This window comes from Aquila chrysaetos, chromosome Z, assembly GCF_900496995.4.
Source record: "Aquila chrysaetos chrysaetos chromosome Z, bAquChr1.4, whole genome shotgun sequence".
NCBI classification, from domain to species: domain Eukaryota; kingdom Metazoa; phylum Chordata; class Aves; order Accipitriformes; family Accipitridae; genus Aquila; species Aquila chrysaetos.
Genome location: NC_044030.1, coordinates 23,008,379 through 23,071,141, shown reverse-complemented (window position 1 = coordinate 23,071,141; position 62,763 = coordinate 23,008,379). Strand labels below are relative to the sequence as shown.

Sequence of the window (62,763 nt, the reverse complement as noted above, 5' to 3'; positions counted from 1 at the left end):
TTCTCGGCACAAATCCAAAACATAGCCCCATAGCAGCTACTATGAAGAGAATTAACTCTATCCCAGCCAAAGCCAGCACACTTCTGTGTCTGCTTCTATTTCTTTTTTTCTTCTCAATGTCAGCTTTAAAAACAGATGTACAAAATGATCCTTAGGTCATTCCTAAAGATATGCTAGCTCCTGTAGCCATTCTTTGATTAGGACTATAGGAGTCATTAGTGGTCTGTCAAGGTGTCCTTTATCTACTAGCCACTGTTAAATGTTTTGGAGAAAGCATGAGAAGTTCATAGTCAGCACCCCAGGAGGGGGAGTTAAGATTGCTTTCTGTCTGATCAGATATTGAACCAATCATTAATTGAGCAGTTAATATAGAAGATGTAGGACCTGTGCAATTTCATTTCAAAAGTTAAACTTCATTTTTGTTCCTACTAAACAGTATGGTATTTGTCCAGTGATAATTATTAAGTATTCTATGAACTCTTGTAAAATAAACATTTTCCATTTTACGTATAACTTACTGTGATCTCTTGTTTCTTATGCAAAATGGTTTAATGAATTTTTAGAGAAGAAAGATTGTTATTCCTACATATACAGCATCATCTGGTCCTGGATTGCTCTTAACAGACCTGTACTATAATATGCTTAGTGCTTTGTTCATCAGACTCAGGTTTCTCCTTTTTCTTTCACGTAACAAAGTGATTTTTCAGCATTTCTAAGGTATTTTTTAACAGTAATATTTCACAGGGCAGGTTTAGTCCAGTAGTATGCTTTATTATGTTTTTGCTTCTGGTTTCCTTCAGCCCCCACCGCATCTTCATGTTTTTTTAAAGCCCGACGTTCTTGCTCCTTACTAAAGCATTTCTTGTACTTGATTATTACACACACAGTAGTACCTTGCGTTTTGCCTTTTTGTATGTTAGCCAGCTTTTGGGTTAGAGACAGATTATTTTATCCATTTAATTTTGTTTGGAATTACATATCCATTTTCTCTTTTTAGAAAGACAAAAACGTTGGGTTTGGTTTTTTTCTTTCTTTAATGGTTACCTGCATCACATGTTTTCCCTTTTTGGCAAAGACATGTTTACCCATTTTCAGACTTTTAACATAGGTAACAACTAAAATGAACTCCATTAAAGTCATAAAAGCTGCCTGCATTGAAACAAGGCTGATTTGTTAACTCTTTGTGCCAAGACCTGTGTTTGAGGTGTAGGTTCAGAATTTAATCAGCTTAAATGGTGGTTATGGGCTGATGATAATTTTGCTAGTAAACTGAGAAATTGCAATGTCTGTGAAAGTGATGTGGTTCTAAAGTAACTGGTTTATGGGCTTTTTTCTTCAGTCTTATGATAATGGCCTGGCACAGGGAGCTGGACTGGAATCTCATGGTAAGTGTTAAAATGTTCTACGCCTGTTGTAAAGACTGGGATTGCAAATGCTGTAAGAGATGCAGGGTATGTCATGCCTTTCCATCTTTTCTAATTTTAAGGAAGTAGGATGATGAGGAGCAAATCCAAAACATGCCTCAGAATATCATCTGTCGTCTTCCCTTAGTTCCAGCTTAATATCAGACCAGATGGGCTGTTAATATAACAACTCCATTAATCTTACCTCATGAATGTTTTGTTGAAAGGTGTTGCCTGTAGTTCTCATCTCCTGCTGACAGAGCAAACTTTTTCCACGTGTACCATTGCTACTCTGGATTTATCTGCAAGAGATTTTGTGCAATGCACCTGATAATCTCCAGTTTCAGCAGCTATTAGTAAATCCTAGAAACATTTCCTCTGATAGACTACAGCATCCACGAGGGGCTCAAATCTTGAAGCAGCAGTTAATTTTTGTAAACTGTAGTAGTGAAGATAGGAAATCCCGAGACTAATATTTTTAAGCAAAACGTTTCTGTGCCATGAAGTCTGGTCTGCTTGTGACAGAGAAACTATTGACTTTTATGTGACTGATACTAAATCTATCAAATGTTTGCTAGCTTTATCCTTGGAATCCTATCAAAGCTCAATACTATCTGTTTTCTTCCTGCAGGATGGATAAAGTTGAAAAACTTAAATTATACCCCTACGTATTTAAAAAATTAGTTAACTAAGTTACTGTAGAATGCTAGTGATAACAGATAGCATTACTTCAGTATCCTTCTCCTGCTGCATTTCAGCATCAGAATAAAAATAACCTTAGAGTTACTGAGGTCTTCTAGCACTGGGATAGTGTAAGGAACTTTGGGCCCCAAGTCTTGCATCAACAGCTTGTTCACGGTCTTTCCCAGGCTGTAATTTTATCATATCAGGTAATAAACTCAGAATGAGTTTTGATGGTCTTTAAAAAGTGTTGTCCATAATACACAAGGAACATGAGTTTCTCTTCTAATTTCAAATTTTACAGTGCAGTTTCCTTGATAACAAAAAATTCCTTAGACTTTTATAATAATCTGTATCTATTACAACCATGAGAGTCCAGCAGTCTTTTCATAGTATTAACCACGTCTTTTTTTTTTTCTTTTTTTCTTAATGGTTTTTTTTTTTGGCTCTCTGCTCATCAGACACTTCTGTGTGTTTATATCCTCTGGGGGATTGAGTCTGAGACTGCCTTTGGCATCTTTGCTTCAGTCTGATGGCTGGTATCCCAATAGCTTTCTTTTTTAAGTTACATATGAAGAAATGTTTTCTGTTGCATTGCAATTTACTTATTTCTGGACTGCTGTGTAATGTAAATTGCGCAGCATTGAGAGGCAGTGCAGCTTTAAGAAAACAAATCCAGGTTTATTTGTGCAAGAGTTGGGTTGAAGTTTTTTTCCCCTTTGACATACATGAACTAAAGTGTTTTTATTTATTTGGATTTTAGGCTTAAAATTAACACTTTTGTGCTTCTAAAAATCCATTGATTTAGTTGTTACTACCCTAGTTAAAGTTCTGAATGAGGTCATACAGGCTTCAGTGAAAATCTGGGTATCAAAACATTGCAAAAACTCTCTCTTCACAGGTGGCTCTACATTTTGTGGTATTGCATCGCTATGTTTGATGGGTAAACTGGAGGAAGTTTTTTCAGAAAAAGAACTGAACAGAATAAGAAGATGGTGTATAATGAGGCAACAGAATGGCTACCATGGACGACCCAACAAACCTGTAGACACTTGCTATTCCTTTTGGGTGGGAGCAACATTGAAGGTAGTGTATGGAACAGCTACAGGATAGTTACTGACTTGTTTTGATTTCTTTAAGCATCATATCTTTTTGCTTGAAAGAGTTACGTATTTGGCACAAGTGCATGAATATGCACAGATCACTATAAAGGCCTTTCATCTTGCAAAAATGCAGGATATGGAGGTTTACCAGATTAGTGCTATCTCTGCTGTGACTGCTTATCTCATAAATAGGCACTATCTTTTAGTATTAAAAATATACCAAGATTTAGTATGTTACTGTAATGGTGTAATTTATTTCTTTTCAGCTCTTGAATATATTCGAATATACAAATTTTGAGAAAAACCGAAATTACATCCTGTCAACTCAAGATCGTCTTGTTGGTGGATTTGCCAAGTGGCCAGATAGCCATCCAGGTAAATTTACTTTTCAAAATCATGGTGAGTGTGTTCTAAGCTAGAAATACATTCCAGCAGTCAGACATCCAAGAGGTGTAAAGGAAGTTTTCTCCTCAGTCTCCTTCAAAAAATGGAAAAAACCCACCTTAAAATATAATGAGATTTTCATTATTTAAGTGGAAAGAGAGAGGTATAGTTTTTCCCTGCTCAGCCACAGAGCAAATGAACTGCTGTTGTTGAGACTATTGCTAAAAGAGTATCGCTGTCTATTTAGAGCTGGGCAAGCCTTTCCGTATGGGTTTAACTGTTCTAGTTAAAGAGAATATTGTGCAGTGGGTATCTTTGTAAATCCTCTGAGTAAAGTATTTCAAAGCATTTGTTTCCTTAATAAAGGAATCCTTAAGCTTATTCAGAAGTCACTGGTGTATGTAAAAACAGTCAAAACTTACGTAGTCACATATTACGATTTACAGATTGTAGTTGCACATAGCAATTATACGTAGTATATCTGAAAGTTAATTACTGTCCTTTTGGAAGTGGCTAATTTGAAGTAGTGAAGAACTTGAAAAGATGCTAAAATCTTTTAATTTGAAATAATTTTAAAAGATGCTAGAATTCAATGAAGGTATTGCAAACTTGTGAAAACAAACCTTGTGTCAGTAGTGTTGCCCAGTGACATTTTGTATGGGGCAGATAAACGGTCTGTAAACTGACCAAATAAGATAAAAATTTAGTCGTAATAAAGGATGAGTCTGTTCAGAATCTGTGTCCTGATATTTCATCCTTTCATCGTTCTCAACAACAGTTGATAATTTTTCAAGGTGAACCCACACTGAAAACGCAGTGCTTGTGGTAGATTTGCTCCCCCCACTCCCCTGAAAATAAGCTTAGGATTCCTGAGGACTTCAGCTGTATTTACTCTTTTATTATATAGATCAGTCAGTATCACTTGGAGGAAATGTTTCTGTTTATCTTGATGAACCATTTACGTAGTGAGCTAGGGATTAAAAAATCTGTTTAAAACCCAGCCATGTGCGAGGTTCCTTAACCTGTCTTTTAGCATAGCTGTGATTGTTTGAGATCAGATTTGAGAAAGTCAAGACTAACAATAAAGCTGTTTTCCTTTGATTTGTGTGGTCTTACAGCCTGAACGCTACTGTTTCCTATAAAGCAAGCTTTTGCTGTCTCTTGTTTTGTTGTGATAGGTGGGCTTATTGCACCATTCTTTCCTCAGGCAGATGGTGACATAAGTCTGTGTTTTGAAGGACAGAGTAAAAAGTCAATGCAGTTCTGATGTGAAGAGTGACTATAAATGCAGCATTGCAAAGATTGTTTCTGTGGAACTGGGATTTCATTGTCATACACACACAGCTGAGCTTCCTTACAAGCTCAGTATAGTATCTGAAAGGCAAGCTGTCTTTGGCTTTGTTGCAAAACTCAGATGTGACAAAATATTCCAGGGAAAGTTTGCAAAGTAAGAACATGCCATTTTTTCAAAGGTGATTTCTAAGATAGATTCAGAATTTGAACTTCTGTAGCTCCTACTTTATAAAAGCTCTGTTTAAATTTGGATAGTCAACCTGTCTTTGCAGTGCAATAATGCTTCTAGACTTCTTCCTAGAAAAAATTGCAGAAAACAGTCAACAGCTTGTGATAACATATGTATGACATGGACTTCCAAAGTTGCAAGTTACTTTTCACAACTCATGATTCAGGGAAGTATTATTTTGTAGTACTGATATTCCCATCCTAAGAGACATCAATACAGTCTTGGTCTGGAGGCCAGTAGCGTTATTTAACACTTTTTATTGATTTAAAATAGTGTTTGGACCAGCATGCTTATTGAGCAGTGAGCTTAGAAAACTTTCTTGCCTTTGAAAATAAATCTAAAAAGTCAAAAGACTCTTAAATGCTAGTAATCCTCTGAAAACATGAGCATAACAAAGTGAATCAGGACATGACTTGTTTTGTTCATAGTGATTGACAGGTTGTCAAATATAGGAAAGGCTTTCATCTGAAAAATCTTCTGAATATCATTGTAGTAGTATTACTGTTCTATGAAGCAGGCATGGACCCTGGCTTAAGGAGAGTCATACTTCAAAACAGAACTGAACACCTACTGTATTTGTTCTGTTCTTTGTTTACAAATGACTGATATGTATTTTTTTTCCTAAGTCTTTCATGTTAAGCAGTTAGATCTGCTACCTGGTGTTAATGTTACTTGTTAAAAGCATTGAACCACATTAACGTGGTTTACTGGAGTTAATTTTCTTCCTAGGAGCCCGTATGGTGCTGCGTTTTGGATTTGTGACCAAAGCAGCGTTCATAACACGCCGATGTTTTAGCTGTTGTGGAGCAGCGCTTACACAGCGTCAAAGCCTTTTCTGATTCTCACACTGCCCTGCTAGCCAGCAGACGGAGGGTGCGCCAGAAGCTGAGACAGGGCACAGCTGGGACAGCTGAACCCTGCTGACCACAGGGGTACCCCATACCACACGGCATTTTGCTCAGCAGTAGAAGCTGGGAGGAGGAGGAAGGGGGGGGGACATTTGGAGTTACAGTGTTTGTCTGCCCAAGTAACTGTTAGAGGTGATGAAGCCCTGCTTTCTGGGAAGCAGCTGAACACCTGCCTGCTGATGGGACATAGTGAACGAATTCCTTGCTTTGTTTTGCTTGCACTCATGGCTTTTGCTTTCCCTGTAAACTGTCATTATCTCGCCCTACAGGTTTTCTCACTTTTACTCTTCCTTTCCTCTTCTCCCACTGGGGGTGGAGGGGGGGAAGTGAGTGAACAGCTGCGTGGTGCTTAGCTGCCTACCAGGGTTAATCCGCAAGATTTCGCTACAACACATACCTAAGCCATTTGGGTTTTTTTCAGACTTGTGCATAAGTCATGACTAGATATAAATAAACTTTTATTTGAAATGGCTAGATGTACTGCTGCATGCCCCAGGAGGTCGTGCCACAACTCTGATGTATCTCGTTTGTTATCTTTAAATTATACACACTATAAAAGAATTGGAAGTACATACAGATCAAAAGGTTTAACATAAAAGAGTGAGAGGATGAAAATGAGTGTGCACAATTACTACATGTAAAACACTGAAGTGACATTTGCTCTAATAGAAGTGTAAGTACACCTTACTTTGTTACTCTTTTTAAGACAGCAGCCGAGCAGTTGTGAGGCTGCATGCTGCATTCTGTATTTGTGAGTCACTTAGGAAACAAAATGTTTGGACCTATGTTTTTTTGACCTTGAAAACCTGGTGTATTTCATAGCTTGAAACAGGAGTACACAGGCTACATATATGTGTTTTGGCTAGAACTTACTTGAGTATTAAGTTAGCATGGATTTGCGCAACTGCTGAACTTTGTGGGTAAACCCAGGAAATAGCCGTATACAGGTAATAGGTTTGTATATTGTTTTTAGTGCGTATCAGTGCAGCTGTCCACAGGGGTTAATATACTCTTATGTCCTGAAGTTGAGGTGTCCTTCTCTGATGTACTTTCTGCAAGGTCAGTAGGGGCTGTATCTGCTGAGTATGCTTTTGTCTGCATGTTAATGCTGATAAGCAGAAGCCTTTTTTCAGAGCCTCTCTATCCAGATACCTTCTTGTAATATCATTTTAGTCAGATATGAATTCACTGACACCTCGAAAAGATTACTAAGTGTTGAGAATTTGTAAGGGGCGCATTTAAGTTCACATCCTCTTTCCATCTTTAGCCTGTGATTTCATGGGCAGATAATCCAATCTAGTGGCTTGCTGCTGCCCAGAGGAGGCACACTCACTTCTCTTCCTCCCAGCTTTGCCAAGTACGGCTGTACGTCCTTTCTCCTTTTTGCATTAGCTTTGGTGTACATCAAAACCTGCAAACCAGTTTAATTCACTGAAATGTCAGAAAACTGTCCATTTTCTCCTGCTTGGGTTAATTTTCTTCCATCTTTTTTCAATTGCTTTATGTCATGGAGGGTGTTCAGCAAGCTGTAAGGGAGGCAAGCTGGTGTAAGGTAGGCAGCAGGAGCAGCGTGGGACAGAGGAATAGGAGCATCCCTTTTTTGTGGCAGTCATCTGTTAGGACTGATCAAGCCACCTCATGAATTCTTACCCTTAGTGTATTCTCCCAGGAATTTGAGAGACTCCTCTTTGAGTATAACTCCTTTTCATACTTCTAAATTTTACTGTTTGGCAGCTATTGGCACTAATTTTGGTGTTTCAGTAGTCAGCTGTTCATCAAGTAATCAGCAAAAAAATGTTCATGTTCGGGGGAAAAAAAAAATTGGCTTTGTGGACAGAAATTATCTCCAGATGCTCAAATTCTCTTGCTGTTTGGCCTGAGCACTCAAGAAAACTGGACTCTAGTTTTAGAGATTGCAGACTATCAGTTCATGCTGGTGGCTTTGGGTAGAAATTGATTTCTTCTGTCAAAACTCAAGTTTAAAATGTAGCACCTGTTTGTTTGTTTTCCTTGGCTGTAATTATTCAGAGGTGTTAATCCAGGAACACTTGGCTGTTACAGCCTGATATAATTTTCTTTTTCCTTTCCTGTCCTTCTTTCAGATGCTTTACATGCCTACTTTGGGATCTGTGGTTTGTCGTTAATTGGAGAACCTGGTATTTGCCAAGTTCATCCCGCCCTGAATGTAAGCACAAGAACCACAGAGCGCCTTCACCACCTTCATCAGATCTGGAAAACAAGGACTCTAAACAGTGTTCAGACAACACACACGTCTCTACATGACTGATTTAGACTTGAATGTAGTTCTGGTAGCATAATTGTAGCCCAAGGTTAAAAGCCATGTATAACCAATGTGCTCTTTTAAGTGCTGGAGTCATACAATCAGATCTGTGTTGGTGGCATCACTTTGATAGGGAGTTGCCTTCAGCAGGTTATTCTGCATTGTGAAAAAAGGAAGTATTTTGATTATATAGAAGTTTGTCACCACAGACTGTAAGTGGCTCTTCAAATGGCTTTACTTCTGAGAAATCCCTTGAGGCATTTAAACTTCATTTTTATTTTATTTTTTTAAATTTGTGCATACTGTGTCAAAATATATAATGGGGAAGTATTTTCAAAATCTGTTTACATATCATACGGTATAGCACAGAACCTTGGAGTTCTTTATGACCTTAATGTTTGACATATTTTTGGTAGAGAATCTCCCATTTTAAGTCTCGGTTAAAAGTTACCTTTTATCGTCTACTTTCAGATTCCATAAACTTTGTTAAAAAAAAAAAAAAAAATTATTTTATTCAGTATACTGGACTCTAAAGTCGTGTGGCCTTACTAAATGGATTTCATAATTCTTCTGAGTAGCTTCTACACAGATGCAGTGGATCATTAGCCAGAGAGTTTTCATTTGAAATGTTCTCCTTGTGTGAAATGCAATGAGAGTGTGGTGGATTGAGGTATGACAATAAGAGATATTGAACACAGTCTTTTGGAGGAGTAGCTGTGTGCAGAGCAGCATTAGAACCTGTTTCCAAAGTCAAGCCTTTGCAATACATTAAAAGTGTACAACTGCACTGATTATTTTTTTATACATATTTCCCTCTTAGTGTGAAATAATTCAGAGTTTCTTAACCGTTCTGTGTAAAGAATGAAACATTGGGCTTAAAGTAGTGGTGGTGGTTTACTGTTAGAGAGATGATGAACATTCTCAGCTTATTTAGCAGTGGTGCCTTACTTTGTATGCTTGAGATGCTGCTCAGAATCAAAGCATGTAATTTTGCAGCTGTTGTGTTTGTGGCAGGTCAGTTTGTGCATTTCAGGCATACAGTAGACACCAGGATGTCTTTCTACTTGCCAGTCATTAAGGCACATTTTTTTTCTAAAGGACTCCCAAACACAGATAACTGAAGACCTCTCAAGCCAGATTAAGCACACCATTTGACACCGCTAAGCCCAAACAAACAGGATGTAGATCCTTTCAGTCAGCAAAAAGAGCTTCAGGAATAACCATGGTTCTGATTTTGCAATGCAGTGCAAGTGAAAAGGCTAGAGGAGTTGTACCCCTATTAGACATGTTGGAGAGATCCAATGGGCACCTGCAGGCTAACGGAACAATCCCAGTGTCCAAACCTGTAGCAGCCTTCCTACTTAAAGAAATGTTTTTTATTTCTGTAAGCAGATTAATTTCCATGGCAGCATTGGGAGCATCACCAGTGGTGGTGGTCTGCTTTGAAAAGCAGAAGAGCATGGAGCAAGGCTTGGAAGTAAGACGTGTGATCTAGGCATGTCCCAGTCGACACTTTCCTTGCAGGAGGAGGGGCTACAGAGCTGGAAGAACTACAAAATCTGGAGCGGTGTAAGCAACAGGACTGTAGGGCTAGTATTGGGACGGGTGAATGAGGTGCTTGAGTAGGACTGGTGCAGAGTAAGAGAATATTAAAACAGGGAAATAACGGAGGGTGGAAAGAAGAGAAGAAGAAGGAAGAGAATGTGGAGTAAGAGTGTGGAACCAAAATGGTAGAAAGGATTTGAGCTGCCATGGGTAAGTGCATGTATCAGGGAGCAAGAGCAAGAGGGAGGTACTGACTCAAGCAACCCGAGAGAGTGAAGTGAGGAGGATAGAGCTTGGGAATTTGTTTTATTCCCCGTGTCCTGAGATGACCTGAAATCAGCTGCAGATAAGAACAAATAGAGATACCTAAAAGAGAGGATCTACCAGGCTGGGGGCACACAACAGCAGTTCTGTGGGAGTCCATTTTTCTGGAGGAGCTTAATGGGATGTTGGTCAGCAAAGGCTGAGGTAGCTTCCCTGAACAGAAGACTCAGGTCATGGGGATCTACCTAGCTGAGAGTCTACCAAAAAAAACCCCAAAAAAACCCACCAAACTTGGTGTAAAAGTTGTTCAAAATAGCACAGTATTTGCTTGTCCGTGACATCAGATGGTGGCTGCAAGTTGACCCATGGTAGAGTGGGGTGGGGTTTTGGAACATGGTGAAGTTGCAATGAAGATGAGATGTAATTGTAGCTACTCATCCTTACCTGTACCTCTCTGCCTTGTTGGAGAACTGTCTATGTCTAAAAAACACTTTTAGCATTTAGTACATTCCCTGTTAGAGGAAGTACGTTTGAATTTTGGAAGAGTTGAATGAGGTGCTCTAAGCCTTTGCTGGGAAACATCCCAAATATTGATACTTTCTTACTTGGCTGGATGAGGAATGATGTATTTGATTATCGTGGCGCAAATCCTTACTGGCAAAATCCTAAACTATGGTTCCTGAATTTGCCTGTCTGTGACTGGGTTCTCGTCTGTGAGGGACATCAGGGTAGAGAAGTATATGGGGACAACAGTGAAAAATCATACTCTGTGAATAACAAGTTAATTTCTCATGGCAAGTAATTTAACAGTGTTCTGCTTTGAAAAGCAGCTAATATTTCTTGCTTTGTTTTCTGTATCTGTAAGCTACCTTGGGTTGTTTCTACAGATTTTACATTTCACATCTCCTTGGCCCCCAGTTATTCTACAACTTTTTTTTTTTTCACAGCTAAATAACAGCATTCTTTCAGGCTGAATGTTGACAGCAGTTACCCTTCTCTAAAGGTTGCAGGAGGCGTATTTGTTTCCCATTAATTCCCAAAGTTTGTTCTGAAGCCAGAAAAATTTGTATGCCTTCACCCTACACTGAGAATCTGATTACACTGAGAATCAATTAATTAATTGGTTTAAAATCTTTAATCTTTTTTAAGTTGACAAAAATCTGTGCTAATAACCAACTCCGCGTGCATCATTTGCCATTCTTAATGCCCCAGTTGATGTGAGGCAAACAAAAGGTGAACATTGAATGTTAACTGTGTAGTTAATGCTAGATTGCATTGCCTCTCCCATTTTTGTGGTTATTGTGTCTTCTGACTAGAAAAATGTTAAATCATAAATCAAGGGACAACAGTTTCACAGATAAGAAGAGGAGTCCATAACCTAAACCTCTTTTAAAACGGAGACGTCCAAATGCAGCTAAAACTTGAACTGTGAAGCTTAAATGTAGCTAGAAAAAGCAAACCATGTGATCACTATCCACCAGTAATAACTTTCTGTTAACCACAGCTTTATGTTGCTGAGGCTGAACCTAAGTAAGAAATTAATACATTAAATGGCTTTACCATGTTCTTGAGGATGTAAAACATCTTGACCATCAGGGCTTGCACTACACAAAATGGCTACACTGCCACAACCTTTTGAAGTTCCAGCAATGGTATCGTACAACAGACCCGCTTCCCAATTCTTCCTGTTTATCAAGAATATATTTATAAAATTAATGCCTTATGTAATCCTCAGCAGCACTCAAAGCTTGCTGATGTTGGCTCAGGCTGACAAATACATGCCAGCTGGGCTGCCCCTACCTTACCTGAAGTGCTCACAAACTGTGTCTGTGCTTCTACCTCATCTTCCCTGGTTTTCCATGCAAGTTTCTTTTCATTCCTTTGACTCCTGCAGGCCTCTTGACAACTTCAGCAGTTCTCAGCATACTTAAAAAGGCATCCCTGATGCAGCAACCTGAGTGGAACAGATCTGCCTCTGATTCAGCTATCATGCACTCACTTCACGAGGGCACGCTCGCTTTGCCCTGCTGTGAAGGAAGGGGAAAGTTAAATGCATGTTGGTCTGCCAAGGGTGGCTCCTCCCAGCATCCTCCCCAAATAACTTGCCAGCCAAGGATTTCAAACTGGTTGAAGGCAAGAAAAATCCTTCTCCTACTAGCTAGGAACACTGCATTATTTATGACCTTTTTACTGTTTTCATATAGAGCTCAGGTGGGTGAAATAAACTATGTTGGCAAAAGGACACTTTAGCCTGGTTTGGTTTTATTTTTTTATTTTTTACCATTAGTTTAAAGCAATCAAGAATAATCTGTTCCTGACTGACACCAGTAGATGAGCAGAAGTGCGTAGGCTTGAGCCACCTCAGCCCGCAGCTTATTTTCCTGATTAGTTTCTGAATTTAATGAAAATCACTGAAGTGTTGCTTTGGGAAGCAGGGAAGACACTCTTATTCCCTGTGAGCTGTAGCTCTTGTGGGGTGGGTTTTTTGCCAAGCCAGTCAGATGTTCTGGGTGAAGAATTGCCCACACACCATCTTCTCAAGGGCACAGAAAATGATAACCTCCAAAGGTTTTCAAGCTGAACCCACCAAAGGCAGCAAACCCTACGCTACTGCTTTGGTTTTGAGGCACTGGCGAAGTGCTTTGATAACTGCATTGCAAGGACATCCTTTAAAATGTCCATCTGTAGGTACAGGCTCTGTACTTGGGAATGGGACTGGACAGAAGTGGCCATTGTTACGGGAGAACAAGCAGGATCCCGAGGAAGGAAACCGTCCTGCCTCTCAATAAAAAGGGGAATTCCATGAAGGAAGAGAAAAATCTGTGTGAGAACAATCTGCAACCTCTCACTACAAGAATTCAAAATGTGCATGGGAGGGGAAATGTTTGTGTTAAGGAAAGAGCTTTCAACTTGACAGATTAGGTTGTTTATGTTAAACTCACAAATGAAAGGAGGGAGATACACATGTGGAAGCCTGTGTTTTTACAGTTTTAGTCACGTATGCATGTGAAGGTGGCTTCCCTGCTAACTCCTAACAGTGATGATAACCAGGCTCTGGTACAAGGACCAGGAGGACCCTGTGCACCGGTTAAACCAACCGCCTTGCATGCTCACAGTCTGAGAGAGCACGGAGGCCTTCATGAAGCTCTTTCTGCAAGAACCATCCCTGGGTTTCCATCCAGATCTCTCCCAATGTCCCCTTTGCTACAGCACACGGGGCAGAGGCTCTGCCTCACCCTGGGAGGGAGAATCCCACCTTATCTTTTTATGGGAAGTCTGCAGAAGGACAATTTGATGTGAAAATGACAGAATAGAAGTCAAGGTACAGCTTCCTGTTGTTCGTCACCCTTCCTGAGCGCTTGTGGGACGAGAGTGGTGCTTATGCTGCCTGGAAAGCTAAATATGCAGGACTGCTGTTGAAATTGTACGCTGCCTTTGGTTAATTTAAAGGTTTCCCTAAGCACAGAGCTATATTTATTTGCTGTTGTTATGCTGCCCAGGAGTCTTCCATTTAGCAACCTTCTTTAAATTATGACCATTCCTTACTAAAATAGGCTCACTTTACAAAATTACATTTTGATCTTGGACCCAGCCTTTGTACTGCTTATTATACCATTAAAGCCTCCTTTAACTTCAGACTCATTGTGGAGAAGCACGCGCCGAAAGCCATCTGTGTAAACCTACTGCCCCAGGAGCTTTCGTCAGGGGTGCTCTTTCATAGCAGGTTACACTAACAACATTTGTGAATGACGTAAGGACAAGCCGATCCCGCCTTGGGGCAGTTGGTGACTCTTAAGGTCTTAAGGACCCTCCTGGCCTATTTTTTACAGTTCTTTAGTTCTACTTCAACACTGTAATTTTTGTAACTCCCCTCCCCCCAGTAAATTCTGAAATTAAGGAGAGTTTTGCTGGTGGAACTGTTTAAGGTAGTGCTGATCTGGAAGGTACATAGATGGGAATGGGGGGGGGATGTTTCTATAAATAGCACAAAGGTACTTCAGCAGAAATCAGAAATCTTAGAAGGATTGGGCATATTTGCACTCTGGTCTGTACGCTCATACGTTGCAGGTCAGCTGTCCTGGGGTGGTGCTGGCTGCCCAGCATCCTTCTGAAATAGCCTCCGAAATACGCAGCTCTGTGGTGGGGTCAAGCACAGGATTCTGCTAGAGATCTGTCTGGATGAGGCTTTCCAACACAGCCATGGGACTCTTCTGTATTTTTTTGTATATGGCTCTATATATAACTCCCTGTATATGGCCAGACAGAGTGCGTCCTGTGGAGTGGTGATGACATGTGCCCTCTGTGGCTTCCCAGTTGCTATAGATAGCTTCCTATGCAGACCATGCAAAGTGCTCCTACCAGCAGGCGCCATGCCTTGACACTTGTTTTCACTGTAAATAAACTCCAGTCTCAAGCAACTTTCTGCAAAATGAGCTGCTGCTGGTACGAGTGAGGACTGCGATGGTGGGTATCTAAAGAAAAGATGTAAACCGTGTTAACAAGGTGAGCTTCCCTGGCCATAGGCCAAGTCCTGTCCCCTTCCCCTCTGCCACCCCGGGCTTATCCTAGTTTTTATTAAACGCAGATACAAGGAAGAGCAGAGGCACATGTTCTCCGCTCTGCCTGAGATGCACACCCCTCCCCGCGGAGGGGTGTTCCCGACTCTGAGGATGAGTTGGGAATGGCAGCTATCGGCGGGAAAGCTGTTCCCCAGCCCTGTAATGGGCACGCTCCTGTGCTCAGTGGCACTCGGCACAGGACCCGGGCAGGCACCAGAGCCTGCACTCTGCCCTGCGGGGCCCCATGCATAGCAGCAGGTAGGCTCCTAGCTCATTTCTCCTCCTGCTCCTGGGTGGCCCTAACTCTGCATCTCCTTTACCACCCGCCTGTAACCCCTCTGAACTGTTGCAGGCTTTCTCACCTCCTGTGACTCCAGGTCACGGTCCAGGAGCCACAGAACAGGGAGGCTTCGCAGGTCCCACCTGTACAAAGCAAAGGCCAGCACACTGCTTTGGGCTGCAGCAGAAGCCTGAGGAAACACGCAGACCAGCATTTGAGATGTTACGTAGCGTCTGGTCCCCAGGGAGGGCAGTAGGTTTTAAGCCGAAGACTCCGCAGGCTATGAAGAGCAACAGTTCCCACGATCTCCCTTCTATAAAAGGAAATTAAAGTCTGCAGCAGCTGTTGATCGGATGGCCAGTCTGGATGGGATCCCCCTCCCATCCTCTACTGGCTGCCCAGCTGACTCCAGCTACCCACGGACAACTCTTGCCATCAGAACAAGCTGAGCCTTCTGGTGCTTTTTGATGCTAGCCAGATTTGGAGCGAACGGGAACATAGAGGAAGGGGGGGGGTTTGTCCTTCAAAAATAAACGCTCCGATGTCAGTCACTCCAGTGAAGGTCTGTACATTGCAAACACTGGCAAAGGAAGATTCAGATACTTTGGAGGTGCTCTGTCTTGCGGGCTGAGGTGGCTCAAGCCTACGCACTTCTGCTCATCTACTGGTGTCAGTCAGGAACAGATTATTCTTGATTGCTTTAAACTAATGGTAAAAAATAAAAAAAATAAAACCAAACCAGGCTAAAGTGTCCTTTTGCCAACATAGTTTATTTCACCCACCTGAGCTCTATATGAAAACAGTAAAAGGTCATAAATAATGCAGTGTTCCTAGCTAGTAGGAGAAGGATTTTCTTGCCTTCAACCAGTTTGAAATCCTTGGCTGGCAAGTTATTTGGGGAGGATGCTGGGAGGAGCCACCCTTGGCAGACCAACATGCATTTAACTTTCCCTTCCTTCACAGCAGGGCAAAGCGAGCGTGCCCTCGTGAAGTGAGTGCATGATAGCTGAAATCAGAGGCAGATCTGTTCCACTCAGGTTGCTGCATCAGGGATGCCTTTTTAAGTATGCTGAGAACTGCTGAAGTTGTCAAGAGGCCTGCAGGAGTCAAAGGAATGAAAAGAAACTTGCATGGAAAACCAGGGAAGTTTCCTTCTCTAGAAACTCCAGAATAGCACGGAAGTGCTTGTCTGCCCACGGTGGGGCCCAGTCTCCCATCATCGGGGGACCGTGCTTCTGCGTATCACCCATGTGAGAAAGCAACCAAGTTCACGCAGCAAGGTTTGTACTAGCTCACTCGGCACTGCAGTGCGTATGCGACAGGAACACCTTCCAAAGCGATAGCCAGGCGCTCGGGGCTGCAGCTCTCTTACGCTACACCCTGTGGCTGGCTCTGCACCTTGTGCTGCTCGGCTTGTCCGGCCCCACAACGCACACAGGGAACCGTGATTTGGGGGTTTTGGCCCCAAACAGTGCTGGCCAGCCTTGGCACCATCTCACATCCCGGACAAGTTGCTGCCCCAGATCCAGGGAGCAGGAGCGTCACAGTGCTTCACCCTAGGCTTTTTGTCAACGCTACAAGGAACAATTTGCTTTGTTGTGGCTTCAGATAAACTGCCCTAAGTGACAATTTGGGGCCTTTTGCTCCGCGCTGCACATCCCTTCATGTGCACGAGCCAACTTTGTTTAAGCCAGTGGTTCTTTGAGGGGTCACCAGCGCTTTTTCAGCCGTCAGAGGGGGAAGGAGATGCAGGACCCCCCATCGGTGCGGTGCTGCTGCTGGCCGAGGCTGTGACAGTGCTCTCGCTGCGCTGTAGGCAGGCGCTCCAGCAGCGTGGACACCTGCCTAAAGTGCTGATCCCAGCTGGATACTGGTGTTAAAAGCATGTTGTTGGCGTTAAGGGTCTGGAGAGCCTCGGAAAGCCCAGAGGACACGCAGGTAAAGGTGCAGGCTCGTTCTGGTGCAGTGCGGACGCCGGGAGCGTCCAGCCCTTGGCCACAGTGGGGTCTGCACCGGCCTCGCTCTATGCAAATTCAATACGCAGGGACCTTAATCCACTTTCAGTGGGGATTAAAGACTGTATTAACCCATGGTAAACGCAGCAGAAGAATTTCATTGCAGGAACACAGGGCGTGCCATTTTGAAAAAGGAAAGTTAACTCAAACCTAATCCTGGGGTAGTTAAGCTGAAACAAAAGCACAGGACCCCAGCTGACGCATTTATAAACCTTGAAGGCATAAATTGGACACGCTTTGTAGAGGGGCATGATACTCTCTCTGAAGGCCAGATGAGTCTGAAAAGCTTTAGTGTCTAAGCCGCCTTCTTCAGAGCCTTCACTGTTACAGAACTGCCCCTTCTGGAAAACACACACAATCACTAAAACATAGGTTGCCACAGTCGCATGCAGATCTCGGCAGCGCTCATCTTTCCCTTATCCTTTCCTGATTGCATGTCTCTGATTTCTTCATTAGACACATTCTTTTAAGCAAATGAATAGAATCAGTAAATTAACAGACTCAAGCCTGCTGTGTTTTCTCAATTAATATTGTTTAAAAACTCTAGATATCCAAAATTCTCTTTATATTGTCAAACTTGATTAACTGGAGTTGTAGCAAAAATTACACTATATACTTGTGGTATGCATCATTACGTACTTTAGCTGATTCCTTATAAATATCTAATAACATGCTCAGTACATCAAATATTAATAGTAGTCTACATACTTAACCCACATTTCTTAAATGAGCTTGTTCCCAGGGGCATGTGGTATTATGCTAGTGTCACATGGGACAGGGTAGGAAGAAATATAAAGATAGTTTTTCACATAGTACAGATGCAGTTTTCACTCTGTACTTTATTTGGTTTGTTTATGCCTCACGAATACTGAATGAATATGTTTACGGTATTTGGATGGAGGTCTTTAAATGGGAGCAAGACAAAAGCCTGGAGGTAGGCCATCTCCGGTGTCAGAAAGGTCTGAGCGCAGCAGAACAAAAGTCTGGCTCCAAAATATCGTGGATTTGAAACTCACCTTTTAATTTTATTACACTTGCCTTTGCCAGAGGACCCTACAGCCAGAAGGAAGGGAAATGAGAGCTACAGGCTAAGGGTAGGACTGTTTCTTCTGGCCATTAAGCAATGGATGATGTTGACTTAGCCACGGAGCAGCAGCAGAACTGCTTCAGTTTCTCGTCGTGTTGATTGTTGCTGGCTGTTTGCTAAATTTAGTGTTATCGGTTTAGTGACCTTCTTGGTTTTGCCAGTATCTATTAGAACAAAGTATAGAAAAATAGGTAAAACCCTGTTTCAGTCTGTGGTGATGGAAAGTAAAAATTTGATCACTAAGGAAGGCTAGACACGTTGAGGAGACAAAAATCAAATTCTCCAACAGGAAATGAAGATGTGAATTGGCAGATGCATCACAGAGAGAGATCTGGGGATCCCAGGAATCGCAGGCTAAATCTGAGTCCTGGGTGGGATTTATCAACATGGCTATCAGGGAGAAGGTGCAGGAGTTTGTCTGCTTGAAGTGGCCTTGATGGGACCTCAGCTGAATGTTGAAGAGACGCAGGAAGCAGACGGATCCCTGACCACTCGCCAAGAGACTACAGATAGTTGTGCTCCTTTTTCTTCCCTAGAGCAGCACAGGTGGGAATGGGGAGTGGGGGAGGAATCCCCTGCGGTGCCTAAAAGAACTAGAGGGGATGGAGTTATTGCAGGGAGAGGTTTAGGTCTGCATGCAGGTACTGTGAGGTTTTGAAATACGCTTTGGTCTCATTTGTCCTGCTTGTAAAACCTTTCCAGCCATCAGAAGGTCTCATCTGTTTCATGGCGATTTTTTTTTTTTTTTTTTTTTTCTGCTAGTGACAGTTCCCATCTACATCACTCCCTGTGGAAGGAAGCAGTTTATATAAAATTCATAAACTATTTACACAAATTCTCTTTAGTATTGCTCAAGCTGGATGCAAGCCTCTGAACACTGTTAAGAGAATAAAAGCAGGTCACAATCCTTACCCGAGGCAGGCACACTTGGAAATGCATTTAAGTGGTGGTTTTTTTTCATTATTTCAAATGTACAATTTAACACTGAAGTAGTTCATACTGAATACTGGCACAGTATTCCACCACCTGTAACATCATCTTTCTCGCATCTCCATTGCTCTGGCATTGCAATTGTCAGTGACCTCAGAGTCCCCTGAGATGGAAGTACATCTACACAGATCCGTTTCCCCCATGCGTACTATAAAATGGAAGCACTCCTTCTGTCCTCTGTACTCAATTATTTGTGTTAGCCCTTCCCGTACTGCCACCTGCAACTGGTTTCAAACATGTTTTTAAGTAGATCTCCTCAGGTAATGATGGCCAACAGTTCAAGCGTGGTTGTACAGGTGGGAGAAGACCTCCCCTCAGGACACTAGACGGCTGCCAAGGGTGCATGTTTGAGTGGATTCCCTATGAAATGGAAATGGGAAAATACCTCACCATCCTAGGGGAGCAGAAAGAAAAGAGCATCTGCGCAGGCTTCACTACTCAGATTGCGTTCAGAAGTAGAAACTAAGACGGAGAAGGAGATCAACCAGAAAATCTAGAGTTGTCGCTGCTGTCCTGGGGGAATCAACATAATTCGCAGGTCAGGAAACACAAATTTTCCTTTCTATTTTAATTTCTATACCAACTTGCCAAGACAGATCCCTGTGTTGCATGACGCTTCAGGATTGCCATACAGGGCCAGAGTTTTTCCACTGGTATAAAATTATACAAATTAGTTTACATCAGTTGATAATCTGGCCTGGGATCCTTGCCTTTTTTTGGAGACCCACTTCAAGTTTAAGTGATAGGAAAGCAAAGAAAATCCTTCTACTGATTCATTTTTAACATAATATGACATGCTCTGAGATTGATAGGTTCAAGTCAACGGAAGGTTTGAATTAATTTCAGACTCCCTGGTTCCACAGAAAAGAACCAACCTGAGCGATGAAACAAAAGGGGAAAAGTGTGAAAAGCAATTGCATATCTGCGATTTATGTGGAACAGGTGAGGAGCTCCCGGCTGTTTCTGACATACAGCCTACCGCAGTAAAGGTTGCATAAAACACAGCGACCAGTTTACTGAGAGGGGGTGAAAGTCCCTGGGCCACCAGCTGCAACGCGAAGCTTCTCCATCTGTCTCTGGCCTTCCAAGTGCACATGTCCCTGTCAGCCTTGCAGCCACTCAGGACAAAAGGGCTAGCCACAACTGTCTTCCATCGGAGGGGAGGTAAATGGGAGTGCCCCAGAATGGGCTACGGAATTGATATCTGCACAGAGAATAGTCCCAAATTCCTAACTAGTCTGGATCATATGGGAGACCCAGCTCGTGTTGATGATACTGAACCTTCCACAAGGCTCTGCCTAGGCTTGCAGGACTCTGCAGAAATACAGTCTCTTCTGCAGGGCTGATGGCAGAGAGCGCTGTCATACAGGGGCCAGGACCATTCCAGCAAGAGCACCTGGGAGGATGCCATCGCCAAAGCTGTGGAATATCAACGCAAAAGTGGTTTGTAGCATCCTCATCTGCTTGCCTATCACATGGCAGCCACCTACGAACCTGGAGTGCTAACAGAGCTAAGAGCTAAACTGCTCCAGGTAAAAGAGCATGAAAGAGCTATCAGCTTTTCCGTCTTTCCCATATCCTTTTTGCCCCCCGGCTGACATAAGACTTGAGGCTACATTTACATCTCTTTACATTTACGAGCACTCTAATGAGAACCACAGCACTCCCCTGCTCTGGAGGACAGCACAACTCGGCTGTGCCTGGGGTGCTGATCAATTTATGGAAGCAGGACATGAGGAGGTGGAAGGGGAGCGGCACCAGGAATCATCCTTTCTGTCCCAAGTCCTTGAATTTCAGCCCAGTCTGGCCATAACCCACAGTGTGTAGCAGAAGGGGCGGGGGGACGGGGGGGACGGAACGAACGACTTATAATCACCTGATGCAGCAAAAAATCATGAAGAGAGCAGCCAGAAAATTCAGAGCACATAGTTCAAATACCGGTGTGATTCATGGCCAGAGAAACGCAAGACAAAAGCGCCGATTCAGAGCAGGCACACGGTGCGTGCACCAGGGGAGACCCTTGTCTCCCTTGTCTCGCAGGCTTGGGAGATGGTTGTTGGGGGTCGTTTAACATTAACATAACAAAGCTGCAATGACATTCAGGTGCAGACATACCTCCAGCTGAAAAGGGTTGCAGGGGACTGAACTGCTGCATGTTGTCTTCTCGCACTAGGGAGCAGAAAGGGTTGCAAGTCCCTTGGCTTTCCGCACAGCCTGTCATTACTGTGCATTAAGGTCAAAGGTACGTTTGCTGCTTGGCGCTGGTGGTACAAACCCTTCCTCGCTGCGGGAGTGCCGCTGCTGCTGAGGCCACCACCAGCACGGTGTCCTGCAGTTGACTACGGGACTTGAGCAGCCTGAGAGAGGCGAGGCACTCCTTCAGGCAGTCCCTTGTCCCAGCCTCGGCCAGCCCTGCTCTCTGAGAGCGCTCAACGCTGACCCAAAGAAATTACAGTAGCGAAAACTTCCTACATGAGTGCCGTTTGGTGAGCCGGCATTAGATCAGAGAAGCGAAATATCTCACATCGAGTTAAATTATGTCCCGAGGACCTCTCGGCTGCGTGGGTGATGACAGCTGACTGTTCCCTGCGCCGCTGCCCATTGTTTATTCCCAGGCTGTTCACACAAAAGCAGTACGTGGAACGCTGAAAGCCTGTCTATATCCCAATAACGAGCTATTAGATTAATGCGTCATCCGATATATATAATTGTACAGTATCTAGTAGCAGAAAAGTCTGGTAGCTATTCCTGAATCCCTCTTTCCTGAGAATGAAAGGGTATATTGTTTCAGCGAGTAACCTGTAGAGAGAATCTGGGATAAAATTACTACCGGACCAATACGCTTAGGAAATACAGCCTCCGAAGAGATACGCTATACTGTTATAAAACACCCTTCGGTATGTTTTCACCACGGAGGGGTGATGTGCTCCATGGGCTACCTGATAGCTACAGCGTAAGGGTGGCTTGTCCCCTTCCACCTCTCAGTTTGGGAGAGAGCTGGTGAGAGAGCAGCGGACTGGCCGTTCACCCGTCCCTCTCCCTCAGGTCTTGGGGGCGGCTGGGACCTTGGGGTTCGGGGCAGTTTGAGACCAGAGGAGGAAGCAATGAGCCAGCTGCTGACTGAAGTGACCTGTGGTGCCTCTGCCAGCAGCAAGCTATTGCAGCGGCGCGGAGCGGAGCCAGGCACGGAGCAGGGGCGCGATGTCTGCAACGCCTCAGACGCCATTCCCCAGCGGTCCCGTGGGGGCCCCCCCGCTCTCCGTGTCTGGGTGGCGTTTCGCAGTGCCTCTCCTGGTAGCTGGCCCCCTTGCCTGGCGTGAACGTTTCAGCTGGCCCTGAGGATTGCCTTCCTCAAGGGCTGCAGGGTACTTGAGTTGCTGGGACCAGTTTTTCTGCCACAGTTGTATCCAGGCTCGTTGCACCCGTCTCATCTCGAGTGGCAGCATCAGGCCTGGGACGCAGGAAAACGGCCGCCCGGCAGTTTTCTTCCCGTTTGAGTCACCCCAGAGACACGCCACCAGCCAAGCGCGAACACACGAGGCGGATCGTACGCGCAGTTACGTGCGTCACATTAGCAGGTGCTCTTCCCTGCAGATGTGTTTAGGCGCGGTTTTTCACCCGAACAACAGCTTGGAATTTAAGCAAAGCAGATGGAGCCTGGGGACGAGGGCATCATGCTGCGCTTCAGCACGCGTCCCGCTTTCAGCCCTGCTTTCAAGCCTCTTTGAGAAGAGGCGTGCCCACCCCGGGTGCTGCCCTGGGCAGACGCGGCTGTGGCGCCAGCCCCACGCCACGGGCTCAGCGGAGACCGAGAGCGGCTTACCCAGCAGCGCTCAGGCGTGGCGAGACCACACGCAGGCACAACCTTCGCCCGCCTTAACACGGCCCGCAGCACCGGAGCAGAGGTGGCGCCTCCGGGCCCCTCGACGTGCCCCGCCACCCCGCCCGCGCCGCTGCCGGGCGAGAGCTTCCCACCGGCGCCCTCGCTCCCGGGAGCATCCTCCGCCGCGGCGGGGGGGGCGGAGGCGAGGAGAGCATCTCTCGCACCACGACGGCTCCCCGCCCCACCCGCGGCGAGCACCGCGGGGGGGGGAGGCCGGGGATGCGCCGCGCCGCGCCGCGCCGCGCCGCGCCGCGGGGGGGCGGAGGGAGGCGGCGGCGGGGCGGCCTTCTGCCGGGGCGCGGCTGACCCGCGTGGAGCCGGGGCCATGGCGGTGGGCGCCGAGAGCGGCCGCTTCGGCTACATCTTGGAGCTGCTGAAGCGCGACAAGGTGGGGGCGGCGCGGCCGCGGAGCCGCCCGTGTGCGGGGACGGCGGGACTGCCGGCGGGGGTCCCCGGCGGCGGCGGCGTGTCGGTGGGGGTGCGGGAAGGCATCCCCGGGACACCCGTGGCGGGGCGGGGAGGCAGCAGCGCCGGGAGCGGCGTGCCGCTGGGCATGCGCCTGGAGGGGAGAGCCCGCTCCCTCCTTAAGTTGTTGTTTGGGGTCTTCTGGGGGGAGGAGGGCGGCGGGGAAGGAGCTTGACTCGTCTCTAGAGCTGATGCACTGCGGGGGCTCGCCTGCCGCCTGCATGCTCCCGAGGCTGTCGGGTGAAAAAGTTAAAAAACACTAAAACGCGAAGTGCCGCTCAGCCCGGCACAGCGAGGCACCTGGCGTTTTTGCAGCCTTCTGCTCGGCGTGTGGCCGTTTCTCCCGCTCCTGTGTGGGGCTGCCGGGCGAACGCGGGCTGCGCCCGTGCCAGCCCGTTACCGGGGGCTTTTTCTGTTACCCATACGCAGCTGGGTTGGCTGTGGGCAATGCTGGCGTGAAAAGTGTCGCCCCCGGGAAGTGATTCAGCGTTGGCGAATGTTTTGAGGGAAACGAGCAAGTGCGTTTCGTAGAAAAAGGAGGGGGGAACCGAACTTCTTGTACTGGTGAGCTGCTGATACGTATAAAAACCAGGGAGCGCTTCTTCTGCCCTGCCCCCAGAGACTCTGCTGTGGTGGGTTTCAAAAAAGATACTGTAGCCACGGTACCTTTAAACTGAAAAATGTGCGGCAAACAATGGTGTTATTGGAAAGACTGTTTGTTCTGAACACGTCCTGAAGACCTTCCAGCTCATCTCCGGAGGCTGCCTTCACACTCCGTTTTTTGTGCCCACCCTTCCTCCTCCTTCCTCCCCCCCCCACTGCCTCTTCTAAAAGTCGTGGATGAAACTTCAGAGCAGATGAGAGAGGAGTTTCCTGCGTGATTTTCTGTTGCTTCTTGCCCGGGAGTGACCAGGCCTGGGGCTCCAGAGGGAAGTTCAGGTGGCCAAGTCTTATTCCTGTCCATTTTATGCAAGACACAAAATCATAGAGGGTTTCAGGCAAGAAACTCCTTTTGCCTGTGATTTCCCTTTAAGGGGGTGCTACGTCTGCTCCTGATCTCACAGTGAAAGAGTCTGTGCTGGTAGCTTGAATCAGACACCCTCTGCAAGAGCATATGGTTCGTTAGACAGCCCAGTTGGCACGGTAGCGTGAAATATGCATGTTTATTACAAACACTGCCGTTGTTTATACATGCAGTATTGCCAAGTCCCATCCTCAGAGACACCTGATGTACCTGAAGAGGAGCAGGAGCAGTTGTGTGACCTTCAAACGCCTTCCGTAGTGGCAGTCACTGCTCGAGGCTCCCCAAGGGCCAGCTCTGAGACCTCTCGCTCTCCACGTTTTCCTTTTGCATTTCTTTACCTCTGGACCAGGGTTTTAGATTACAGCCCTTTTGTAATTTATTGATGTTGTCCAGCAGCTTGGAGGTATTCTGCTGGGATAATTAAGCAGCTTTCTCAGGTGACATAAATCATGCCAGCAAAAGGACAGTTCTGCGTGGCAAACTGTATTTGCTTATGGGCAGGATATTAACTGCTTAGAGGTCCCAGCACTCCAGTTTCCCCTTTCCCGTTCTCCCTTACCGGTAAAGCTTTTGCAACAAAGCCCGAGAGCGTTAACATGCTCTGAATTAACGGCTAAGCATCAGGCTTTCACTGAACAAAGAACTGCTAGAGAAACACGACTGTAATAACCGTACTTTACGCTCACCTCTCGCTGCATAGGGTCCCGACAGGTACGAGACGTCAGCTCTTAGACCCCATGGCACTGTGACCTCTTTTGGCACTCGTGCTGGTTTTCGACTTAGCTTGCAGCCTCTGTCAGGCTTCTCAAACAGGGCAAATCATTGTATATCGCTTTTCCCTGGGGGAACGTCACTTCGAAAACCTGTTATCTCTTTCAATGATCTGTACTAATTATTCCTCTGTGACTCTGTTTCACACACGCAACTTGCACATTGTACCTGGAACAGAAAGACGCATGTAACACTTTCAGCCCCAATAAGAGAGTCCTTGTGTAATCTGTATATCCACAACATCTGTTTAGGCTCACTATGATACTCTGTGAGATATTCTGGGCCTCCGAGGCACCTGTCACAAACGTCACAGCAGCATCTGAGCACTCCAAAGTGCCCCTGTGAGATAGATTAACAATTAACTGCACTTCGTAGCAGAGGCAATGAGGCAGAAAGAGATTGTATGACCTTCTTTCAGGACTCTGAAATCCCAGTTCAAATCACAGCAAGGACGGACACTCAACTGTCTCAATATGACATGGTCTCAATATGTCTCAATATGACATATGAAATGGTTTCAGGCTTCTTTTTTTCCTCTCTCTTCTTCACTGTCTGTAAGTTTCCTTTTGCAGAAGTCAAACACACGAACACCCCTACAATTATTCACCCTCACTCCGTTCAACATTGTTTTACTGGCATGGATGTGTGTTTTCTTCATTGGAACGCATCTGCTTCTCTTGTAGTATTAACTTCAAAGAATTTTTAGAGGCTGTAAAGAAATATTTGTGTCCGACGGGGTAACTGATACCAACAGTTGCCATCTGTTTTGTAGAACCATTTTTGGGCATTACCCTGTAAGTGGAGTAAAATCAATAAACCGATAAAAACCAATGTGAGTTTCAGAGAGAGGCTAGCAACACTGACACTGACCTTGTGCGCTAGCTGTTGACTTCATTGAAATAAGGATCTTGGCACGCTCCATTTTTTAATCAGACCCCTTGCCCTCTCTGTTTTTTCCCTCACTCGTTTGCTTTGTTTTACCGTCTATTCCTACCCTCCGCATGCTTTGCAGAAACTGACAGTTTGTGATTCATAGGGAACAGCTTTAAAAACATTTCTCCAGAAAAAGCATTTAGAGAAATAGATACAACTAAAATCAAGCCCTAAGCCCATATGATGTGAACGTGAGAAATGTGTAAAAATAATTTCAAGGGCATTTCAGATTCGGCATGCTCTCCACCTGGACCTTGCAGGTGACATTGACTTCTGTCCCTCCCTTCTGCCTGGTTTCATATAGTGACTGATGTACAATTCTCTCGTGGTAGCATTTCAGTGCTTCTCCAGGTTAGAGCAAGACATAGAGCTGCACAGGGGTACAAAAACCAAATCACATGACGAGCTCAAGAGAGGGAATACAGCAAAGTTTACTAGCGGCTGTGGGGGCTGGCGGGTGGCTCTGGGCTGCCTGACTCAGCTGAACTGGAGTTCTGCTCCTCATCTTTCAGAAGATGAGGCTTCACATATTTCTTGCTTATGTGTAGGAGAGCGCTTGTTTGAGGTTTGAGTCCTATGAGGAGAGGAGCTCTTTAACAGCAATTTTCTTCCATTTACTGAGTATCCAGAAATGTGCCAGGTTATGTCTATGTTATGAGGGGTATCTGAATAAAAAGGTGACCTGGGTTAAAGAGCATGTAAAGAACCTGGAGTTCAATTTCAGGTGACGGCTTAAGTTAGATACCTCAGAGGAGTCTGAGTTTGAAATCTAGCAGCTAAGAGGAGTTAAAATCCAATTTGCCTGTCTTCACAGCTTTTAATCTGAGTTACTTCGAGGAGTTAGTTGGCCTGTGTGACAGAGGTGTGTTTCCACAGCTTAGACATGTCCTCATCGCCCCAGTAGTGGGTTCTCTGAAGCGCCTCCAAGAAACCAGGACAATGGGATATGACATGGAAAGGACGAGCTGCCAGCCTTGCCCTCGGTGACAGGGGTAGCTACAATCTGAAGTGAAGGAGAGAAGGCAGCAGGACAGAATACCAGTTCCCTATGTGCTACGTGTGTATTGTTCGTATTTTTCATGCCACATCTTTATGGTGTCAGAAACTGAGCCTGTGGCTGGGCTTCCTGTAAACTTGATTTTATTTTTTTAAAATGTAAACTTTTTATCTTCCAAATCCTTTTCAAAAATAACATTTCCTTTCTGCTAAACAGTAATGATTCGTTTACAGGTACGATTCCTAGTTCAGAGCTGGAGGGTATTTTGACTTGAACGTCACGTATTTTGGGGAAGCTTTTTCATTGTGATTCTTTCATTTGCTTGGCAAGGGATTACAATGTGTGGAGGGAAACAGCAGAGTCCTCTGTGTGGACTGCTGTCTGTAGCTTCTCTTTGGATCCCCTGCAACTGCTGCTTTCCAGGTGTCCTGGGCGTGAAGCAGAGTACTGTACACGTGTCAGTAAGTGAAAAAGTAAAGATATACTGAGCCAACTTAGCACACTTTGAGACGTGCTAGCTACAGATCCTACCCAAAGCTGACGGCAAGCCCAATATTCTGGCAGTTCGATGAGTGTAGTCTTTATTGGCTCAGTGCTCTGTGCGTAGCAGTGGCTCGTGTGACCTTCCAGACTTGTTTGGTCCAGCCGATCAGGTCATGGGATCTGTTAGGAAACCCATCCAGCCATGAGGGTTATAGGCCTGCAGCACATCTCTGCAGAGCAGATAAAAAACTAGAATCAAAGGATTAGGGATTGATATTTTTGTTTTATGACAAGAGATCCTCAAGTCATCGTTATTTTCATTTTGAAAAACCCAAGGTCTATAGGACCTTGCTGGCTGTTCAGGGTGACACAGTTGAAGGGTAGCCATCAAGAAGACAAAGATAAGCCTGTATTCCTGAGCTAAAACAGGCACATTTCTCTCAGGCAGCATAAATTCCTGCCTTATTGCTGAGCGAACAATTTACCTTTCGGCCTGCATGACTGAGAAAATCCTGGGGAAAAGAGTCATCTTCAAGGTTCAACTTTTCAGGGCTACATAGAGAAGCACATCGCCTCGCTGACAGTTTAGAGAGAGTGAGATGCAGGCTAAAACCCCACAGCATCCATCCTGGCAGAAAGTACTTCCATTGCACAGGAAGAAAAGTGTCTCCCTGGTAATTCAGTCCACAAGACAGTCATGTTAGCTCAGGAACAAATCTCACTATTCATCCTGTGTTATCTCCACTGTTATCTCCACTGTGGACACCCTGGCTCTGCTCTGATGCAAGCCTAGTGCAAGGCAGGTAGCAGCAGTTCAGTCAGATGGGTGCAGACCAACAGGGAACTGGCTCGGGGTCGAGCCATGGTTGCAAAAGCAGCGTGAAAAAAAACGTCTAGGAAAGCTTTGGTCTGAGGACTGGACTACTGACGGCAGGGGAGGTGTTGCCAGAACCTCCCGAGCGCTTTGGGGCAGGGCTGTGTTGCTTCACGCAGCAGGACCCCAACTGCATTGTGTAACAAGTGTAGGATTTTTATGGCTTGTTGAAAACCAGTGCCGCATCCTTCCCTTGAATTGTACTGACAGTTAATGCAGATGAGCGCTCGGGAGACTGCTGCGTATCAATGATTAAATTAACAAGCACATTTAAGCTGAGGTAGGAGGGAAAATACGATGACAGCCCCCCCCACCCCCTCCAGTCTCTGTCTTGTGCTCCTGTCTTGGGAATGCAAGGCATGCCAGCAACGCCTGGTCAAACGCTGCCTGCTGAGGGGGCAGGAGCAAATGATGAGGGACGTGTTGTACTATCTTGACACTTTCCAGGTATTACTCCATGTAAAAGGAGTCCCTCATTGGCAGAACAGGTGTCCCGTCGTGTGGCTGGAAACAAAGCAGAAGGGTAGCTCCGACTTCTGTGGCCACGCTGGTCTTACTAACCCCTTCTGCGGAGGCTGACAACAGGAGTCTTTTCTGACAGTGGTTTGTGCTCTTACCTTTTTAAAGTACCAGTGATTCCTAACTGCTGTTTTTTCCTCCCGGTACCTTAAAGCTAATGCGAATTTTGGCACTGCAAATGCAGTAGTCCCAGGCTGGGGGGAGGATCAGATGGCTAGTAAAGAGGTGTGAGTGCAGAAGGGGGAGTTTTGCCCTTTGGAGGCCTTCAAGGACCTTTTCATCCGTGTATCATCTTAATGTGGTGGAGGAGGAGGTGGTAATTCAAATCCTGCTCTAAAGCACCCTGAAGCCAGAGCAAACAGGCACACAAACAAGCTAATACCTTAATGATCTATTAAAGGATTGCTCAAAGAGTCAGCCGCAAGTCCCGGCGGTAACACTAGTTGGCACTGTGGTCTGCCTGAAGGCTGTGGGAGGACAGGAGGAAAATGCGTGCTCCAGGTTTGTCCACGCTAGCAACACCCTCCTCTGCTGGCACCTCCACGTCTGGCATGAAGTGCAGAATAGCTTGCCTTGCTGTGCCCCAAAGACGAAATTTCGTCATACTGTTTCAAAGGCGGCAGCAGAGCCCAAGGGGCTTTGTTTTGTTCTGCAGCTGATAGTTTATTTGACTCCAAATCAACCACATCCAGTGTCAGCGATGGGTAGTGTGCTGATGTAAACAGGGGCTTATTAAGAGCTACATCCTTTAAAGCCTGCCTGTAACATCAGGAAGTCTGGGAATAGTCGAGGTGGTTACGGGATAATATAGTTATTGAGATGCTTGCAAATCATTACTCAAAGCATGGTTGGAAGGCTGACAACTCAAGTCCTTACCAACCCGTCCCCCCTCCCCTGCTCCCCCCCTCCCCACTTGGTCAAGTGACATGTTTCGGTTTGAATACACATTCTGCGCATTACCGACATTACTGGAATCATTTCAAGCACAGTAAGTAGTCTGTATCTTCATGAGGGTGGTTTCTAAAGTAAATGTGAAATAACATCTTTACATGTGTTCTCTAGAAAGTTTTTTGTAGTACTGGATGTGCAAAAACATCGCCTCCGTCTTCCCGCTTTCCGAGTCTAATTTTCCATTCAAATTTCACGTCCAGGCCACTGAAGCCCAGATGTGACTAATGTGGGTCACTAATGTGACCAAAACCCAGGTAAGACATTTCAGGCGTGTTTGTTTTATTGACTCACATGAAGGGTAACTCTGAGGGGAAAAAGGAACTTCTTGTCCCGGTGTGAGTCTTTCGAATAGGCAAGTCGGTCAAATTTAGGGTTTGCCCAACTGACGGCATTTCATCGTTCCCGTAGTCCAGGCTCCGCCCGTTTCTATTAACTCAACCTCCTTCCGCTGTGTAGCGCAAGGACACCGTAAGCTTTTACTCCGCGTTCCCTAACGAGGGATTTTTCTCCCTTAGCCTAATGCTACGGTAACTACAGGCAGCATCGCGTCCGCAGCGGTTGTGTCCGCACCTTGCCAAAGCCCGAAGAAGCAGCTGGAGACGCAGAAGTATTTTTGTTCGTTCTAGCGGGCGGTCAGAAGGGTGTTCGCTGCCCCTTGCCCACGGGAAACACGCTGCGAGCGGAGGGTAGCAGGTGCGGGCAGACGTGACCCCTGCCCCACCGTGCCCTTTGCGTCCCGGCTGCCACGACGGCCGCCCGGTGCGTGCCCGCTACGCCGTTGCAACGCCCCGGCCCGGCGCGCCTTCCCGTGCCCAGCGCATCGCGACGTTACTCTCCCCAGGGACCGACACACACCTGTGCGACACCTGGTACCACGGGACCGCATTAACGGCAGGGTCTCGAGCGGAGAAAGCACTAACCGCTCCCCGCCGCTGGGATGGGCGGCATTTCCGGTGCCGCTGGGCGAAAGAGAAAACCAAATCAATTAAAAAGCCACTTCTGTGCCCCCCCCGCCGGCACGGGGGGGGGCCCGGAGAGGAGGGGGACTGGAGGAGGGGCCCCGCCTCGGGCGGGGGGGGGGGGCGGCGGCCCCGGCCGCGGGACCGGCACTGCGCTGCCGGCCGCGCGCTGCCGCGGCGGGCGTGGCCGCCCCGCGCCGCGCCGCGCCGCCGGTGCCCGGTGCGCGGTGCCACGCCCGCTCGCCATTGTGCGCTGGGCGCCGCCGTTGGCCCCGCCCGGCGGACGGCGCTCCCGCCCCCCCGCCTCACCTCCCCCCCCCCGCCCCTCGGCGGGACGCCTCCCGGCCGACCTGACGGCGCCCCGCCGGGCTGGCAGCCGCTGCCGCGGGGATGGAGGGCGATCGGCTGGAGAGCCCGGTGAGCGCGGGGGGAGCCGGGGGACGCGGCCGCCGGGCCGGGGTTTGTCGTCCCCGCCGCCGCTGCGCCTTGTGCTGCGGCGGGGGGCGGGGGGCGGGCGTTCGCCGCCCCTCGGTGTACGGCGGCAGCAGCAGCAGCCGGGTCCCCGCCCGGCTGGGAGCGGCGCCGGCGGGCAGGGCTCGCCCGGAGGCCTTGGGACGGGGGCTCGGTGCGCGCAGGGGAGGCGCTCCCGCAGGCACGGGAATAAAATCGGTGCGATTCCGTGGCGGGCTGAACGGTGAAGACGCAGGCGGGGGTGAGCGGGCGCTGGGCAGCCGGTGCCGCCGCCCGCAACTTGACGCTTCGCCGGGGTTTGGCTTGCCGGTGGCTTCCCCGGCGGGTACTCCGGCCTGGGAGCGCGGTGCCGGGTGGCTGTGGGGTCATTAAATTACGGAAGAGCCGCATCGATCCACGGGCTGCTCTTTGTGCGGCAAATAAATAAATAAACAAGTAATGGTCCCGACTCGAACTATGAGCCTAATGAAGTCAAGGCAGCTTCAGTCCTTAAATGTGAATTACACGGCGGGAAAGCCTGTTGTTTAACCAGTCTGACACTTAATTTCTCCCCCCCCCCCCGCCCTTGAAAAGCGAGCGAGCAAGCTGAGCGAAATGTATGGATTCCTTTTGTTAAGAAGTACGGTTGCTTTCCTTTCACTAGGTCCTTGAGTGGAATTTAGACTACTCCCCTCCTCTGCTTTCCTCCCCTGCAATGCAGACATGACCTAAAGATGAACTGAGTTTGCCTAGTGGCAGCGTTCATTTCAGTTGAAATGAATGTTGTCAGTGCTTTCATAAATGTTAATTGAGATTTGTTTGCAGTGTCAACCAGAGGAGTGCTTCAGACCATCTAAAACTGTGTGCAACGATTATTCTACAGAGCTGGGCTTTGGTGGCATACAGACATGCAGCTGTGCCGTAAGTCTTGCTGGCTCACATTTTCTGCGCTTACACTGGTTTCTCCCTCTTTCTGTCATGAAGGTTACCATTAAGGGTATCGAAAGAGAGCTCATCTGCCCGGCGTGCAAGGAATTATTTACCCATCCACTGATCCTTCCTTGCCAGCACAACGTCTGTCACAAATGTGTGAAAGAAATACTCTTCGCGTTTGAGGACACTTTTGCTGATGGAGGCTCTGAATCCTCTAATCAGAGTAGCCCTCGAATTAAAATCTCTTCTTCTAGCATGGACAGAATCGACAGGATTAGTAGATCAGGTATGTATCAGAATTTTTGCGTGTTTTCCTAATTTTATCTAGTAGACTGATTTGAGCTGAACGGTATCTGTGTTGGTAAAATGTCTTCCCAGTACTCCTGACGTGGTTAAAGAGATGACTTGGGGATAGTGCAAGTCTTGTTCGTTCTGTGGCAAGAGCAATGGGGATAGTTTTAAGGACGGTGCACTGTATTTCATACATAATAGATTTGTCTTTGTGGCATCCTGTAAATCTTTGTAACCATTGTGTTTGCTTATTCCTGTATTTCAGTTACATCGAGATGCAATAGCATCATGTTCCATAGCGTCAAGATGTAGATTTCAGCAGTTTCATTGCCTGTCAGAAGTACTGTTGAGGTGGTTCTCTCAGGTTTCGGCCAGCCTAAATTCAGTAGTTCCAACTTCCTTCTGAGCCTCTGCAGACTTTGCAAATGATAGCTTTGTCCTACCCATTTCATTATGCTTACAATAAATCATTTTCCATAGATGATGATCATTGCATGGTTGCAGAATTGGAGGACAGATGACTGTAAGAAAGACGACCGCACCAACAGTCTCTTTCAGTGTGCTCTGCTCGAAGCTTTAAGGAGCACATAGCTGCAGGACTCCTCATGCTCTTTGTGGTATCACACTAGAAAGATTCTTACAGCTGTCTGTGTAGTCCACAGATGAGTTGATCCGCTTTTACGCAGGAACATCAGAAGTACTTTGTGCATGCTATACTTCTTGAAAGAAACCTTGGCTTGGCTTTTAGGCTTCCTTCCGACGTAATTATCCACTTTAAAACCACACTCCACAGTGCTCTGGAAGAGTCACCCACAAGACAAACCCTAAAGCTGTATCTTGGATTTCATATGTTACTAACATTCATCCTCCCTTTCCCAGTTTTCAAAGTTCAAATGTTTTATTTCACCCGCTGCTTTTAAACAACTCCCCAGTTGTTAGTACTGGTGCTCTTTCAAATCAGTTTGATAAGTGAGTGCTGTGTTTGCTATAGCTTGGCTGGTTGAGGCTTACATGGTTTGAGGGAATCTGCAAACCAAATGGCTAGTTATCTTCATTACGGTCCTATTTTCTGGACATGGGGTGCACAGCCCCACAGTCGCTGTTTAGCTCTGCGCACATTTCAGCTGCTTTCTAAGCCCTCTCTAACTGCAGCGTTAAGTTTGAATGAAGAGAGCCCACGGGTGAACTGCCTTCTCCCAAATCCAAGTCTATTCCCTTTTTTCCTCAGTAAGCATAACGTTCTGGGATGGCATTGTGCGCGTGGACCGAAGCGGTCACCGGTTTCTGCTGCAGCTGTCTGATTTATGTTTTTACAACGTGGACATCGGAGCACCAGGCTGGGTGCCCGGGGAGTGGTGGATGCACCGTGGGCGACCGCACCTCCCTGTGAAAACTGTGGCTTGTGAAGTGTGGGAGTATCAGACAGGCTTCACATGGGGAGCTGCCCCCCCCCGCCGCTGCCTTCAGCAGCGTAAGCGAGGAGGTAATCCTTTCTCTCCCATCAAAAGCTGCCCTCCAGCTTCCTCTCCGTCGGGCAGTAGAAATAGCGATGTAGCATGACTCGGCCCGCACGCAGTGCTGCGGCACAGTCTGCCCGATGCGCTGAGGAGGCAGAGCTCCCTTGGGAACCTGACATTTAATTACTACTAAATGTGCAGAGTTCAGTTCCCAGTGCTGCCATAGCTGTTGGCTGCTCTTCTTGCAAGGTTCAGCATTACTGCTTGTTATGCCTTTAATAACAGGGCAAGAAAGACCCATTCCTGGCACTCCTGCCCCCCCCCCCCCCACCATACATGCACACAAGTTGTGGCAGGGGTTGTAATCTTTAAAGCCACCGTAGTCCGCCACCATCCCAGCAAACTGGTGGGAAGTTACGTGTTATCTCCTCATCTGACCTGCTAGTAGAGGGAGATAAATGCTTTCCTAAAGACTTCATACCTGTTTGATGAGTAGCAAGAGAGGGTTGAGACTTGGAAATAATGGGCTTTCCCTCCTTCTCCCCAGAGAGTCTTGGGCAGATGCACATCACAGGAAAATAATCTTCTCAGACAGTTCAAATTTGCAAAATGAAAAGCATATGGAAATGGGAGCTTTAAAGAACACATTTGGACATTCAGGTTGTACTGTCTTTGTTTCTAGTGTTACAGGCATTATAGCTCCATTGCTACGTAGGGTGTGAGATTTGCTCTCAGATGTTTGGTACCAGTAATGTTCAACCCGCTTGCAACTTACATTCGTACAATTCTCGTCTTGCATCTGAAGTACCCATGCTGTGCGTTGCCTTTCTTAATTCATTTTGTGATCCTTAGGGGAATTTGTAATAAAACAGCTCCATAAGAGAGAAAACATACAAGAAAACATCCAAAGTGGGGCCTCATATGTGTAACAAAAAGCCACTAGAGTTTCTGGTAAGCTTATGGAGGGCACGTCACTGTCAAGACATTATTGTTACATTTGAAAACGTATACGACACCTTCCTCCCGCTGTGGGTTTTTTCTTTTTCTTTATTTCGCTTAAGGAATCCCTGCTATCTCCATAAGGAGTACCATCTATTTAAAATGATTTTGGCATTTAAGTTCTTGAGATGCCAGAAGGAACTGGTCCGTGTTCCGTATTTGTTGTGCACACGCAGCTTGCATTTACAAATACAATTTATCTTAATGTAAAAAGGCCGGAACTGGTAGAACTCTTCATTTTTCAATTGAAACGGAGTGCGTGTGCTTCTTAAAATCTAATGTGTTGGTTTAAAAAAACCCCACTGTTTATGTTTTACAGAAAAGAAGTTTTGATTAAAAAATAATGTTGCATATAAAATGAAAATAAAGGATATTTCTTATTGCTAATCCATCTTCTGTAATGTTACTGCAATTACAATGTTGGTGTAATTAGAGTAAAGCATGTAATGTGGTTGTGTTGACACTTGCGCAGCACTGACTGATAACGCGGAAACGGGATGTTTGAAATCTCTCTCTGTGCGCCCCCCGACCCCCAATCTCTTCTTTGTCCTTTTTTCTGTTCTGCTTAAGTACTACAGTTGTTTCACATGCTAGGAAATTAAACATTCTTGCCTTTCAGCCCTGCAGTAGTTTAACAGCCACAGGAGAGAAAACAGTTGATGCTTTTCCTTTGAAAAGTATCATTTCGTAAACCAATGGTATATCTCATTTTTTGATTTCTAAACAGCTTTCTGTTCATTGTTCGCAGCCTCACAGAGGAGGTCTTTTGGGTGGAGAGGTAGAAATGCTTCACTTCTTGTATTGGCTAGAGATAGTCTAGCATTTAGATCTCAAGTTAAATATTGTTGGTTAGCATATAGCTTTTTGTCAGTGGTCAAGTCCACAAAATGGGTTTTGCAGTGAGCAAAGGTACAGCAAAGGACTTCTATAAGGAAAGCTTTTCATTCTGTTTAACACTGACTTAAAGGTCAACTGGACTGGAATTCAGTTAAGGGTTGGATTGTATTTTTTTTTTCTTGTCTGTATGCATGACTGAACATACATTGATGGGTACAAAAATGCACGTTCTCTCTTCCCTTTAAAACAAAAACCCAACAGTCGTCCCCCCCCGCCCCACACTTTTTAATTTTCAAGAGTTTACATGCTCAAGGTTCAATAAAACTGCTGTCTTACTGGTAGTGAAGTGTAATTATTAGACTGACCTTTGTAACATTGAGAGGTCACGCTTGGCCATCACTTTTAAATGGAAGGTAATACTGGTTCTTCATTTCATCTGAGCCTGCTTAATTTGATAAAGAAGCAGGTTGATGTTTACACCATGTTAATCTGAGTAGGTAGTTCTGGATCTGGTAATTAAGCATGGCACATGAATATGTGAGGAAAACTAAATATTTTAAATTGATACACTTGTAATGTTTGGTGTGCTTAGTGACACAGTCAGGTTGAAGGATAGCCAGTGTCTCTTTAAGTACATCTGATTTCCAAAACTGAGCTAGTCTGAGCATCTCAGCCACCGTGTGGGCTTGTTAACATAAATACTTCTGGTTTTTTTTATGTGATGCTCTGTCAAAAATAGAAAAACAAAAAAGCCCAAACCTCCATGTTGCCGTAATATTGACAGGTACATGAACAATCCATAGAAATACTGTGTCCTTCAAGAAAGACATGAACTAAGCTAAACACAAATCTGAATTTCACACTCAGTGGAGGACAAAGCAGCTAATCGGAAGGGGAAGTTTAAATTGGCTCAGTTGAAGACTGAAAGTGTCATAAAACAAAGATACCGCAGGACACCGGCAGAGCTCTTGGAAAGCTGTCCTTATCTGCTTTTTTTGCAGAAAGCACCCTTGATTTGGGGAAGATTAAAGTATCTGAAAATGACATTTTGCAGCTACTGACTTCTCTCACATTTTTTTTCTTTTCTTTCTTCCTAAAAATTTGTCCAAAAGCATTAACCAAGTCAGGGGTTGGGGGTACCAATGTACATTTACATTTTTTTTTAATTTTTATGAGAATCCAGTTGACTTTTAAAATCTTTATTCTTTAAGCTCTCACACATTTAACTTCCATGTCTTCCATAACCATAGAATTCTGGTGACACTGTTTACTTGGAAAACACAATTTTATCTTTAAGATGTCTTATCCCTTTGCAAACCATCAGCTGCAGGTTGCGCTTTTCAACATTTTAAGTGTCGGTACCTCTCCTTGGGGCGAGGACATTTAAACACTGCCTTTGAAAGACATATTTAAGATTGCTCTTTGACTTGAGTCTTTGCAATCGATATCCTAATATTTGTGAGTTTGGAGTCTGAGCATTAGCATATGTTGTGCTAATTTTTGTGCTAATTTTTTAGTTAAGCATTGAGCTATTCATTGCAAGTGGAGCAGTCTGTTTACAAACCACAGTGGAAAATTTCTTGTGATGATTCCTAATATTTCGCAAAATACATACTTGTTTGTTGTAAATCAGATTGACAAAGTGTAAAAGAGAATATGGGGAGGACCTAATCTGTGAGCCACACATCTAATATGACTACAAAATCCATGGGTTTTGCTGCTCTGTTTTTTTGTGGATTGGGGTTTTTTTTGGTATATAAGTGGCAGAGCATGCCAAGAAGTTCAGCAAGTAAAGTTCCAGGGTTTAAAATAGGGGAAAAGAACCAACCCTAGGCTCTTAGAGTGCCGTCAGAGAAAAGGGATGAGACATCTGAAGGTGCACAGGACTTCCTTGATACTGGATTGCTTTCCGTAAGCAGAATGTCACCAGTCTTCGCAGAGCATGGCTCGTGATGACGGTCTGGTTTCAGTCCACCACGGGCAGAATGAAAGGCCTCCATTGGGATGCGGCTGAACTCGCCTTTGAGTTAAACAAACACCCCTTCCACATTTGAGCCGCTTGGGCCAGACTTCAAAAGCACGCTACTGGATATGAATTTCAGATGGTGTTTTTAAACTTGACCACTGCACCATGGTTTTTCCTCTTGTTATCTTGCTTTGTCATTGCTTGCTCACTGCTACAGCATACTGCTTGTAGGCAGTCCCTGTACACTGTATCATTATTTTCTTAGTTTTAGCAAACGTAAGTACTCCAGATGCCTTTCTGTAGCCGTTGACTGCATGGTACTGCATGCAAAATCATCTTTTTGTTCAGGCCATTGTAGAAGTCTGTGTAGAAGATCTCTCTGTGTTCCTGTGTGCAGTGCTAGCTTGGAGCATACATTGCAAATACAGTTTGTGTTTCACTGCTGTGGTTGTGCATTGCATGTGTGTGTGTTGCTGTGTATGCCAAGTTACAGGTACTGCAGGACATACAGTTTAAGTAATTAATTCACAAGTAAGTACTAAAAAAAAAAAAAATAAAAATCTGTGCTTCCCTTGGCCAGAGAGTTGTATACCAGTGCCTTTTGTCACCCATACTGTTCTGTAAATGCAGCCTAGTTGTTCTGCTCAGAACCTACAGAAAGGCATGAGACCAGCTGAATTTGAGACTGCCACCTTGTACACACTTATTCATGCTCTTTCTGTGGGTTCTTAGCTGGCAGTCGTGCATAACTACCATGGGACACATGTCAAAGATTTTTAAAGGAACTGGTTCCTTATGGGAGTGTTGGTTTGGGTTTTTTGAAGAGACTGGAAAGGCCGTGATAGGAAGGGAGGTTTTGGATTGTTGGGTGAAGCAGCCACAGGAGAGCAGCACAAGGCAAGTGTCTTTTAGATAGTAGCAAAGGACACTTCAAAAAGAAATGAAGCATTGACATTTGTGATGGGAAGATCTAAATACAGACTAAATACAGATGAGAACAAATGTCCCCTTCTGAAGAAGAACCTATTTCAACACTAAGAATTCAACTTTAAGTCATACCTCCATTTACAAATTTGTTAGTTATACCAGCGTGCAGTCCTCTCAAAGGGATCTTAAAACCACACCCCAGCTACAAGGAATGCTTTTTTGTTTCTTTGTCAGGAGAAGCTGAGAGGATACATGTTAAGCCCAAACACTGGCTTGCCCTGCTTCAGAAATACATAAAGGGCTCTTTTTGAGAGTTGTGTCATGTGGGTTCATGAGTGAGACATGGGGATGCACTCCCTGTTTGATAGCCTCAAGAACGTTACCGTGTAAATAGCTTTTGGGTCTGTGTGAGCCATCCCCTTGAACAGGCTCCAGAGGCTCCTTAGGCTTGTGGCTTTACTTGAGCCTTGGATCACTTTATTTTGGAGAGGAGGGGAAATTGGTGCGTAACTGTTTGGTAGGAGTGCGGTTTCTCTGCTGTCTCCTTTTGAAATGAAAAGAGGTAGATGTACCCTGTGTAACCATGCAGATCTGTGATTCCAGAGGAGGGCCATGAGATGATCAGAGGGCTGGGGAACCTCTCCTATGGAGACAAGCTGAGAGAGTTGGGGTTGTTCAGCCTGGAGAAGAGAAGGCTCAAGGGAGACCTTAGAGCAGCCTTCCAGTACCTAAAGGGCACCTACAAGAAAGCCCAAGAGGGACTTTTTACAAGGACATGTAGTGATAGGACAAGGGGTAATGGCTTTAAATTGAAAGAGGGTAGATTTAGATTGTATGTAAGGAAGAAGTTCTTGACTGTGAGGCTGGTGAGGCACTGGAACAGGTTGCCCAGAGAGGCTGTGGATGCCCCATCCCTGGAAGTGTCAAGGCCAGGTTGGATGGGGCTTTGAGCAACCTGGTCTAGTGGAAGGTGTCCCTGCCCATGGCAAGGGAGGTGGAACTAGAGGACCTTTAAGGTCCCTTCTAGCCCAAACCATTCTATGATTCCCCAGTTCAAGGTAGAGGAATCTCTCAGGCATAACCATCTTGGCATCGCCTTTGGTGCGCGGGGCTTACTTAGCAGCCCTCCTTTATCAAGGCCATTCAGCGACAGCCAAGTCAGCCTCTGCATATTTTGACTAAATGATTTGTCTGGGATTTCATACAGGTAATATCTAGTTCTTTTGTTTTCCTCTTTATTTTTATATGATGCCTCTTGGGATGAGCCAGATAAGCTCAACTCAGCCAAAGCAAACTTGAGGGAGCTCAAAGTTGGCTATATTTGTCTGGGAATAACTAGTCTCACAGTGGAAATAAGCATCTTTCACTTCAATATGTTATGAAGCTGTTGCTCTCTATATGGGCTCCCAGTTAGCCTAAAACCAGCTGGTTTCTGGAAGGGTTTGTGTTTAGTGTTTTGAAAGGCTGCAGCTTGAGTGCATCCAAAACTAGATGAAGAAGATAGGATTGGAAGAGCTAAATTCATCTTAACATAGATTTAAGTTTTAGAGCAGTAGTTTGCAATGTCCCCTGGACTCAGTCGTTACACTACCTTGGCGTGGCAAATGTATGCTCTTTGGCTTGGCAGACTGCATATGAATTGGTATTGTACTGGTTTGGACAATGTGCTACAATAGTTTGGAATTGGTTCATAAATTCCTGTGCTTCTCCCTTTAAAATCTAAACCTCTTCTGTTTATGCTCCTCCTAAATCAGGATTTGGTGTCTACACAGGCAGAAAACGCAATTCACTGACTCCTCGATCGAGTCTATTTCCTTGTCCGGGTTGCCAGCGGGATATTGATCTTGGAGAACGTGGCATCAATGGCTTATTTCGCAATTTTACTCTGGAAACCATTGTGGAAAGGTACAGACAGGCAGCCAGGGCAGCCATTGCTATTATGTGCGATTTCTGCAAACCTCCACCTCAAGAGTCCACAAAGAGCTGCATGGACTGCAGTGCAAGCTATTGCAATGAATGTTTCAAAATACACCATCCTTGGGGAACTGTCAAAGCCCAGCATGAATACGTAGGACCAACCACCAACTTCAGACCCAAGGTAAGGATACCGTATCTTACAGAATTTGGGTTGTGCCATTCACATAGAGCTTCAGACATACCTGTGCAACGGTAGTCGCTTTTTAGGACCGTTATTGCTTTACTGATTATTGCCGTTATTTATTGAGCGAACCATAAGCTTTTGTTCTTGTTGATGATGAAGTGGTTGCTGTTCAAGAGGACATTGAGAACATATTTGAAGGGGACTCTAAAAATAAGGATTTTTTTTACTTTGGGGAATGGATTGTGTTATTTGTGATTTGGGTCTTTATTTTTTCTTTTTTTTGGAACACTTAATGATCTTGAACATCTAGAATGGCAGTGCTTTTCTCTGTAAGTCGGGTTAAGGAGAATGCCTGCGTGTGGAAACTTAAAAAAACCAAAACAACTGGCCTCCCCCCTGCGCCCTTAAGGCAGGTTGCCTTTGGATGTTTTGTGTCTGAACTTGATCCATCACAAAGCATCTTCTTTCTCTTCTTCCTTGCATCTAGCAATAGCAAAAGGTGGAGTTCAGGTCTCTGTTGTTATTACATCCTGTTATTTTTTTAGCTATAGCAGAGGAGAAAAATGTAATGGCAAGTTTTCTGCTTTACATACTGCTGCTGCTGCTGCTGCACTTAGCCAAAACAGCGTGATTGGAAGTTCCGTTACCTTTGTTTCTCCTGCTAAGTGTAGTGCAGAACATGGCAGTGTCTGTGGCCAGTGACCTCGCTGGAGGTCCCACAAATCCTGGAAGTGCTGGTGTTCAAAGAGTCCTGACTAATTTGGATTAAATTAAGTAGATCTGATTTAACGGGCAGTGCATAAGAAACTCTTGACTGGTGGTGTACCTTCTTTCTGAGGCTGGAGAAATTAGAGCCTCAAAAGTTAGCGAGCTGGCAGATAGCGAACTTCTAGAAGTCCACTTAGTGCCGTTTTTCTTGAGTCTAACACATTCATTGTAGTTAAGAACAAGCACGTGCTTGGTGTGCTTTAAAATGCACTAGCACACAGCTATCTTTGTGAAATGTCCCTTCATTGGATAAATGGGTAAGGTAAAAGTTTGCATGCTGTCTTCCAGCTCTTGATCCAAAATGCTGTACAGCTCCTTAAAAACTTTGCTTCTATAGTATCTAAACCCTCACTGCTGCAATGTTGCTACTTAAAAACACCAAAGGCATCTTGTGATCCTTGTGTAGTCATAAAGGTACCATGTTGTTATACTACATGCAGACTGAATTTGGGTTTAAAAGTCAGGAGTTGAACTGTATTGAAGCAGAGCAAAAGGAGGAGAAGTGGTTAAACTGAACTTTACTGTGCTCTTATAGAGACTTTTTCGAGGACTGTTTGAGCTTAATGTAAAGAAAGAAAAGTGCATTTTTTTCATTGCACTGCATTGTTAAGACCTGAGCTGAATGCATGGAGTATTTGCTGGTCACCTGAACAATGTTCCCAGTCATCACTTTAATTTACAACCAGACTGGAAAGCACTTTGTAACGTGTGTGGTGGGGATGGGAAAAGCACATACTGGGCTGATTGTTCTTGAATTTTGAGAGAACTAGACACGGTAATCTGCTAACCTCTTCTGTCTCCAGCTTGCGGGCTGTAATTCTGGCTTATACAAGGTTTCTGTTAGGTGTGACTATGCACTGCTGTGGAAAAATTCCTTCTACAGACTAAGAGCACGACTGCAGTGTTTGGAGATGTCTGCCTGCACAGCCCTGTGTGTGTGTATGTTTTGCAATGCTGTTTAAGCTGATACTGGAATTAGCGTTCAGCATGAACAACTCGTAATTGGAGTCAGACAGAAAAATTGAAACACTGGAGCCTTTTGTCTTTAAAATGACTGTGACTGGTGGTGGTGGCTGCATTTCGTTTGTTGCTCCAAGAGCAATAGCTATGTGGCTGATCAGAGTCTAGCTTAAACTTAAATCATTACCATATCATGGCAACTCTTGCTTTAAGAAACACTTCATAGCTGTTTCAAGAGATGCTGGCATGGACACGGTTAAATTTGACAGGGTGGGTGTGTTGTATGTTGCATTTACAGGTCTGAACAGGAGTGTAGGGAGTTTGAGGCATGCAAACAACTTCAGGGATTAGCAACAAGGTTGATTGCAGTATAGAGGCTACATGATGTGTACACAGACATTGCCACAGGTTTACTGACTGTAAACCTTGTGAAACAGTGTGTTCATCTGCTGGCTTTCACTGGCATGGCCACATATAAAAGGTGGAAGATAAACTGAATATAAAAAATTCACTAGTGAAATCAGACACTGCTGTGGGATGATTGAGTGGTTTGATGGCTTGTTCAGCACCTCAGTTTTTGGAAGTACACCTGCATTCGCTCTGCTCTTTTTTTTTCAGATTTTGATGTGTCCAGAACATGAAATGGAGAGGGTAAACATGTACTGTGAACTCTGCAGAAGGCCTGTTTGTCATCTTTGTAAACTGGGTGGATGTCACGCAAACCATAGAGTAACAACCATGAGCACTGCCTACAAAACCCTTAAGGTAAAAGTAAATACTGTTGGACCTGGCCTTAAGAAGGGCAAGAGTACTGAGCTTCTGGTGTAAGGGCAAACTCCTTCTGGCAGGAAGCCAGGACATGTGTCTAGAGGACACTGAACTAGTCATGAGGCATGCTGTTGGGCAACATCTGTTAATGTATATATTAGTGTGACATAGTGCACCTCTGAGAAACTAAACTATATTTTCTATGAGGCTTGAAACATAACCCCTTAAAAGTGCTTTCACCTTATTTTAGCCGACTGTACAGCAGTACTGAGGAATGTAGAAGGTTTAAGCAGTTAATACTTTACAGTCTAGCTTTTTTAAGATAAATGTCCTTGTGGCTTGGGTTAGCTGATACTTTAGAAGCCCTCCTGAAAAATTTGCATCTGAAGTATCTGTTGGGACCTTGTATAATTCTGAAGTTGCATAGCTGTTAATTCCCTAAGCACAGTACAACAGGGAAGACTTGCAAACATTGCTTTGTTATTAAAGAATGATTTGCTGCTACCTCCGCTTCTTCCTTTTCTTCCTCTCTTGCTCACAGGGAAGAAAAAAAAAAAAAAAAGAAAGACCAGCCCAGCCAGCCTTGTGCTCTTTGGCCTCCTTGACTGTTTGCAAGGCTTTTCCTGTACAGCTGTTAACTCTTGCAACTAAGGAAGTGCAGAGGCACTCCCAAGCTCATGCTTTGAAACACTAATTTTTCTAGCAAATCTTATTACAAATGAGTTAATAACTAACAAGGCTTTTCTGTAAGTTTTAGTAGTGTCCTGAAGCCTCATGTTCCTAGCCTAAGAGAGGGTGACTCCTATGGCTGGGGAAGAATGAGCCAGCTGAGGCTGTTACCTCTTGCCCTTAGAAGCTGTGCTCCCAGTCGTGCTCACAGCAGTGGCCTGATATCCCTGTGCAGTCATCAGAGGTCACCGAGCAATTCTCCGCAGGGTTGCTGCTCGTGACTGGTGGCAGGCTGCTGTCCTTTTAACTAGATAAACCGAGCACGAGTGGGATGTTCTGCCTGCGCTGGTGGTCATTTTGGGTGGGATACCCTTATTCTGCCAGTTTGCTGGGGTTTTTTAACAGGAGAAGCTTTCAAAAGATATCGAGTACCTCATCAGTAAGGAGAGCCAGGTGAAAGCTCACATCACACAGCTGGATCTGCTGGTGAAAGAAACAGAGGTAAGAGTGGCTTGTGGGTTGTCTGGGGATGGCCCTTGCAGGGACACAGCAGGCACTTGAACTGTTTTTAGTGAAGTGTTTCAAATCCTTTGGGTTTTTTCAGTTAGCCAGTAAAACAATTTCTGAACAGTTTGTGTTAGTCCTGAATCACACACGGTAAGACCTAGTCCTGACAGCATGGGAAATTTGGGCAACATACAGAGGGAAGTTAAGTTCTGGGTGCTGCTGTAAGTTTAATTGAAATAAAGCTTATTTGATACCTTAACTAAAGAGAGGTGGGTTAGACTTACAGCTCTTGTGTATTAATGGTGCTGCACAATTTACACCGTCTGTTTGCCTTGAGGATGTTGCAGTAAAGTCAGAATTAAGGGCAAAATCTCCCTGCAGAGGAGCCAGAGCTGGGAGCTCACATACAAGCTGAAAAACGCAGTGGCAGAAATTGCAGGAGTTCTGGCACTTGCCTTTATCTTGATAGAGATTGTCTTCGTACTTTGTAGTTCCTTTTATCCAGGGCACTGGGCAGAGGTGGCACTACAGTTCTGAGGGCATATGTGTGAAACTGGGCTGGACACCCAGTTGAGGGTGATTGGGGAAGGTGGAAGAGCACCTAGCTCTTGGGCATGAAGATTTCAGAGACTGACCTGCTTTTACAGTGCTTTTCGATGGGCTGTTCAGACAAATGCTGTGCATAATTCAAGATATAATCAGAGGAATATTTTCCTGCTCTTTGTTCTCTGTGTTAAGACAGTAAATGCTCACTAGCTTGGGTGCAGTGCTGATTCCATTTTCAGTGCTGAAGAGCATAACAAAGCTCATTAGTCTTGTCTGTCAAATGGATGACTAGATTGCTGTGATACCTTGAGCAACTTTAAGTGTGTTTCTGTACACAGTCACAGTGCTGCGGACTCTGTCTAAAATGTCTTTTGTTCCCTCCTAGTGCAACAGTGAAAGAGCTAAAGAAGAAGCATCTCAGAGTTTTGAGAAATTATCTCATGTCTTGGAAGAGAAGAAATCTGCAGCTCTTAAGGCAATTGAAGCCTCTAAGAATTTAAGGCTGGAAAAATTGCAGACGCAAGCAGAAGAATATCAAGGGCTCCTGGAAAATAATGGCCTTGTAGGATATGCTCAAGAAGTGCTTAAGGAACCTGATCCATCTTTTTTTGTTCAAACAGCAAAACAACTTCATGTCAGGTATCTCAATTATCTTCTGTTTGAGGTACAGGCACTGTTCCAGGATGTCTGGTCAGTCATACTCGTTTGACACCTGCTAGCAAAGTATTGAATGCAATACCTTGTATTGCAGATGCTCAGGAGATGGTCCTGGTACCATGCAGTAGAAATTACGACATTACAGTGTGCATTAACGAACAGCACACAGGAGGGGCTCTGTCCTACGACAACGCCTAGCCTTGTTCAGTAGGACTGCAGTGGAAGGGTAGCCCATTCGACTCACTGACACATTCCTTTGCTCAGAGATTGTATCGGGTATTTGCAAGTTAATCTAACAGGTCTCTTCTGGCTTTAAACTCTTTGATCTTAATGGTTGCTCTCTGTTAGTGCTTCACACCTGTTTTGTCCTTTGAACATAATGCCCCAAATTGTTACAATGCTTTGCCAGCTGAACAATTACCTGTTCCTTATATTTACACTGATCTACAAAAAAACTTTAAATTTTGCATTTGAATTCTGTCTAGAGAGACAGAAATTTCTGGGAGGCATCAGTGAGTACATGAAAACAGAACTTTTTTTAAAGCAAAACCTAGCATTTTTACCTTAAGGAATGCAGACATGTGAATTCCCTTTTCTCTCTTCTGCCATACTTCTGCTTCTGTGCTTTCAGAATCCAAAAAGCTACTGAATCTCTGAAGAACTTCAGGCCAGCAGCTGAAACTACTTTTGAAGACTTTGTGGTGGACATAGCCAAGCAAGAAGACATCCTTGGTGACTTGGCCTTCCATTCCAATGGTAAACAGTGAGAGCATCGGGTCCTTCTCGAGTTACGGCTTTAAGGGCTTCTCTGGAAAGAGGCAAAACTTATGCAGGGCTGTAGTTGCAGAACTCAGTGTTGTGACTTGTGTTGTCCCTTCTGTCTCCGTGATCCACAAGGCATTGCCTGGCACCAAGGCTAACTTCAGCTTTGATAAAGAAGCTAAGATGCCATTGCATTCAGTACCAGTTTACGCTGGCTTTCAAAATATCATAATTCAATAATACTAGGTCTTCCTAGAAGCTTTTTGTTGTATGACAGAAAAGAATAGTTTTTTATATGTTTTTTTTTAGCTGCCAGCAGAAATAAAGTAATACAAATTTCAAAGTAAAAACAGAAAATAGGGGATTTATTTAAGTGCATGAACCGAACCATCCTCGTATGCACTCTTCAACTAGGCAAGTCAGATTTCACTCGCACACACACAGTGCTATAGCCACTCAAGAAAGGGCTTGAATTGTTAACTCTGAAACAACGTATATCTGAATTTGAGATTTTTTTCTCCTGAATCTCTGGCATTCCAGGTCTAGAAACACCAGAAATCAATGAAGAGCAGAGCAGAGTCTACAACAAAGCTCTGATCAGTTGGGAATGCCCTGGGAAGACAGACTCAGCTGATACCTATGTTCTTGAGTATCATAAGCTTAATAGAGAAGAGGAGAGTGCGACGTGGCAGGAGATCAAAGTTTGCAGCAAGAGCAAAGTAATATCTGATCTTGATGACAACAGCAGCTATGCCTTTAGAGTTCGAGGATATAAAGCGTCCATCTGTAGCCCTTGGAGCCAAGAAGTTATTTTGCATACCCCTCCAGCTCCAGGTATTGGATTTTCTTATGTCCACCAGGTGCTGAATCCATGTCTGTCGGTGTTAAGAGCTGTAGGTGGTTTCCAGTAGCTCCCAGACTTCTACTATACTGTTACCGGTTGCATAAATGTTGAGAAGCACTGTTAACAAACAGGTTAAATGGGTAGCATACTGAGACTTGCGTGACATTCCTGGTAGCCTTTAAAAGTGAGAAATTCTAACACCCATGTGACTTAAAATGTAGTTTATAAGCACAGAAGGTCAAATACTTAACTAAGAGGAAATTTTTGGGGATACTGTTTTTCAGTTTTCAGTTTTCTTTTTGATGACAAATGTGGGTACAACAGCGAACATCTCCTGCTGAACCCAGGAAGAACCTCTGTGGAAAGTAGGGCTGGATTTCCTCTGCTGCTGGGATCTGAGCACATGCAGGTCGGATGCTACACAACCCTCGATTACATCATTGGTGACACTGGGATTGCCAAAGGGAAGCACTTCTGGGCTTTTCATGTGGAAGCCTATTCCTACCTGGTGAAAGTGGGAGTTGTTTCTAGCAGCAAGATACAGAAATTGTTCCATAATACCCATGATGTGACCAGCCCAAGGTAAATTCCAGACTCTTGCTTAATACATGTTTTATATAAGGAGATGGCTTTTTAAAAAATAAATTAAGGGTAAGTCTGGTCTCAGTTAGTACACAAGGAGAACCTAACCAGTGGAAAGTGGCTTGAAGGATATGGTGTAAGCAGGTTGTCCTGTTCATCCCCTACTACTAGTAGAAAGAAATTCTAATTATCCAGAGTCCTATTTTCTTTCATTTTGGGAAAGAAATCAGGTCCCTATACATGTCAAGATACATCTATAGGGATGTAATGCAAGAACGTAAAAAAAAAGCCGTCAGTTGCAAGATTGAAGCAATGCTTAATTGTCAATAGTAAGACTCTGCCTTAATTCCCTTAGCGTACTAGGTTTGGCAGCCATTCAGAGGTACAATGTTCACTGTGCATATCTGTGTAACTTTGCTGTAGCTTGCATCATGGTGGATTCCAAGTCACTGGCTTATCCCAGGCTATACGCTTGCTTACAGTACTGGAGTGCTACTGAGCACAAGCCAAAGTACAGTGGACAAACCAGCAAAAAGATCTTCAGCTCTCAATTACAGTTGTAGTAAGCCTGCATGTGTGCAGGAACTGCAGGCTGGGAGGCTATCTCCTGGGAACTCTTAACTTTTTCGGGAATCTAACAAATGTATTGGCTTCCTCTTGTATAACATAGTGAAAGTGTAAAAATGCAAATATCTTGAGCTGCTTAAAGTCACATGGAGCCTTTTTGCAAAGTGAGAAATTAGATCCTGACTTCCTGATTTCTTTTTCCTTATCCACACAAATATCTGGAAAACTTTAGCTGACACACAACCAACTTCCCCCCAAACACCCCAAACCCGCAAACCTAGCTAGGGATTGTCCGCACAGAAGAATGCGTGCTTCTCAGCTCTGTCTTCATCTGGGGACAGGAGTAGGGGGAAAAGCATGTAAACTGAACAAACCTAACTACAAACTTTCCCCAGTAACCAGCTGGGGAACAGGCGTTCAGGGAAGCCTCCAGGCAGAGCACTTTTAAAAAACAAACAAACAAACAAACAAATCAAAAACCCCCAACCAAAACCTTAAACCACTACTTTTTGTATTTTGAATTTTAAAGACAATGTGATACAGCAGTGTCATGGAAAACTCATAGGACAACAGTAATGTTAAATGTATTTACTGGTGCCTTTTAAGATTACGTAAATAAAGTTAAACATATGTTGTCTGTAATGATTAGTCATATTTGCTAAATTACTTCTCAAGTTAACTAATTTACCTGTAGGTTCATTAATGATTGCCTAGCATGAGTACATTTAGATACATCCACTCCTTAGTAAAGCCTTCTGTGGCCTCGTCCTCAGTAGTAGTGTTTAGCTGTTATTAATTGTTTGAGGTGGCCCAAGTAAGTGTTCTCCACCTACTAAATTCATCTTCCCTCCTGGCTGAGCTGTATTTTTACCCCCCAAGTTTTTGTGGTTGATAGTGTGGTGTTACCTATCATACAAAAATGTTTTCTCCAGTTCACATCACTGATCCCACTTCAGAATATGACAAAAGCAAATGGTTGTTTTTCTGTTCTAGATACGAGCAAGACAGTGGTCATGACAGTGGGAGTGAAGATGCCTTCTTTGACTCATCACAGCCTGTCACACTGGTCACTTTAGGCATGAAGAAGTTCTTTATCCCCATGACACCTGCTTCCCCCAAGGATCCAGCAAGCAGAATCCTCCCCCTGCCGTCGTGCTTGGGCATCTGCCTTGACTGTGACAAAGGCAAGGTGGGGTTTTACGACGCAGGTTGTATGAAATGCCTTTATGAATCCAAGGTGGACTGCTCTGGCATGATGTACCCAGCATTTGCCTTAATGGGTGGCGCAGCGGTTCATCTTGAGGAAGCTGTCACAGCAAGGTATGGGGAGTACCACGATGACATCTAGTGCAGTAATCTATTCCCATTGCTGTTCTGAGATGGAAAATGAGAGCAGAAGAATTCTACCTTAGTTCTCAGTCCTGATGAATTACATTCTACCTACGTGTTGCTCACAAGCCTCTGGGCCATGGTTTTTTTGAACAAACAGTCCAGACACTTCCCACACCAGTGGGAAATGTTCTTCCAGGAACTCTCCTGCCTTTCTTGTGATCTGTGCAATGCTGTTATCCGCAGACTTTCTTCCCAGGGGGAAGCAGGGAAGAAGTTTGACTAGCAACCAAAATTACTCTTCAGGGGTAGAAATCTGCCTTTTATGTAACTTAAATCTACATAGTCAGTTTTCCATTGAATGAAGTCAAAGCTGACAGCACGTGATTGCTGTTCTCCTTTTAAGAAATCTGCCTGAATACCTCTGAAGGGTCAAATGTTTTCCAGTTAACCCCTGAGCACCAGAGGTTGGGCCTTTCAGATCGAGATAACATTTGCAAAAATACAATATAAAGCAGGGAGAAATCAGAACTGCAGCTGAACGTTTAGGCTCTCAGCACATTGCTGGTTCATGTCCAATTTTTCATCCACCAGGATCCGCAAGTCCTTCTCTGCAGGGCTGCTCTCCATCCCCCAGCCTGTACTGACACTGGGGACTGCCCAGACCCAAGTGCAGGACCTTGCATGTGGCCTCAGTGAACCTCATGAGGTTCACATGGGCCCATTCCTCAAACCTGTCAGCGTCCCTCTGGATGGCAACCCTTCCCTCTAGCAAGTGAACTGCTCAGTTTGGTGTCATCTGCAAACTTGCTGAGGGTGTACTCAATCCCACTGTGTTGTTAACAAAGATACTAAATAATACTGGTGCCAGTACAGACCCCTGAGGGACACCACTCATTACTGGTTTCCACTTGGACATTGAGCTGTTGACTGTAACTCTTTGGACGTGGCCATCCAGCCAGTTCCTTTTCCACTGAACAGTCCATCCATCAAACCCGTCTCTCTCAAATTTAGAGGTAAGAATGTTGTGGGGGATCTTACCAAAGGCCTTACAGACGTCCAGGTATATGACATCTGTAGCTCTTCCCTTGCCCGTTGATGCATTCACTCCATCACAGAAGGCCACTAACTGAGTGAGGCACAATTTGCCCTTAGTGAACCCATGTTGGCTGTCTCTAATCACCTCCCTGTCTTCTGTACGTTTCAGTGTATCTTCCAGGAGGATCTGTTACATGATCTTACTGGGCACGGAGGTGGACTGCATCTGTTTATAGAAATCTACATAAAAAAACACTTGGGTACTTGCACTGTTAACTTGTGTTGTGGAAAAATAAGGATCTAAAGTGAAGGATGTTTCTAATACATACTTGGTGCTTTCTAATTTGGGGATATGCTTTCTAATTTGGGGATAGTGTTGCATCTTGATGAATGTGTGTGAAGTATGCTTACTAAGTACATGTGTACAGCTGTAGAGCTATGAAACGGGACCTGAAAATCACAATACACTTTAATGAATGTAGGTCATAATGCAAAACCTTTGTGTGCTTTGCTGTCTGAACTGTCGTACTGATCTGACCTGGAGTCCATCCCTCACAGTGTCCTCTCTCCTAAGCCTCTGTCTGGTGGCCACTGTCAGAAGAAATTGGCAGACATGGTAATTGGCAGAAATGTCATCTGCGCCAAGGTGTGCTTGACAGCCCTTTCAGGGCTAGAAAGGCCCAGCAAGGGCAACTTCTTGTCTCGGCCTCACCTGCAAATATTTCTGCCTCAGTAAGGCTGTATGGAAGTATGTTCCATGCCTTTATTGTGTGCTTGTGTGAGAAACACTTTGATGTCCCAGGCGGCAGGTGTGAAGCAGTGGATATCTTCTGAAACTTTATCCTGCAGGAGAAATGGCAAATTGTCCCTCGCTAATTATTATTTAGGCCATTTCTTTTTGTAATAGATGGTTATCATAGCCTTTCTGTCCCATTATGCCTTCCCCTTCATGTTTCCTCTTGCTGGATGGAAGCCATTCTGTACTGGTGAGCATCCTGCTGCCCTTCTTTCTCCTCTTGCCTTCTGAGGCTGACTGAAGGAGCCCTCCATACAGACACTCTGTTGCTGTGAAGGATGACAAAATTCTGGGTTTTCCCTTTTTTCCATAGTCCTAAAACCATATTTGCCTTTTTGGTTGATACCAAATGTTAAGGTGACATTACAAAGTTTCTTCTGCAGTGTTTTCCACGCAGTCCTGATGGTTAGTTGTAAACAAGTTGTGCACATACAGGGTTTCTCCACCTTGTGTGTTATTTTGCATTTGTTAATGTTGAATGTCATCTGCTTGTTTACTTAGTCACTTAGTCCTGAGGGCCTCCTGCAGCTCTTCAGTCACTGCTAGAGCTGAATGTTCCTGAGTAGCTTCATAGGTAACACAAACATGATCATTTTTTCGCTTGCTTTTCCAAATCTTGGGGCAACTTAAGTTGTAGTGGGACGCAGCAAATCTCTTTCTGCTGTTAAAATTTATTGTTCCTTCCACTTTTTTTCCCTGAGTCATTTACTAAATCATGATTAGCTAGTGAAGCACTGAAAACTTTTACATGTTAGTACACTCTGTTGAGTAGATGACTCATGTTCTTGTGTGTGTGAGCCCAGTAGTCAGATAAACCCAGGAGACAGGATTCTCTCTTCAGTAGCTGTGATTTCTCCCATTGTATAATCACCATTTGTCCGTTCATCTACCAAACCTGGTAACGGCTTAAAGCTACAGATTACAGGGCTGAACTTTCTGGTTTGTTTTTGCTAGACCAAATCTCCTTCCACAGACAAATGTATCATTTTTGATTCCTCTGTTTCAGAAATGGGTCTAAGTTAAGAGGTTTTTGTCACGGTTAGCACTCCACGGTTCCACGTTTGGATTCTTTATAAGCATCTGGACCAATATCACCAGGCTTTGGCCTTTCATTACTTTATGGAAATATTAATAAACTGAACACTCTATCTTAGAAGGAAGACAGTCTCTCAGACTCATTTATTTAAAAAAAAAAGATTAAATTTTACTGATTTGAGAACACAGAAGTGAGAAATTAAAAATTTAGGGGTTTTTTTCCTACTATAGCTTTACCTTACATTCATTTGAGATGTGCTCTGCTATGCAATTACTTATTCTACTGGACAGAGACTGACACTACCTTAAACATTTATCTAATCTACCTTTTGATATGTCTGTTTGCATTTATCTCATTCCGAGTTTAAATGATTTGGCTTTTGGTGTTACTTGAATATTTAGGATGCATTCATTACGGTACTCTATGGTGCTTACTCCAGCTTATTAAATAACACAGTCAGAGGCACTGAAAACACTGTCAGATTTTTTCCACTGCAATGGAACTGTCACCTTTCAGAAATACAGTTCAGCAGTACTTGCCTATCCAGATACTTATTTTTCCAGAACAAGTTTCTTCCTATGAAACAGCACTTTACAATGTAGACTAAGCTAAGAATGGTGTGGTATTGTGTGGATCTTTGTGCAATATAGCTGTTTGGTGAGTACTGTGTGATGTGCAAAGCTCCATGCAAGTGTGAATCATGTAGACCACTTTCTAGATATCTAAAGCTTTAACAAAAAGGCCTTGTTTAAACATATTCTGAAATGTAAATGTGATGTCTCTTTTTTTTTTAATAAAAGCTGAAAATACAGTAGCTTGGTCATTCACATTATTACATCCTAGCTCTGAACTACCCCGGTTGAAATAATATTTCTTAGAATAAATGACACCAGGTGACTTGCAGGGAGAAGGCACTGCTTTTGGTTCTCAAGTCTGCTCATATACCCATACCTCTCATTTTAGGAGGACTAAAGAGGCTAGTTTGGACTAACTGCCACATAGGCTTTTACTTATGATGCTGATGTTAGGAACTTGGCTGCCTGAGGCTCTCTCTCCAGGCAGGGGAGGAAAATGTGTGTCCAGAAGGAACTTGGCTGTTGGGCATTTTCAAGGGAACCTACTCATTCCTTAATGGAGGAAGCAGATGGTGCTTAGCTCTCCAACCAGAGCAGCCCAGCCCAGAGAGCTAAGTTCAGTTGGATGGACCTACCTTGCTCTGCAATTCTGAAAATGGGTGCCACTGCTTAAATCTGCATCTGTTTGAAAATTCAGTGTTTACATTTGTTGACACTGCTCCTTTCAGGATGTTTTAAGTTCCAGCTTCTGTTGGTTGCTGCCTTCAGGCCTGCTGTGTGTGCACCTGTGAGTGCTGGAGGCTGTATTCACAGTGATGTCCTGTGAGCTGTGCTAGTGTGGTTAAATCAGCCACAGAGTCAATATATGTATCTGTTTACTTTAGGCGAGAAGGGCTGATGCTCCCGGGAAAGCAGGAGTATGGAAACCAAGTGCAGTATTCTGCTGAATTCTCTCAACTTTCTGATTTGACTGCCATCCTCAAGTATGTTGTTCAAAGGTATAAATGCCAGGTTTGTTTATTGCTTGAATCCGAGTAAAACTGACCCCGTAGAGACAGAAGGGTGGCTGAGGAAGCACTTGAAAAGGACTTGGGCCAAAGAATATTCTTGGCGCCGCATCAGCACATGAATGCAGAGCTGACTGGCACTTCCTGAGGTGCTTGCCATCAGGGAAAGACTGAGATGGTGCGTGGTCTTTGGCTCAGCTCCTATTCAGTAACAACTTTCTGAAAGCTTATTTTGAGGTTCAGAAAAACAAACCGTGCATCTGTGTGAGAGAGAACTTCAGTTTGTGCTGGAGTCTCAAATTAGAAAGAAGCGGCTTTGACTTGGCCTGAAGGATATTTTTAGCTCCTTGGCAAAATAATAAGGCTTTTTGTGTATTTATTGCCCAACTATAAACATTGCACTGGGCAAATCCAACTTAGCATGAAAGGATCCATTTGTTTTAGCTAGCCTGCCTGGTTTGACAGGCTTAGTCCTTGTTCTTAACCCTTTTATTCCTCCTGCCTTCTATCTCCCATAAGACATATGTAAGGGAGAAATAGGAGGCTCAAACACTATCAGAAAGTGTTTCTCTCAAAAATTTGTCTTTTCTTGCCTGTTTATTAAATTCTGCCACTCTTTTGCTCCATCACACCCATATCAGCTCTGCTTTGGTGCAGTTATTGGATTTCCTGCTCTTTTCTAAGACCTGGAAACAACTACAGCAGCAGTATCCTCTGCTCCTCATGCACTGTAACTGGGAGATACAGAATCATAGAATCATTTAGGTTGGAAAAGACCTTCAAGATCATCGAGTCCAACCATCAACCATGCACACTAAACCATGTCCTTAAGTACCCCGTCTGCTCAATTTTGAATACCTCCAGGGATGGTGACTCAACCACTTCCCTGGGCAGCCTATTCCAATGCCTGACAACCCTCTCAGTAAAAAAATTTTTCCTAATATCTAACCTAAATCTCCCTTGCCTCAACTTGAGGCCATTTCCTCTTGTCCTATCTCCAGCCACGTGACAGAAAAGACCAGCACTCACCTCACTACAACCTCCTTTCAGGTAGTTGTAGAGAGCTACAAGGTCTCCTCTCAGCCTCCTCTTCTCTAGACTAAACAGCCCCAGTTCCCTCAGCTGCTCCTCATAAGACTTCTGCTCCAGGCCCCTCACCAACTTGGTTGCCCTTCTCTGGACACACTCCAGAACCTCAATGTCTTTCCTGGAGTGAGGGGCCCAAAACTGAACACAGTACTCGAGGTGCGGCCTCACCAGTGCCCAGTACAGGGGAACAACCACCTCCCTGCTCCTGCTGGCCACACTATTTCTGATACAGGCCAGGATGCCATTGGCCTTCTTGGCCACCTGGGCACACTGCTGGCTCATATTCAGCTGGCTGTCAACCAGCACCCCCAGGTCCTTTTCCACCAGGCAGCTTTCCAGCCACTCTTCCCCAAGCCTGTAGCGCTGCATGGGGTTGCCGTGACCCAAGTGCAGGACCCGGCACTTGGCCTTGTTGAACCTCGTACGATTGGCCTCGGCCCATGGATCCAGCCTGTCCAGATCCCTCTGTAGAGCCTTCCTTCCCTTGAGCAGATCAGCCCTGCCTCCCAACTGGGTGTCATCTGCAAACTTGCTGAGGGTGCACTCAATCCCCTCATCCAAATCATTGATAAAGGTATTAAACAGAACAGGGCCCAACACCAAGCCCTGAGGACCACCACTTGTGACCCGCCGCCAACTGGATTTCACCCCATTCACCACAACCCTCTGGGCTCGGCCATCCAGCCAGTTTTTCACCCAGCGAAAAGTGCACTTATCCAGGCCACGAGATGTCAGTTTCTCAAGGAGTATGCCATGAGAGACAGTGTCAACGGCCTTGCTGAAGTCCAGGAAAATAACATCCACAGCCTTTCCCTCATCCACTAGGCGGGTCACCTGGTCATAGAAGGAGATCAGGTTGGTCAAGCAGGACCTGCCTTTCATGAACCCATCCTGACTGGGCCTGATCCCCTTCTTATCCTGGACTTGCCATGTGAGTGCTCTCAAGACAAGCCGTTCCATAATCTTCCCCGGCACCGAGGTCAGGCTGACAGGCCTGTAGTTCCCCAGATCCTCCCTCTGACCCTTCTTATAAATGGGAGTCACATTGGCAAGCCTGCAGTCCTCTGGGACCTCCCCCGTTGACCAGGATCGCTGATAGATGATGGAGAGTGGCTTGGCAAGCACCTCCACCAGTTCCTTAAGTACTCTTGGATGGATCCCATCAGGTCCCATAGATTTCTGAGTGTCCAGATGGCGAAGTAGGTCCCTAACTATTTCCTCCTGGATTAAGGGGGGTATGTTGTGCTCTTCATCCTTACCTTCCAGCTCAAGGGGTGGAGTACCCTGAGGATGACTGGACTCACTATTAAAGACTGAGGCAAATAAAGCATTAAGTACCTCGGCCTTTTCCTCATCTCTGGTTGCCACGTTCCCTTCTGTATCCATTAAAGGAAAGATATTCTCCTTGGGATTCTTTTTACTGTTAACATATTTGTAAAAACATTTTTTTGTTGTCCCTTACAATAGTGGCCAGATTTAGTTCTAGCTGAGCTTTTGCCTTTCTAATTTCCTCTCTGTATGACCTAACAAGATCCCTATACTCCTCCCAAGTTGCCCGCCCTTTCCTCCAGAGATGATAAACTCTCCTTTTTTTCTTGACTCCTAGCAAAAGCTCCCCATTCAGCCAGGCCGGTCATTTTCCTTGGCGGTCTGACTTGCGGCACATGGGAATAGCCTGGTCCTGAGCCATTAAGATTTCCTTCTTAAAGAATGTCCATCCCTCCTGGACCCCTTTGCCCTTCAGGACCGTCTCCCAAGGGAGTCTCTCAACCAGTGCCCTGAAGAGGCCAAAGTTTGCCCTCCGGAAGTCCATAGTGGTGGTTTTGCTGACCACCTTCTTTGCCTCACCAAGAATTGAAAATTCTATCATTTCATGGTCGCTAAGCCCAAGACGGCCTCCGACCATCACACCTCCCACCAGTCCTTCCCTGTTCGTAAACAGTGGGTCTAGCAAGGCTCCTCCCCTGGTTGGCTCACCCACCAGCTGTGTCAGGAAGTTATCTTCCACACACTCCAGGAACTTCCTAGATTGTTTACTCACTGCTGTGTTGTATTTCCAGCAGGTGTCTGGAACGTTAAAGTCCCCCACGAGGACAAGGGCACACGATTCTGAGACTACTGCCAGCCGCTTGTGGAATGATTCATCCGTCTCTTCAACCTGGTCGGGCGGTCTATAACAGACTGCCAGCACAATATCTGTCTTATTGGCTTTCCCTCTCATCCTCACCCATAAGCACTCCACCTTGTCATCAGAATCGCGTAGCTCTGTACAGTCAAAACATTCCCTAACATAGAGAGCCACCCCATCACCTCTTCTACCTTGCCTATCCCTTCTGAAGAGCTTGTAGCCATCCATTGCGGCACTCCAGTCATGGGAGTCGTCCCACCATGTTTCCGTGATGGCGACTAAGTCATATCTATCCTGCTGCACGATGGCTTCCAGCTCCTCCTGTTCATTGCCCATGCTGCGTGCATTGGCATAGATGCATTTGAGCTGGGTTATCGAATCCACCCCTAACATCGGCATGCTGCCCCCAGGCTCATCTCTGGTGCACCTAGTTTTATCCCTTACCCTCTTCAAACCTAGTTTAAAGCCCTCTCTATGAGCCCCGCCATCTCAAGAGCGAGGATTCTTTTACGCCTGTGAGATAGCTGGATACCACCTGTCGCTAGCAAGCCCGGTGCCGTGTAAACCTCCCCATGATCAAAAACCCCAAAATTCCACCGATGGCACCAGCCTCTGAGCCACGTATTAACCAGGTGTGTTTTCCTGTTCCTTTCAGTGTATCTCCCTGCCACTGAAGGGATTGAGGAAAACACTACCTGTGCTCCCGATCCTTCCACTAATCGTCCCCGTGCCCTGAAGTCCCTTTTGATTGCCTTTGGATTTCTCTCTGCAATCTCCTCACTGCCAACCTGCACAACCAGCAATGGCTAATAATCACAGGTCCGAACGAGACCAGGGAGCTTCCTGGTAACGTCTTTCACCCGGGCCCCAGGGAGGCAGCAGACTTCCCCGTGGGATGGGTCAGGTCTGCACATTGGGCCCTCTGTCCCCCTCAGAAGGGAGTCGCCTACGACAATTACCCTCCTTTTTCTTTTTCCAGAGGATGTGAGAATGCGTGGGGCTGCCCGACTGGGCCTAGGCACCTCCCTAGATAGGACTTCATCTAGACCCTGATCTTCACTGGCCTGGTCCGCAAGTTCCAGAGCCCCATACCTGTTGCGTAGGGGCAACTGGGAAGGTGAGGGAGACCGGGAGGGGATTCGCCTGCCTCCCCGAGCAGGGACCTGTGTCCATTCCCCTCCATCTCTGAGGTCCCCTCCTGCCTGGCGGCAGGAGGGCAGGGGAACCTCCGCTTCTTTGCGGAGCCTCCGTCTGCTGCCTCTGCCTCAGGGATGGTTGGTAGGGTGTGGGCCCACCAATCTATCTGCCTCTCACACTCCCCGATACTCCTCAACCTTTCCACTGCCTCCTTCAGCTCTGCCACCAGGCTGAGCAGATCGTTCACCTGGTCACACCTCACACAAGAGGCGTCCCCGCTGCCCTCCGGCATCAGCGACAGGCTCAGGCACTCCCTGCAGCCACAGACCCGGACAGCTGCATGTTCGCGTGGGAGCTCTGTCTGCGTCGCCGCATTTTTCCTAACCATGGCTTTCCCCCGAGCGGCAACCCTACCTGGGTCTCCCTCCGGGCCGACGCCCACCGCTGGAGTAGCCTTCTCCAGCTGGGAAGAGGAGGACGGGGCCTGCACGCCCTGCCTGCGCCAACGGACGCGCCACGCCCTCTCTTTCGCGCCACGCCCTCTCTTTCGCGCCACGCCCTCCTCTCTGACGCGCCACGCCCTCTCTTTCTGACGCGCTCCCGGCCGCCGGCGCTCCTCGGGGCCGCTCAAATCTCCCGCGGTTGCCCCGGCCACGCCCACGCCGCGTCAGCCTCTGTCGCGAGAGCCGCCGGCTCTGGCCGGGTTCCTCCGCTCCTCCCCGGCGCTCCCGGGCCTCGGGGACCTCCCGGTCCGCCTCAGTCTGGCGCTTAGCCGCCGACTTACCGTTGCCTTTGCTGGCCCCGCCGCTGGGTGAATGAACATCCTTAAACCTATCAGATGGCGAGCAAGCGCCCTATGGAAATAGCAAACTTTCACCTTGGGGGAAAAAAAAGAGAAAAACATAGTTTCAGAGGAGAGGAAAAATGACTATTTTTTTCGGCGGGGTCTGTGAGTGACCATTCTGCATGGGTGCTTGAGCAGGGCAGGGAGCCAGACGGGCAGAGGAGGTTCCCACGGGTGCTGCTGAATGTGTAGAGCGTGCAGCACAACTTGGCGTGGTGTCCAGAAATGGCTGTTTCTGGGGTTGGTAACCCACTGTGATCTCGTGGGCTAAAACGGGGAGGTTCAGTGCGTTCCTCTAGTTTCTTCCTGTGTGGCATAATGTGCAAATGACTTTGTTTCTGCCTGATCCTAAGTAAAAAGATTATATTTGGCCTCTGTCTGCGTCAGTTGATGTAAAAAATATCCATCCCCAACGTCTGATTATCTATCCATCCGTTCTTAAAAGAGAACTGCGGTGTAACTGTTAGCAGTAGAATTTGTATTCATTTGATTTAAATGAGTCATCATACTTAGTTATATAGCATGGCACAAAACCACCCAAATGAAACCAGTGGAATGAAAAAAATTCCTTTAAGAAATAATCTCGTAAATAGTCCTCAAAACCAAGTTAAGCGATGAATGAAGATTAAAAATTAGGAGTTCACTTGAGAAGTCATTTCATAAGAGAATTGCAGGGATCTCAACTAACTACTTGGCTATGGAAAACAAGCAGCACTTCCATTTCATTCATCACTAAACCCTACCTATAATATAGACATGTGGGTATATGCATTTCTATTTGTGCGTACGTACATGTCTCTTTTTTCTGGAAGTTACTTGACTACTCGTGAAATCGTTAGGAAGGCCAGAAAACACTGAGACGCATTCAAATAATACTGACAATTGTTCTTAGGACCATCTTAATCAGGATTTTGCATACTGCTGGGCCAAGTGCATCGGGTATTTAGGACTGTGAGAGGTGACAGAGGATGCTCCTTCCCTATGCACCTCGGGGTGTATGGGGTCAAGGGACTGTTTACCATGAAGCAGAAGGACCTAGGGTGGTGCTGGTGGTGGATCTCCTGTACGCTTGAACACTAAGCCAGAAGACGTGAAGGTGTGACATTGTACCCCAGCGGAGCTGACGGGATGGTTTTTCCTCAGCTTTTCCTCGCTGAAACCTGGAGATACCACAGACACTTGTCACCTCCCTCCCTGCTGTTTCTTGGGACTTAGAAGAAGACTCTGGAGTTGGGAATAATGTTGGGGGACATCTTTCAAGCCCAATTCCTGCATCTCTGCCCTGGCAGAAATACTCCATGGGCCACATCCACAGGATGCCCACGTGGGGTCTGGGCTCCCAGAGCCTGTGGGGAAGAAGCCCTCCCCACTGACCGCTGGGGAGCTAACTGGCAAAGGAAGCTGGTTTTGCATAGTCATTCCAGACTTCAGCCAAATTCGTCACTTCTTCCCTTATTTAGAAGATGCTATGTATCAGGCACCCCCTGATACTTCAGGCTATTTATGCAGGTGTGGATTCATTCAACCTGGTTTTATTAAAGCTTCTTTCTGCCTCACAGGGGAAACAGGCAAACTCTTAACAAAGTAAATCTACCTCAAATGTTAATTGATTTTTTTTTTTAAATAACAATAGAGTCCATTTAGAGAACTATTGAGACAGAAAAATAAGGATGAAGAAGATAAGACTGATAAGACTGGGACTTTTAATGAGAAAAATATCATATACAGTACGAGGTTTTGTACTATTTTAATTTTATTTCAGAGCACTTTGTTTCTTCCAGACATAAAGAATTATGAAAAAGCATTTTCAAGACACTAGCTAGGAAAGGATGTAATGGTAAGGTTTCTCTCTACAAATCCTGTTTCTTCTCTAAATACGTTAATTCATTTCCTAATTCAGAGATTATTTTTTTTATTTTATGCAGCTTGTATGTTTTCAGGCTCCACAGAGGCAGGCTGGCATCACTCTAAGCCCCATCCAGTTCCCCATGCACCAGCCAGCACCTGGCAAGTCACAGCACTCAGACTGGTGCATTACTGCTGTAATCAAAGGGCAATAACATACGGCATGCACATTTGTGGTGTAAATGCATCAAGAGTACTTAAACATGAGTTTATATTCCAGCACCCCTTTTTAACTTGCTGTGAGAGCAGCCAATACAACTGGACACATGGGCTTGGGGGACCTTCCCTCAGGGCCCTGCCATCATTTTTACTGGGTCCCAGGTGCTGGTTTTGACTTTCTAGTGTCTCCCCTTTATTTAGTTTTTTCCTTCTCCTCAGGTTCTCCTATCTAGCAAGTTGCTGGATTTCTAGTGTTAATGCAAGCAGAAGGGGTTTTTTAGAGAAGCAGTGCAAAGGACATGCCCTTCGAGACCACATAATCACTTGTAAAGTTACTATATATGGTGAGGAGAAAATACTAATATTCTGTTGTTTACAGTATTGATATACTGCCTGGTTTAGTATTTTGCTATTTAAAATGATTTTAAAAAGAAAAGACTTAAACCTAGTTTATGAGCTTGATTTATTTTTTTTTTTTTAAACTTTAAAGAAGACCTATCACTACTATTTTTAAGTGTAGTCCACATTGTTTAAGAATACTAATTTCTTAATTGTGATTTTGTGGTTCTGGTCCAACCATTAACCATGGCCATTTTCTATTCAAAGAGAAGGCAACAGCAACCAGCATTAGCACCAACTCTCAGCTCAAGCTCCTGCTGCAGTGTTGTGCCTCCCTTTCACCTACCTGTGGTCACCTCTGGGGGAGATCTTTCCTCACAGGACATCTAGCTCCAGGTTCAACTCAATAAGGCCGGTTGCATGTGTTGGTGGGACTGGAACGCGTAGCAAGGCAGCAAGGAAGAAATGTTGAAATATTTTTAAGAACGCATAATCAAAGCACACTGTCTGAAAGCAGAAACTAAATAGTTAGGAGAGATGGGCTATGTGGTTTCACAGCAGCCATTGGCAGCATTTCCTGGGAGACAGGTTGAGCCTGCTTTGTTCAGCTCATGTATAGTCAGTGTGGTGCTTTGCTTTGTACAGTTTGCAGTCTCACAAATACCCATTTACTTCTCAAGGGAGAGGTGCAAGATTTAAGATTGCACGAAGTGCTCTTTGACATGGGACCAACCCAGGCTTTAATGTATTTTCCAATGCTGCTGGTTAGCGTTGGGCTGTCCTCCACAGAATGTATGAGAAATGCAAAGGCACCAAGAGCTGGCTGCTTTGAAATAAATCTGGGAAATTGTTCTTCTCCTTTGAAATGCAAACCTGATGGCAAAGCCACTCCTCTAGTGCCGTTTGATA

The 62,763-nt window shown here is 45.3% G+C and overlaps 1 protein-coding gene across 9 annotated transcripts; it reads left to right on the top strand.

Moving 5' to 3' along the window:
- The first annotated feature begins 23,163 nt into the window (after window positions 1-23,163).
- TRIM36 (tripartite motif containing 36) lies at window positions 23,164-53,482 on the top strand. 9 transcript variants are annotated; one of them, XM_030005097.1, is made up of 11 exons: window positions 23,164-23,293; window positions 32,316-32,550; window positions 35,760-35,789; window positions 40,496-40,839; window positions 43,189-43,335; window positions 44,413-44,508; window positions 45,446-45,699; window positions 46,349-46,473; window positions 47,020-47,313; window positions 47,608-47,905; window positions 49,466-53,482. In XM_030005097.1, exons 1-11 carry the CDS (start codon window positions 23,231-23,233, stop codon window positions 49,818-49,820), a joined length of 2,241 nt encoding a protein of 746 aa, XP_029860957.1. In that variant the 5' UTR covers window positions 23,164-23,230; the 3' UTR covers window positions 49,821-53,482. The 9 variants fall into 9 exon arrangements, with proteins under 9 accessions (XP_029860957.1, XP_029860955.1, XP_029860958.1 ...); XM_030005094.2 differs by lacking the exon at window positions 23,164-23,293 and adding an exon at window positions 31,164-31,298; XM_030005095.1 differs by lacking the exon at window positions 35,760-35,789 and having other exon boundaries at window positions 23,184-23,293; window positions 40,514-40,839.
- Window positions 53,483-62,763: the final 9,281 nt, after the last annotated feature.

Bases quoted from the DNA above. Each gene is read 5' to 3' on its own strand.
- TRIM36 (XM_030005090.2), top strand. From the start codon at position 32,133: ATGTTAATTGAGATTTGTTTGCAGTGTCAACCAGAGGAGTGCTTCAGA. The intron at 35,790-40,495 runs GTAGAAATGCTT...CTCCTAAATCAG, and splicing joins GAGGTCTTTTGGGTGGAGAG to GATTTGGTGTCTACACAGGC. The intron at 47,906-49,465 runs GTAAATTCCAGA...TTTCTGTTCTAG, and splicing joins CATGATGTGACCAGCCCAAG to ATACGAGCAAGACAGTGGTC.